This window comes from Lissotriton helveticus, chromosome 4_1 (genome assembly GCF_964261635.1).
Source record: "Lissotriton helveticus chromosome 4_1, aLisHel1.1, whole genome shotgun sequence".
Classification (NCBI taxonomy): domain Eukaryota; kingdom Metazoa; phylum Chordata; class Amphibia; order Caudata; family Salamandridae; genus Lissotriton; species Lissotriton helveticus.
In genome coordinates, this window is record NC_136063.1 from 611,173,968 (window position 1) to 611,246,056 (window position 72,089).

Here is a 72,089-nt window from a genome sequence, read left to right on the forward strand (position 1 = left end):
CCAAACTTTTGCTTAAAAAAGTGAAAAGATGGTGCATTTCCACAAATACAGCACCACGATTTTCAAAACAGATTCAAATGACTGGGATCACCGGACTCCACACGCAGAAGCTCCAGCAAAGATGAGCAATTTCTCCCCCTTACAGAGACAGAGGTCTTAAAAGCAATGGGTGATGTGAAGTCAGGATCCCCTCTACACCCTTGCCCCCACTTTATCTTTACCCAGATTGCTGCAGTCCTATGCCCCCACATCACGCAGCTCCTCAACAACTCTCTTAACGCCGCCGCCTTTCCTGATATCTGAAAACAGGCGGTAGTGACACCTGTGCTGAAAAATGCAGGAACAGACGTTCTTAACCCTAAAAATTATTAGCCAATCTCTCAACTCCCATACCTCTCTAAAGTTCTAGAGAGGTTGGTGAATAGACAATTATCAAATTACCTAGAGTCTAACAATCTACTAGACCGCTCACAAACTGGCTTCAGGGCTACCAACAGCACAGAGGCAACGCTGCTGGCAGTACAGGATAATATCAGATCACGGACCGACCAGGGAAGAGCCGTAGCCCTGATACTATTGGACCTGTCGGCAGCGTTCGACACGGTCTCACACAACAGAATGCTGGAAATTCTTTATGTAACGGGAATCCATTCTAAAGCTTTGGAATGGCTCAGTTCGTTTCTAAATAATAGAAGACAAACAGTTCAACTAGGTCATTTCTTATCCAAACCTAGCACCATCAGCTGTGGTGTCCCACAGGGGTCATCTCTAAGTCCCACACTATTCAACGCCTATGTGTCATCTTTGGCGAAAATTAGCAAAAAATGGGGACTCAGCATTTGCTCCTATGCGGATGACATACAGCTGATGGTAGCCCTTGAGGAAAGACCTGGGTTACCAAAATAAAACTGCACAACTGCCTCTCAGAGATGTCACAATGGATGTCAGAGCATTGTCTGAAACTGAATGCAGAGAAATCTGAAATCCTGCTCTTTGGAGGTGCCAACTTAATGTGGGACGTCACATGGTGGCCCCAAACTCTTGGAGATTCTGAGCTCCCAAGCAATGTGCAAAAAACCTGGGCATCCTCATTGATAACACCCTTTCCATGAAGGACCATGTTCGGGCCCTATGTGGAAAGGGCTTTGCGACTCTGAAACTGCTAACCTGACTCTTCCCCTGGATCCCACTATACTGCAGAAGAACGGTTACCCAGGCTCTGCTTATAAGTCAGCTTGATTATGGAAACACCTTATTTGTAGGCATGACGAAGCTCCTCTTCACGTGGCTACAAGTGCTTTAAAACGTTGCAGCCAAACTAGTGTGCAATAAAAGCAGACAAGGCTCAGCATAAATGTGCATGAAAAATCTTCACTGGTTACCTATGCGACAAAGAGCAGTATCCAAACTACTCAGCAATGCACATAAAGCGCTGCACCAAAGTGGCCCAGAATACTACAGGAATTTTTTTTATTTTATGTCCCCACAAGGAGCCTGCGGTCACTCCATTAAGCACTGGCCAGACAAAGAGTATCAAGAAAGTGAGGATAGGAGGGCGCTCTTTCTCATACCTGGCGGCTAAGAAATGGAACGAACTCCCTTTAGACCTATGCCTCACGACCAATTACCTAGCGTTCCGGAAAAAACTAAAAACGTATCTGTTATCTAATGACTAACACCCACTTGATTCTCCTCCCCAGCACCAACAGCCCAGCTACGACCTCACGCTATTCAGCGCTGTGATATCCTTTGCCCACAATCAGCCCTCAGCCACGCTCCATTAAGAGAAGAAATGCAGCAAGCCCAAAAGCATGAAGTGCGCTTTACACGTCGTGCTTTTGAACTTGATGCATGCTTTTTCTTAATGGAGTGCGGCTGCAAGCTGATTGTGGGCTCTTGTGAATGTATTCCTGTTAATTACAGCACCCTACTGCGCTGCAATTAACAGGAATATTTTCACAATGGCCCACAATCAGCCCACAGGCATGGCCCATTAAGAAAGAAAAGCAGCAAGTGCTCCTTGCTGTAGAACCCGACCCTGGAAACTCAAAATTACTGTTTTTGCGAATGTTCTCCCAGGATGTGTGCACGCTTTACTCGGGACACTGCGCGCTCGGGGTCACTGAGGTGCCCGGGCGCCCAGGCGCGCAGGTTACAGGGAACACTGATTACAATGCTTTAGACAACTACAGAGAAGAAATGGAAGTGGCAATGCTATCTACTACTCTATAACCCTTTATAAATAGTGTGCAAAGTTCTGTTATCACATCTACTAACTGTTTTTGATCATAGGATGTCCTGTTAAAAAATTGTTCTTCTTTTCTTTGTTCTTGTTAGGCGATGTCTTCTTATCTGGTTCAACCGTGCATCCCCAGTCCATTGGGATGGTCTGCCCTCCTTCCTGACCTTCTCTGGAGTTCAGGTCAGTCATGTCGTCTTTCCAATGTAGCTTCACCACTCTCGATTAATGTCTATGTTTTCGGTATGTCATTTTGTTTATCTACATGGATTCTCTTTCTTCTTTTTCTTGTTTCTCCTCCCTCTGTTATGTCCTGTCATATATCTCTACTACATCAACTATTTATTTATCATCATCTTTCTTTTCAGAAAGTGTTTTTTCCTTTTATATTGTAGTTTTAATTTATCATGGCAAAAGTAATTTGTATTTAATAGTTATGGCTCTTTGTTAAACGACTTTACTCGTTTTCTCTTGAAATATTAAAGGTTTGGGTACACTGATTAAAGGCAAAAAATACTAATCCATTTACCCAAACTCAAGGTGAACGTAGCATTCTTACAAGAAACTCATGTGGTTGCTTCTAAAGTTCCAAAACCTAAATGTCAGTGGTTGGGAAATGTACTTCGTTCATGGTTCTTTGCCAGATTAACAATGTACCTGTCTCTCTGTTAAACGTATATGCACTTACTGCTAAACTAATGTCTATATTTGCAGAGAATGGAATATTGGGTAGTGATTGCAATTTAGTTTCAGATCCCTATATAGATTGCAGCTGTAAGACAACTTTTACACCATCTGCCATGCTATAGACCAACAATCTATTGTTAACTCCTGGAGATTATGTAACCAACTTCTACAAGAATACATGTCTTTCTCGTCCACACACCTGTTCCAATCTTGAATTATTTTATATGTTTGTTTCCAAGCTATTAGCACAACACAATATACATGCAGACGTTGGCTCTATATAGATTTCAGATCATGCCCCAGTACCATTAGATTTAAGAATTACTCACTCTTGTTGCTGGTTATAGAATATGGTGTGTTATTAACATTTACCTTGTTACTAGACCGGTTTCTACCTCCACATTTGATATTTCACTTCCAAATTATTTTTCCTTAATTCATACACCAGTCTCCCTTTTAATGTTGTATGAGATTTATTCAATGCGTCAGCTAGGAATGTTAATATATCATATGTCTCCAGGAAGAAAAACTTTACCTCTCAGAAAGCACTTGATATCATGAAGCACATTAAACATTTTGAAACTCGTTACATGATCACTAATTCCACTACTCATCTCAGTAGTCTAATTGTAGAAAAACATAAATATAATAAACTCTATACAGAAAGTGCTGCCTCCTTTCTCCTCTAGGGAAACGCTAGATACTATGAAGCTCAAAACTATTTCTACCATTACCCTTGCTATTTCTGCTTACTTTTGAAAGATAAATCATCTATACTTTCTTTCTTTCAATGGACAAATACAAAACCCTGTATGTCCCTTCCCAAGCTTAAACACATTAAATATTAAGGAGGCATTAATTTCTCTGATTTTCAATCTTACCATACTGCGTTTCTACTTGAACAAACTTCCAAATGTTTATCAGAGTCGTCTATGGAATTGTCTCTCTTTGGAAGGATATTGAATTATCCTTTTTATCCCCCTTTTCATTCAAAAAATTCTTCTCATTTTCTCAAAAAACACACTTTTTATTATCCCCTATCCAGAAAACTACCTACAAACTACAAAAGCCAATACTCTTCTCCCATCTATCAGACAGAGGAAAATGTCTTCCCTCTTTTACTTGGCACAACAATGTTCTAAAAACCAATAATAGACCTATTTTTTGGAAATCATGAAAAGATAAGGGTTTACTTTGGTTTCACCAACTCCATTCAAATGACTCTTTTATTACATTTCCACAAGCACAATTATTGAACAGCCTCCCAAAATAATATTGTAACAGATTCAATATTTTAATCCAAAACTTTGCTTTCATGTTTGCATCATTAACATCACATATTCCTGCTCCACCATACAATAGTCATCTTGTTTATTTATGATCTACTCATCCCAATGCCTATTCGATTTACAAAATGCTTACCACATTTCTAGAACACAGAGATAAATTAGAAGTTGAATTACAACAGAAACAAGATTTCTAGATTTCATGGCCCTCCACACTTTGGAATACAATTTGGTTGAAAATACGCAAAACATCAAGCTCGGCTAACATTACTCAAATTCTCTGTTATATATATACATGTGATCAAGCTCCACCTGCGGAGCGAAACGCGTCATGGAGAGCACTTGCTCTGTCAATGCTGCAATTAAATCTTCACTGCAACACGATTAACGGTGTGATGGCGATTATTGGAATTTGTTCTTAAAGCATCTTTCTGGAGAAGTGGTCTGTTCCTGTTATGTCCGCACACATAGCGGTCAGGACTTTTCTTCATATATATATATATATATATATATATATATATTACCTACTGGCGGTCGCCAGTAGGTATATATAGTTAGGATTTTTTCTCTATGGGATTTTTGAAAATTCTATGTCTAATAACTTTGGCGTTTGTGGACGGAATTGGCTGAAATTTTCAGGAAAATGGCACATTTTGTTTCTGAGGAGCCCTTGAAAATTTGGGGGGGTTCGTCAAGGGGGGGCCGAGAAAAAAGGGGGGTCCCAAAACGTGTTTTTAACATTGAGTTTTCCATAGGGCGGTTGGCCTCACTTTTAGCCCGAACGGCTGAATGGATTTGCACGAAACTTGGCAAAATTGTAGGGACTGGTAGCCCGATGTGCCTTTTGTAGGTCTCAATATATGTGCTACAGTGGATTTTGAGAAATTAACGTTTAAAAAAAGATATATATCTGTAACAGCGGACCGGGCAGCGCTCCAGGACGCGTACTTTTCGCGCAACGGAGCTTTGTGAAGCGAAGCTGATTGGTTCTCCGGCGTCTGTCAACATTCCAAACAGTCCGTAGCGGCCGCCATCTTGTCTCTCGGTAGGATCGAGAGACAAGAGGAGGCGAAAGCGAAGGGGCAAATGACCATAAGGGGGAATAGTAGATCCTCGCTGACCCCCTAGGTTTGATGTGGAGGTTTTAAAAGGGCCCCGCGGGGCAAAAAAAATAAATAATAATAATAATCGAACGGCTGAATGGATTTGCACGAAACTTGGTAAAATATTAGGGACTGGTAGCCCGATGTGCCTTTGCTAGGTCTCAATATATGTGCTCCAGTGGAATTTGAGAAATTAACGTTCAAAAAAAGATATATATCTGTAACAGCGCTCCGCTTCGCGTAACGGAGGTTTGCGAAGCTGATTGGTCATTCTGTCACTGGGCTATAGTTGGGCTACATCTGGCTGATATTTGGGCTACATTTGGTTTTTTTCGTCTCTGGGGGCCATCTTTGGGCTACATTGGGCTACATTGGGCTTCATTGGGCTTCATTGGGCTACATTGGGCTACATTTGGGCTCCAACATATATATAGGCCAATGTAGCCCAATATATATTTTTCAAAGTTAATTTTCGTAAAAACCACTGGAGCATATATCTTGAGACATAGCAAAGGCACATCGGGCTACCAGTCCCTACAATTTTGCAAAGTTTCGTGGAAATCCATTCAGCCGTTCGAGCTAAAAGTGAGTCCAACCGCCCTATGGAAATGAAGGAAATGAATGGGTAATTTGTAATTAGCAAATAGCTCATCGCAAACTAGGAATGGTAAAGAATCGCTATTTATTCCTTAAAGCTCGCTATTTAGGAAATGCAAAAAACTTTGATGATACATATGGCGGTTCATCTCTAACAAGATAAGAAGCATAGGGATAGATTTATGATGACTGGCGCATCACCAGGGATGTGTTAGTCATTCTGTGCCGCTGTTCCGTCACCTATGGTGTGCTGCATTTACAATGCGGCGCATCATGGGGCAAAAACAGCACAGATGCATGATGTATCTGGGCCGTAAAGGTGGCGCATTGCTGGAGTTGTATCGCAAGTGTGATGAAGCTCCAGCAAGGGTCGGGGGTGCCCCTGTCGCAGGGTTTCTGTTCTCACACAGAACTGTGGACAGAGGATTGGAACCTCGGCGAATTAGGGTGTCCCAAAACTCACCTTAGTAATCAAAAACCCCTTAGCAAGCTAGGTACAGTGTCACATTGGATATAACAAACTCTCAATGTTTAGACAATCCAGAATATGAACTTATAGTACCTCAGGATACGTGGAACTCATGAACAGTCGGTCGTTATATATTTCTTAGAAACCAGAACATGGAGTTAAGAAGAACACATGTGTATTTGAAATGTTTATTTACTAATGCCGTCTTCTCAGGCGTAGTATCTTAGATAATACAAGTACACATATTATCAGTAGCAAAATTACCAGCATAGTTACTAGTACATAAAAAGCGAATGGTGATAGTATGTTAACATGCTGTAAATGAATAAGAGTTAGCAACACTTATAAGCAGCCGCGGGCCGTGGAGGGAGTTACGGTGGGGCAGGGAGGCGGGGAGGGGGAGGGGCAGGGTAGAGAGGGCTCCACCCTGCTTCTCCCCCTCCCCGCCTCCCTGCCTCACCGTAACTCCCTCCACGGCCCGCGGCTGCTTATATCTCACCCTCCCTAATACACATATTATATTATTTGCTAAGAAGGTCTCTTTGTGTTGGTTTAGGGCGTGCCCATACTTTAGTGTCTTAGATTTGAAGGAATCACATCAGCATACACCAGCTCTCTCTTCATGTGAACCGCATCAAGTGTTGTGTATGTGTGTTCGGCAAAGCAATATAAAACCCGCCTCATGCCCAGAATTGGCAGAAGTTGCACTTATGTTATGAGTATGAAGTCGTGGAGATCAGACCTCATAACAATTCTGTATCGTGTTGTTCTTGAAACTTTAGCACTCGCTGTACAGATATAGTTTAACAAGCAAAGCAGATAGTAGAGCAATAACATATTATTCTCATGTAAACCACGATGAACTACTAGGTTGAAAGCTAAAGCAACAACTAAGTGTCGTGTGCAGAAGTTGCAAAAAAGGAAAAATGGCGTTTAAACCGGTAATGAGCCCATGCTAACTTAACACGGTGTAAAGATATCCAGGACCTAGATGACACCTCCCTATGATCCGGAAACGAACTGAATAAGATAATAGAAGTGCCATCTCATGAGAGCAGATTGCAAGTTTATATGTGGACGGTCCGCAAGGTAAAGCATTAAAAACTAGGAAAATTTAATGCTAAAGAAAAATAAAACAGCCAAGTACTTTATCGAGTCTTAAGCCAATAGGCAAGGTAAATAATAAAAACTTGACAAATAAGTCAATGAATTGTCAATGAAATGCTAGTACTCAGCATATCAAACATGAAAAAGGTCTATGACATAACTGTGTATGCAAAATAAGCTGCAACAGCCTCCAATAGGAAGTCACCGTCTTCATCCGAAAACAGTTCAGCCATCCAATTTAAAAGCGGAAAAGAACATACGTGCTCTCCCAGCACCGGATCCTCTATCACCATCAGAGGACAGCTCGGTGGGTTTTCAAGAAAGCTCTGTTCCAAGAAAGACTGTGTTGCCGCCAGTAAATTCCAGGGACCAATTAGTCCATGCATCAATGCCACAGCCATAATCCTTTCGCCAGGACAAACCAACTCGTGAGTAATGATAGGAGTCATCAGCTGATTAAAGTCGACGTCAGGAGAAACCGGTCCGCAGAGACACAAATCAATGGCCCAATCGAAATCACAGGTCAGGCAGTGAAATACATGCTGGACACAGGTGAAGTAGGAGAATCGAAAAGATAATCCATATGCCGTGCTTAATATCGCCAACGGCATTGTGCCATAATATTCTAGCATGCGATTGCGGAACAGTGTCAGCAGCTGCAGGGCGGGAGGTTGCATAGGAGGGACATCCATATTTAAAAATGTAAAAAAGCACAAGAGCGTCCGCTGGTAATGCAAGTAAAAATGGCAATCCACGAAGCAGAGTGGAAAAAATAGAATGAAAGAAAGCAGGGATGACTCCAAAGATTTTCTCAAATGAAGTCACGAGACCACTGGTAACAACTTTAAAAAAGTGCGCCAGGGCCTTTGTGGAGGATGCGTTAAAGATAGTCCGAACCATCTTGCTGAAATGGAAAGGCAAATCTGAATTGAAAAGGGTCTGCACCTCTGTACGGGTGTTCGCTATGTGAAGCACGAAAGTTTCACGGGCCGAACTCAAGGCCACCTCTCTCTGAGACAAAAGAGCTCTTATTCTTGCCATGCCGTTGAAATCTGCTCCCAAGGTTGGTATTTGTGGCGAGATTGAAAACTCCCTATGTTCATGTGTGGGAGGAAATAGAACATTTCTGCAGCAAATAACCCGTTCACTTACTGTTACGATAAAAGGAATACTTTTAATTAACCCAGAACAATCTTCATTATTGAGCATCAAATAACCACCATTTTCCAACAACTTGAACGTGGGGATGATAGCAGGAACTGGCGTGCCTTGCAACACGCAAGCCATATTTGGTCGGTGTTTGTTGCATGAACCGTGTAACTGTATGTGCCTACACATTAGTGAATGATCTGGCGTCTCAGTGCATTCCTCTCCATTCAGATAAACTTCTTGATCATCTTTGAAACATCTGTATGTGTATGGAAGCGACCAGACCTCATGAAGAAAAGCACTACCTAAAGGTTCATAACGACCTATTGGTATATATTTCATACAATTTGAAAACTTATATAAAGCAAAAGGCAGCGTTATTAAACCATGGATAAGGCACGTTGCCAAAAAACCCGCAATCCTCTGCTGATGATGTCACTGAGCATGTCATGAATGATGTAATATGTGACATCATCAGCAGTGGATTACGGGTAATAGTATCTCTAGTTTACTCCCCTATAGCTGTCTTTCTTTTAACATAAGTGTCTGTTTCCTTCCCTTATACTTACTGTTTTTGGTTCGCTTCCGGTTCGCGTACCGGCGAGCGAACTGGGAAGCGAACTAAGAGAAATAGAGGTTGGCACAGTTCCAAATATTGTACCAATTTTTTAATAACGGGGAGGTAGTTCTGAAAAGAACTTTTTTTTTAATTGTTTTTGTTGTTTTATATTTTTTTTATTATTTTTCGGAACATTTTTTTACTTTTTTTGAATTTTTCTGAACAGTTTTATATTTTTTTGGGTTTTTCTTGGAGGGGGCAATGAAAACGATTCATTGTAAAGGGCTCAACAGGAGCAACAAAACAAAAAAAAAGTATTTATTATTTTGGGCGTTTCGTACAAACTTGCATATGATAGTCAATAGCTCTGTTGATCAGAGTGATGCTTCTTTCTCCGTAGCAAATGAATCCATCGCAAAATACGCAGATGTGTTTTACTTCACCAAATCTCATTTGTATATTTGGCACCATCTCCCTGCCCTCTGGTCCCGTTACTTCCGGTACAACAGATCTTCTGGCCATAATAGGGAGATTATCTAGGTCGTTCCGAAACTGTGCAGCACTGTAGTTGTTAGGATGCCACCTAGTCATATGGCGATGCATTGTGTAGTTTCCGAAACTGTATTTTTTCTCGGTTCCTCTGGACAGTCTATCTTGACATATAAGGCAAGTTACGTATCTTGCATTTACTTTTTTCTGACCTTTGGGAATTTTAAAAAATTGCCAAATGAAGTTTTCTTTCCGGTGAGACGTCCTGGGCTCCTCAGGCAAAAACTGCCTCTCTTCGTGCTCGTCGTTCTGTTCCTCTTCTTCCTCTTCTTGTTGAATTATAACTTGAGCAGGTGGTCCACTCTTCCTTGGATGTGGTGGAGGTGGTGGGGAAGCACCAGCTGAAGCTACTAAAGAAGCCATTGCTCAGTGATCACAAAGGGTCTTTCTCTCACAATGATGAAAGTCAGAGTGAGGAAAGAAGGAGGGATTTTCATCATTTGGGAAAAACAAGAGTTCTCAACCAATGAAAAGTGTTCATTTTAGATTATATGACCTAGTCTTACATCATTAGGAAACCAAAAGTGAAATGAACCAATGAAAAGTGTTATTACCAAGTCACATGACCTGCTGTGTTTACGTTAAGCGCTTTGCAGGGCCTCCCGGTTTGCTTCCAGAAACCTGCGCTTTGCGACTCGCTTCGCGTACCAGTTCGCTAACGTAGCACGTCATATGACGTATCACGCGACAACGTGAAACGTCATGCGGACGGGAGGCGTCACGATGTTGTTTTCTAACGCGGCAGTTGCGGTAAAGAAACGTTTACCTGCTCGCGGTCTATTTCGCGGCATCAAGGTCAGCTAACGGGAAGCTTCCCGATTCGCGAAGCGGGAACGAAGAAAAAAAAATATTAAAAAAAAAAATTATTCATAAACATATAAAATATATTTTTGGATTTAAAGAAGAATACATTTTACAGCTACAGATATTAGCTGTTAAAAAACCAATGAAATTCACTGAAAAAATCATAGGTTATAGACCATATATAGTTAGGAATTAGCATTTACAAAACCTTGAAAATTCACTGAAAAAACCATAGGTTATAGACCATATATAGTTAGGAATTAGCATTTACAAAACCTTATTTTACTCACACAAAACCATTGAAATTCCATATATAGTTAGTTGCACTAACTATATATCGCGCACCCGCAATCCACTGCTGATGATGTCACATATTACATCATTCATGACATGGTCAGTGACATCACTGATGACATCACTGATGACATCTCAAATGACATCACTGATGACATCACTGATGACATCTCAAATGACATCACTGATGACATCATGACACACCAATACCAGTTACTACATACGCACTCACTGATTCCTACGTCTACACACACATTCACTCATTCACCCATACAATCACTCATACATACAGTCACTCATTATTACAACACTATCATATGCACTCATACACCTATGCAGACACTCACACACTGCCACTCATCCATGGAGTTACTCACACACCTAGTCAGTCCTGTAAAGAATCAATCACACTTCCATTTCCTCATCTATACAGTTAAACACAGAACACCATACTTCTTTGACATCACTGATGACATCACTGATGACACCTCAAATGACATCACTGATGACATCTCAAATGACATCACTGATGACATCATGACACACCAATACCAGTTACTACATACGCACTCACTGATTCCTACGTCTACACACACATTCACTCATTCACCCATACAATCACTCATACATACAGTCACTCATTATTACAACACTATCATATGCACTCATACACCTAGTCAGTCCTGTGAAGAATCAATCACACTTCGATTTCCTCATCTATACAGTTAAACACAGAACACCATACTTTTTCACACATATACTAACACATACTTACTCTCTTATACAATCACTGATACAAGTACACATTGATATGCACAGAGTCACACACCTCCCAGCCAGCCACACACACACTCAGTCTTCCATACATCCACTCATTCTTCAATATGTAAAACATATTTAAACTTTACAAAAACACACAGACACTAGATGATGTCATTTGAGATGTCATCAGTGATGTCATCAGTGATGTCATTTGAGATGTCATCAGTGATGTCATCAGTGATGTCACTGACCATGTCATGAATGATGTAATATGTGACATCATCAGCAGTGGATTGCGGGTGCGCGATATATAGTTAGTGCAACTAACTATATATGGAATTTCAATGGTTTTGTGTGAGTAAAATAAGGTTTTGTAAATGCTAATTCCTAACTATATATGGTCTATAACCTATGGTTTTTTCAGTGAATATATATATATATATATATATATATATATATATATATATATATATATATATATATATATTACCTACTGGCGATAGCCAGTAGGTATATACAGTTAGGATTTTTTTCCTATGGGATTTTTGAAAATTCTATGTCGAATAACTTTGGCGTTTGAGGACAGAATTGGCTTAAATTTTCAGGAAAATGGAACATTTTGTTGCTGAGCAGCCCCTGAAAATTTGGGGGAGTTTCGTCAAGGGGGGGCCGAGAAAAAAGGGGGGTCCCAAAACATGTTTTTCCCATGCAATTTTCCATAGGTCGGTTGGCCTCACTTTTAGCCTGAACGGCTGAATGGATTTACACCAAACTTGGCAAAATTGTAGGGACTGGTAGCCCGATGTGCCTTTGCTATGTCTCAAGATATAGGCTCCAGTGGTTTTTACGAAAATTAACTTTGAAAAATATATATTGGGCTACATATATGTTGGAGCCCAAATGTAGCCCAATGTAGCCCAATGTAGCCCAATGTAGCACAAAGATGGCCACCAGAGACAAAAAAAAACAAATGTAGCCCAAATATCAGCCAGATGTAGCCCAACTATAGCCCAATGACAGAATGTCCCAGAGTGTTCTAAAGAACAACTAGAGTGCTAACAGTCCTACTTATTACAAAGGTATGGCACACCTGAAGCCATCTTGATTGGAATAAAGTGGTAACTCTTAAAACATTTAATTTAAAAAGGAACAAAATGAGGGGGTTCATTTTGCCATAGAAAGTATGATTAGCGAATATATGACGAAATCCCGCATACCATCAGTCCGCAAAAAAAATCCCGCATGTACTATTAGGCCGCAAATTAAAATAACGAAAACTTTTAGAACGAATATGCCTTTAGCATACACTAAACAACTAAACTACCCTAAACCCTAAAACACTACCCCCAGCATGACCCTACACTACACAAACAGTACAACACTACCCTAAACCCTAAAACACTACCCCCAGCATGACCCTACACTACACAAACACTACAACACTACCCCCAGCATGACCCTACACTACGCAAACACTACAACACTACCCAAAACCCTAAAACACTACACCCCAGCATGATCCTACACTACGCAAACACTACAACACTACCCTAAACCCTAAAACACTACCCCCAGCATGACCCTACACTACACAAACACTACAACACAACCCTAAACCCTAAAACACTGCCCCCAGCATGACCCTACACTACGCAAACACTACAACACAACCCTAAACCCTAAAACACTACCCCCAGCATGACCCTACACTACGCAAACACTACAACACTACCCTAAACCCTAAAACACTACCCCAGCATGACCCTACACTACGCAAACACTACAACACTACCCAAAACCCTAAAACACTACATCCCAGCATGACCCTACACTACGCAAACACTACAACACTACCCTAAACCCTAAAACACTACCCCCAGCATGACCCTACACTACGCAAACACTACAACACTATCCTAAACCCTAAAACACTACCCCCAGCATGACCCTACACTATGCAAACACTACAACACTACCCTAAACCCTAAAACACTACCCCCAGCATGACCCTACACTACGCAAACACTACAACACTACCCTAAACCCTAAAACACTACCCCCAGCATGCCCCGACACTACGCAAACACTACAACACTACCCTAAACCCTAAAACACTACCCCCAGCATGACCCTACACTACGCAAACACTACAACACTACCCAAAACCCTAAAACACTACCCCCCAGCATGACCCTACACTACGCAAACACTACAACACTACCCAAAACCCTAAAACACTACCCCCAGCATGACCCTACACTACGCAAACACTACAACACTACCCAAAACCCTAAAACACTACCCCCAGCATGACCCTACACTACGCAAACACTACAACACTACCCAAAACCCTAAAACACTACACCCCAGCATGACCCTACACTACGCAAACACTACAACACTACCCAAAACCCTAAAACACTACCCACAGCATGACCCTACACTACGCAAACACTACAACACTACCCAAAACCCTAAAACACTACCCCCAGCATGACCCTACACTACGCAAACACTACAACACTACCCTAAACCCTAAAATACTACACCCCAGCATGACCCTACACTACGCAAACACTACAACACTACCCTAAACCCTAAAACACTAGCCCCAGCATGACCCCACACTACGCAAACACTACAACACAACCCTAAACCCTAAAACACTACCCCCAGCATGACCCTACACTACGCAAACACTACAACACTACCCTAAACCCTAAAACACTACCCCCAGCATGACCCTACACTACGCAAACACTACAACACAACCATAAACCCTAAAACACTACCCCCAGCATGACCCTACACTACGCAAACACTACAACACTACCCAAAACCCTAAAACACTACCCCCAGCATGACCCTACACTACGCAAACACTACAACACTACCCAAAACCCTAAAACACTACCCCCAGCATGACCCTACACTACGCAAACACTACAACACTACCCAAAACCCTAAAACACTACACCCCAGCATGACCCTACACTACGCAAACACTACAACACTACCCAAAACCCTAAAACACTACCCACAGCATGACCCTACACTACGCAAACACTACAACACTACCCAAAACCCTAAAACACTACCCCCAGCATGACCCTACACTACGCAAACACTACAACACTACCCTAAACCCTAAAATACTACACCCCAGCATGACCCTACACTACGCAAACACTACAACACTACCCTAAACCCTAAAACACTAGCCCCAGCATGACCCCACACTACGCAAACACTACAACACAACCCTAAACCCTAAAACACTACCCCCAGCATGACCCTACACTACGCAAACACTACAACACTACCCTAAACCCTAAAACACTACCCCCAGCATGACCCTACACTACGCAAACACTACAACACAACCATAAACCCTAAAACACTACCCCCAGCATGACCCTACACTAAACAACCACCACAACTCTACACTACACTAACACAACACTACACTACACAACACTACACTACACTACACAATCACTAACCCACGAAAAAATTAACACAAACCCACTTACCTCTCTCGTCATCGTGGTTTTCACAACGCAAATGCATTTACCATACATGCCTTTAAAACGTAATTCTTTGTAAAGGCATGCGCGATAAAGGCACATGCGTTTTGAAAAAATGCGGGATAATGGTATGCGAGGTCCATGACCTTGCGGGATAATGGTATGCGGACTGAAAGTCTGCGGGTTAAAAAATGCGGGAAAATGGCTGCAAACCATGATTAGCAGCAGACTTCCCTGGTGAGCACTAGCTTTACTACAGTGATCTAATGAGCAACTAGAGTGCTAACATTCAGAATTTATGGCAAATGTGTGACACATCTGAATGCCTTCTTGATAGAACCAAAGTAAACAAGCATTGAAAATGCAATAGATCTCGCCCTCGTTTAAGTTAAAGCCATTCTGTTTGTAATGAGGTGGCTTTTTAGCTTTGCTTTTATTAGTGTTTTTAAAACTTTCATGTAAATAACATGCATATGTATGCATATATGTATATGTATGCATGCATTTATATTTATATAGATATGCAGATTATATATGTTTATATATGTATATTACCTACTGGCGATAGCCAGTGGGTATATATAGTTAGGATTTTTTCTCTATGGGATTTCTGAAAATTCTATGTCTAATAACTTTGGCGTTTGTGGACGGAATTGGCTGACATTTTCAGGAAAATAGCACATTTTGTTTCTGAGCAGCCTCTGAAAATTTGGGGGGGTTTCGTCAAGGGGGGGCCGAGAAAAAAGGGGGGTCCCAAAACACGTTTTTCCCATTCATTTTTCCATAGGGCGGTTGGACTCACTTTTAGCTCGAACGGCTGAATAGATTTACATGAAACTTGGCAAAATTGTAGATATGGTTTGCCCGACGTGCCTTTGCTATGTCTCAATATATGTGCTCCAGTGGATTTTGAGAAATTAACGTTTAAAAAACATATATATATCTGTGACAGCGCTCCGGTTAGCGCCCCGGTTCGCGTACCTGACGCGTAACGGAACTTCGCGAAACGAAGCTGATTGGCTCTCCGGTGTCTGTCAACATTCTCAACAGTCCGGAGCGGCCGCCATCTTGTCTCTCGGTACGATCGAGAGACAAGATGTGGTGAAAAACGAAGGGGGAAATGAAGGAAAGGGGGCAAGGTAGACCACTCCTGACCCCCTAGGATTGATGAGGGGGATATTAAAGTGCCCCGCGGGGCAGCTCACCGGGCAGCTAACCGGGCAGCTAACCGGCAGCGTAGCTGTCAACATTGTAAACAGTCCGGAGCGGCCGCCATCTTGTCTCTCGGTAGGTTCGAGAGACAAGATGTGGTGAAAAAAGAAGGGGGAAATGAAGGAAAGGGGGCAAGGTAAACCCCTCCTGACCCCCTAGGATTGATGAGGGGGATATTAAAGTCCCCCGCGATTTTTCGCGGTAGAGGCGCTTCCCGGTACGCGAACCGGTCAGCTAACCGGCAGCGTAACGGGAGTCCGCCATCTTGTGTTTTTGGAGCGTCCGGTTCGCGTACCGGGTAGCGTCCCGGTAAGCGTAACAAGGGGAAAACCAAGAGAAACAGTAAAAAAAAAATTAAGGGAATAGATTTCCAGCAAACTTGGCAAAATTGTAGGGACTGTTTGTTTGATGTGCCTTTGCAAGGCCTCAAGATATGTGCACGTGTGGATTTTGTCTAATTAAGGTTAAAAAAATATATATATATCTGTAAGCGTGCTCCGGCACGCTTACGTTACGGGTTTTGTTTGCGCTGCAGAGCCGATACGTCACGGTTATGCGACGCGTCATGAGGCGTCTCACGTGGCTACGTGATATGTCACATAATAAAGAATATATTTTACAGCTATAGATATTAGCTTTTAAAAAACCAATGAAATTCACTGAAAAAAACCATAGGTTATAGACCATATATAGTTAGGAATTTGCATTTACAAAACCTTGAAAATTCACTGAAAAAACCATAGGTTAGAGACCATATATAGTGACTGTATGTATGAGTGATTGTATGGGTGAATGAGTGAATGTGTTTGTAGACATAGGAATCAGTGAGTGCGTATGTAGTAACTGGTATTGGTGTGTCATGATGTCATCAGTGATGTCATTTGAGATGTCATCAGTGATGTCATCAGTGATGTCATTTGAGATGTCATCAGTGATGTCATCAGTGATGTCACTGACCATGTCATGAATGATGTAATATGTGACATGATCAGCAGTGGATTGCGGGTGCGAGATATATAGTTAGTACAACTAACTATATATGGAATTTCAATGGTTTTGTGTCAGTAAAAAAAGGTTTTTTAAATGCTAATTCCTAACTGTATATGGTCTATAACCTATGGTTTTTTCAGTGAATTTTCAAGGTTTTGTAAATGCTAATTCCTAACTATATACGGTCTATAACCTATGGTTTTTTCCGTGAATTTCATTGTTTTTTTAAAAGCTAATATCTATAGCTGTAAAATGTATTCTTCTTTAAATCAAAAAATTTATTTTATATGTTTATTATAATTTTTTTTTATTATTATGTTTTGGTTCGCTCCCGGGAAGCTTCCCGTTAGCTTAATGTGGTGCCGCGACCCGGTCTGCGAACAAGTAAACGTCCCGTTTGCGCAACTGCCGCGCTAGAAATCAACATCGTGATGCGTCGCGGAAGCGCGACGTATCGCGTTGTCGCGTAATGCGTCTTATGACGCGCCGCGTTAGCGCACCCGGAAGTGCTCCGGTACGCGAACCGCGGCGCGAAGCGCAGCTCCCCGGAAGCGATCCGGGGCGCGTCGCGAAAGCGCGACGTATCGCGTTGCGGCGTAATGCGTCTTATGACGCGCCGCGTTAGCGCACCCGGAAGTGCTCCGGAGCGCGAACCGAGGCGCGAAGCGCAGCTCCCCGGAAGCGATCTGGGGTCGCGTTCCGCTGCGCGTAACTTAAGCGTAACAGGTCATGTGACTTGTTAATAAAACTTTTCATTGGTTCATTTCACTTTTGGTTTCCTAATGATGTAAGGCTAGGTCATGTGACCTAAAAATAACACTTTTCATTGGTTTAGAACTATTTTTTTTCCAAAATGATGAAAACCCCTCCTTCTTTCTTCACTCTGACTTTCATCTTTGTGAGAGGAAGACCCTTTGTGATCACTGAGCAATGGCTTCATTAGTAGCTTCAGCTGGTGCACCCCCACCACCACCACCACCTCCTCATAGGAAGAGAGGACCACCTCCACAGTTCATTACCAACACAGAGGAGGAAGAGGATGAAGAAGAGGAACAGGAGATACAGGAAACACCATTTTTACAAGAGGAGCCCCGGGTATCTCATCATAAAACTAGTTTCATTTGGCAGTTTTTTTCATTTCCTGAAGGACAGAAAAAAGTTAATGCTCGATATGTGACGTGCCTGATATGTAAAGAGGACTTATCTAGAGGCACAGAAAAGAAGTATAGTTACGGCAACTATACTATGCACCGTCACATGGTGAGGTGGCACCCACTAAACTACAGCCGGGCAGAGATGCGTGACCTTCAGGACAATCCACCAACTCCTGTGGCCAGGACATCGTCACAGGTATCTCTGTCGGGGCCAGAGGCACGGGAAACCGTGCCAAACATTCAGGACAACTTTGTCCATATGAAGATTACCTGTTTATATTGTTCTCATGTGCCAATATGAGCATTAACTTAATAAACAGAGCATTTGAAAACCACAAGTGCTCTAAACGCCCCAAAAAGTAAAAAAAATTTTTGCTCCTGTTGAGCCCTTTCCAATGCCTGTTTTTTGTTGTTTCCCCCCCAAAAAACCAAAAAAACCATAAAACTGTTCAAAAAATACAACAAAAAAAATGTTCAGAAAAAAAAAAATATATAAAACAACAAAAACATTAAAAAAAAAGTTCTTTTCAGAACTACCTCCCCTTTATAAAAAAATTGCTCGAATGTTTAGCACTCTGGCAAGCTCTATTTCTTTTGGTTCGCTTCCCGGTTCGCTCGCCGGTACGCGAACCGGGAGCGAACCAAAAAAAATTTTTTTTAAAAAAAGAAGAGTAAGTATAAGGGAAGTAATCAGAGAGTAATGTTAAAACAAAGACAGCTATAGGGACTAAACCAGAGATACTGTTTAATAGATTTATTTACCGAAGAAAAGATGGAAGAGGGTATAATTGTGAAAAAGAAAATAGATAAGGAAGTGAAAGAAAAAAAGGAGAGTAGAAGAATAACAAAGAAGAGTTTCTTAGAGAATGTGAGTGAATGTTCAAAATAAGATTAAAACATGTGGAATAACAGAGAGAAAAAACAGAAAGCAGAAAAGAAGAAGTAAGAGAAAAGGAATAATTGAAACAGCAAAGAAATGTAAATAACATAGGGGCATATTATCAACATAGGCAATACAAGTTTCGCAGCTTTTATTGGCAGAAATGTGTCGCTAAAGCCGCTTTTGCAGCAGAAAACTGCCGCTACAGCTACTTTTGCAGCAGTTTTCTGCCGATAAAAGCAGCAATAATTTTATTGGCTGTGTTCATAATATGCCCCTTAGTGTGCTTCAACTACACAGAGAAAGCATAATGAACAAGTAGTGAAAGAGTGATCAGTCAGAGACACTAAGAGTAATAGAGACGGAGTGAGTGAACAAGAGTGAGGAACTATGAGGAGAGGGACTGAGAAAAGGAGTGGAAGGAGTAGAGTAAGTAAGTAAGTAATAGAGAAAGGAATGAGGGAAGTAGCAAAGGCAGGAAAGTTAGGGTTAAAGAAATGAAGCAGTGGAACTAATAGTAGTTAAATGTGATAGAAATGTAACGAAAAGAGTACAAAACATTTACCTTATAATTGTCGTTAACTTAGTCACTTGTTATTTTTATACTTTCAATCTGTGAAAGAGAGAACAAACATTTGAAAAATATTAAAACATGTATTTAAAAATTAGAAAAGACAAGGGAAAAGATTGAAGGACAAACAGTTTTTCAACAACTTTGACACTTACAGAAGCTTCTGCTTCTCCAGGCCCCCTACACAGTCCTAAAGATATACATTTTAAACTAACAGTATCTTGATGCAGATGAACTGAGGCCTATCTTGGAACATGGTGCATCTTATGCACTGCTGTTGTCTCACAAAAGTGACGCAATCGCAGCGCAAAAGAGGTGCACAATCATCATAAAACTGTTCCTAACATTTTAAATGATTGTTTCAGGATGGCAATAAGGTGTGTCCTATCCAGACGTTTGTTTCAGTTGAGGCCTACTCAGGGTTGCAGATCAAATTTAGCCTTGTTGAAGAGTACAGAGGAGATAATACATGTGCAGGGCAACCAATAAAGTTCAGACTTCCTCTGTTTCCCTGGAGAGGCCTAAACTTCATCTGCACAATTTGATTCGTAATGTTACGAAACACAGGTAATGTATTTGAAAAATATGCAATTTCTTTTGCTCATTTCACAATCACATCACTTGTGTTTCCTTTGGTTAGGTATCTCATTATGCAGATGTAGTCCAGCATATGAAAGAGTACTCACTGAATGCAAAAACTTTGACACTTACAGAAGCCTCACCTTCTCCATGCCTCCTACACAGTTCTAAATGTACATCATAAATACAAACAGTACAGAATTAACTATACATGTTAAATGGTTTATTTTTGCTGTTCTCAGAATGTATCAAATTTCACTAAAAACAGTGACTTGAAGGTATTCATCATATAACAGCGGGGAAAAAAAAAACACAATCAAAATGATTGTGTTTAAAAAACCCATATAACATAACCAATCAGAAATCAAAACTCCTCAAAAGTAACTTACTTTCCATGACGTCGAAGGATGTCCTATGAAGAGCTTACACTCGGTTGTGCTGTTTTTTCAGCCCGCCACTTTCTGAAAGAAAAGCTCCATCGTTTTGAAAAATATGTTACATACAATAAATGACTTCTCGCTCTCTACCACACGTTTCCTCAAGGCCAAATCGTGTAAGAGCCATTTATAACTCTTGGAATTCTTGTAAGCAAATCCCGTCATTTTGTATTTCCGCAACTTTCAGAAAGAAAACGTTCAGGATCACTTTCACAATCCTAGACTAGTAATATCTTACCCTTTTTGCTCACTCATGTTCTACATTTCCTATGACACTGATACTGCTTACTATGAAGCAGACTTACACTACCTCTATGACTACTACAATTATTTAATTCTCTACATCACTTTTAATCACAAAGCAATATAAAACAGTAGATAAAATTATATCAACCCCTAGAATCATTATACGCCAGTTACCTACCCTAAATTCTCTTTTCTGAAAACAGAAAGTAAGAATATTTTTTAGTAAAAAGGCAACATTGTATCGTAGTCAAATGGCAATAATTTCCGAAACAGCAATTTTTTGTTACATTTTCAATAACCTGTGTAATAAGCGGATCTTGTCAAATAACCATCATGCAATATAATAGCTGCAGTTACAAATCTTCTTCCTAAAATCAACGACTGTGTAGCCACAACATTTGTAATTAAAGTTGAAGACTTACTTTCATCAGGTTTATATAGTTGGATTTTCAAAATGACATTATAATCAAAAGTTTGGACCAATAATCTAGACAGCATTGCAGACTTACATTCCCTCTACTCCATGTTTTGATTGGCTGCTTGAATTAGCTTATAAAAAGAAACAGTTTTTCTGAACTCATACAAAGTGCAGTTATTTTTCCATGACGTCAAGTGTAATGGTAAGAAGACCGTTTGCTTTGGGAAATACTCTGTTGTCCTTCAACTAATCCGTGCCCACCACTTTCTGTAAGAAAATCTTCTTTTTTTCCAGGAACTATTGTCTCTGTACTACACTTATCCTCAAGGCCAAATCGTGTAGGAGCCATTAGAACCTCTTGAAATTCCTCAGAGCACATCCCGAGATTCTTTCCCTAAAATTTTGGTTTTAAAAACACCAGGTAAGAATTTTTAAGGTCATACGGCAATTTTTTTTCGAAAGTTAAAACAGAATCGTTGCAGAATGACCAGCCGTTTCTAGACTTTAAATAAGCTGTGTAATGTCCTGATGTTATTGAAGGACCGTCATGATATATAATTGCTGCAGTTACAAAAGTCCTTCCTGATATTGACAACTGCGAAGCTACAACATTTTTAATTAAAGTTGTCAATTTTGTTCCATCAGCCCTACATCGTTGGAACATTAAAATGACATACTGGCCATATGTTCGTATAAATAATGTTGACATCATTTCAGATTTACATTGGCTACACTCCATGTTGTGATCAGCTGCTTTTACTAGCTTATTAAAGGACATTGATTTACTGTCTGGCAAAGTTAAATATATAAATCTTTCTGAGTCTACACTAGTAGTACTTGATACCCTACAGTTCTCGCAGTCATGCTGCCATTGATAAGAAAGCCCAAACAGGTGATCTACATCTACACCTTCAGCATGCAATACATCAAGCATATACATTAAAAACTCCTAACAATCTTGCTGAATATTTTGAGAGAATTTTGTTTGACCTGAACATCTGTCTAACAGATTTCGAATTTCAGACACACTTTCTATTTTTGTTCTATCAGTGTTACATTTCTCTAACACAGAATTTAACAAACTGCAAAATCTGTGATCCGAATTGACCACAATCTCTTCTTTTACATTTTCTAGAGAAAACAAAACATTAACCACTACATTAGCATAGCAGTTGACACCAGAACTGTTTTCAAATTGAAAACCAACAACATCTTCAACAGAATCCTTTTTCTTTCTGCTTATAATTTCAGGTTCATCAACTTTTCGTCTTTTTGGTACAACCTCCCTAGTATTGGTCACATTTCTTCGTTTCCGGCCTACCACACGTTTCTCAAACAAAGGATATTGAGGCAAATGTGGCGCATACTCTCTTCTTAACCTATTGTATTCCTTAACACAATCTAGATCCGCACAAATGTTTGTGACATCACACTCAATCAAGTACAATCCCGATAAAGTTCTAACTCGTGACAATGCCACATATGCCATACCCTCCTTGAACACAGAACTGCCAATATTCACCAATGCACTGTCTACACTTAAACCTTGTGATTTATGGATTGTCACCGCATATGCCAAGCAAACAGGAAACTGCTTACGGCGAACATATAAGTCTTTTACAAGCAAAAATCTAGCAGAACAACGACCAATTAGCTGTACTTCCTCAATGCCATCAAACTTAATTTTTAAAAATTCAATTCCATCTCTATTTCTGTATTTCACAAAATCAACAACATTACCCATTGATCCATTTACCAGACCTCTTTCAACATGTAAATTCCTTCTTAAAATTATACGGCAATTTAAGCACACATTCAGAGTCTTTTCAAAACCTGCAGTTTTAGATATAGTCTTCTCTAATGAATCCAATTTTGTTTTCAAATTCTCAGACAAAATAATTGTTGATCCCATATGCTCTACTCTGTCAATAGCTTCCAGTTTCACAATCTCTTGGTTTTCTAAATACAACATTTTGTTGTTGAAGATGGCACATTCTGCAAGAGTTGGCATCAAACATATTCCAGATTTCTTCTCAGTAATTTTCTGAAAAATATTCTCAGGCACAACATCTTGTTCTGGATATAAATTTGACAGTAATCGTGCATGTAAAGCTTGTTTCCCATGCTCGGTCACTTTTCCAATTCTAACATCTTGTAGAATATTCTTGTAAACTTCATCCTTCGCCTGACGCATATTTTCATGCAGTTCAGCATAATTGAAGTTTAACCATATATTGACGTTGCCAATGCTCCCTAGGCACTTCCTGGTATCTTCATGCGTGAGCATTTTGAACACAGGTTGTCCTTTCACTGGTGTCAGCTGCAGAAGATCACCGAAAACAATGATGTGTTTGCCACCAAATAACACATCATACTCTGTTTTGAGAACTTCTTGCATTCTCAAATGCACAAAGGCAAGCATGATATTGGAAACCATGCTTACTTCGTCAATGATAAGAAGTTTCATTTTCTTCAAGACTCTTGAAACTTCACAACAAGCATCTCCAGATAACTTGTGGTATTGTAATTTGTTGTCATGCTCCACTGGCAGCATCAGTAGATGATGCAAAGTAATACCTTTAATGTTATGTGCTGCCAGTCCAGTTGGAGCGGTGACAACACAAGACAGCGATGACTCAGTCCTTTCCTTCAAATAACATGAAATTGCTTTAATGAGGAAACTTTTTCCTGTTCCCGCATCTCCACTCACGTACAGTCGGACAGGCTTCCACGACGTACATGAGCACTCTTTCTTCTCATGACTTAATCCATGATCAATTTGGTTGGTAACTTTGTCATATATTTTCCTCTGCTCAACGTTGAGTTGTCTTTCCAAGTCTACTAAGTTAACCGCATCCTCCTGAGCATGTGCCATGGCTCTTTCCACTTCATTCATGGCAGTGGCAGCTTCATTTTCGATAACAGGTCCTCCTAGTGGATCCTGACTCAATGAAACAGAACTCTGACTGTCCTGAGAACTGTCTCTGGTAATCTCGGCTGCAATCGTTGCTTCCTGCTCTTCGTTCCTCTTCAAATTATATGTGTTTTTAGGTGATTTCTTCATCACATTATGTCGCAGCGAAGACATCAAACTGTTTACTCTTCCTTTAGAAATCACCGGTCGTGGAAAGCCGAAACGACATTTGGTGTAGAACTTGTCCTTGTTTCAGAATTTACGACGACAGTACTTTCCACAACGATGGCTTTGGAAACGTAGAACTTGTTCTCTTAGGCTTTTCTTCTCCTTTGCGTTTGGAACAGCACACGTAGAATACTGTTGTATAAAACTCATCACTGAGTCTTCTGGATCCGTTCCAAATTTAGGTGCATCCTTGATCCACAGCAGCATATGTATATGAGGAGCACCTCTTGCTTGGTACTCCTTTCTCCAGAAGAAATCCAACACCTCTCCAAGAGGTGGATTCTTCTTATTCATGATGAAAGACATCATAGCTTCAAATCTATGATTGAAGTACCTGCATACATTGACTGGATCCAAAGAGCACAGTTCTCCGGGTGTCTTGAATTCGATGTTTTCAATGTTTCCATTTGCCTCTCGTAGAAATTCAAGTAAGTCTTCCCAGCCATACTCGGCACAGCTCAGAGTGAGGAACCATGTGGGAGTTCCTAAGTTCCTCAGCATACATTTTAAATCACCATGACGACGGTACCAGTACTCATTAGTACCACGCTGACACGCCATGAGATTAATCAGGTGACAATCCAAAATACTGTCTTGGACATTGACTTTATCCATAAAGTCACTTGCCGAGATGTTTTGCATGTGTATACCACTTTTCAAGATGTGGTTCACTGCATATGACAGTCCAGACAGATCGCTTTCAAACAGGAGATGAAACAAATAGGGAATGCATTGTCGAAACCTAGCATCTCCTGCATACCATCGTAAAGTCCGGTATTCAGAAGCAGGAATTTGATGAGGTCGCTCATCATATCTTCCTCCCTGACCTGTTGGAAATAGCTGTGGGAAACACCGAGCTTCCAAACTTTCCTCCCAAACACTAATGGGACTCCCTTTGGCTTGTTTCATTTGAAACAACTCAATAGCATTCCCCATGACTTCCTTGGAATGCAAAGGATGAACACTATAATGTTCATATATTTCTTCACTTTTAGAGGGTTCTACTTTCTCAATTTGACCAGCACACAAATCGCTATCCTCTTCCTGACTTACTTCCTCTTCTGCAACATATACATTCTTATAGTACTTATTATTTTTTTTCAAATACAATGTTGCCTTTTTGACTTTCCTAACATCCACTAAATCTTGCCATATTTTTTTATTCTTTGTCGGAACCCCATTAACTAAGATAACCAGAGGTTCCTCTTCCACTTTTTCTACTCCAATTGTGTTAATGTTTTTCTTCAAATCTAGAGGCAAATAAACAACTCTTCCCTTTAATCCTCTCTGTAAATCTGATGGAGGCAATTTCCCTGTCTTTGGCTCCATTCTTACAATAGCCTGAAAGGGATGGATACTTTGAATCAAAATAGATTCATAAGTATTTAAATCCTTCAATTCAGAAGGAATCTCAACCAATTCCAGATTATTATGAACTGCTCTAGCAGGCATCTGGTTTTGATTTAATTTGTTACAACAATAAGTACACACACGTTGATCCGATCCCAAATCAAAACAATTTTCTACCATCAAGTATGTTGCGAAATCCTTCCATTCACTATTATTTTCCCTTTCACTTTTTGCATATAAATCCACTAACTTAGTCTGATTCTTATAATAAGTGCGTCGACAACACACACAAGTGAAATTAGGTCTCTCACTTGATTTAACCTGAAACGTGGCAATTTCCTTCTGAAAATTATCTGTACTGGAAACCTGTACACTGTCTTCCACATTACCCTCTTCTTCTGGGTCAATTTCAACATTCTCCTCTTTACTTCCAAAGTAACAAAACTCAATTTCTTCACACATATTCTTCACATCTATTTCAGAACCATGCAAAAGAGCAGCGCATAATTGTTTAAGCATAACTGCTGGACTCTTAGCATAATACAACATTCTAACTAATTTCCTCACTTTATTATGATGCACTGCTAGCATCCTGAAATGATGAAAAACACTCTGGCATACTCTCCTGGAAAGACAAGCCAGTGAATGACCATGCAAACCTGTCACTTCTCTCACTCTGCAAGGATCTAATTCTTGCAACAACTTCATTTTCTGCTTCAAACTTTTCTTATTAAATGTCCGTACAAAATCACAAAGCAAATTGATGGAATCTTGTCGCACACTGCAAATACTACTACACTTCCAGGTGTACACAGGTCCCTTAGGACGTCTTCCTAAAACCTCATTACCTAACATCTCTTCTGCCTCTGTTGTCACAAGTTTTTCTTTTTCAACTGGACAACCATCTTTCACCTCATAAGCTCGACCGCTGGTGTCAACTGCATGCACCAAATCATTATCCTGGAAATAACTCTCCTCATTGAAAAATGCCTCACAACTTGAACTATGCATCCATTCTCCGGAAAAAACTTCACAAAAATTACTACGATTAACTATTCTCTTCCATCTACTATTTCTTTTGAAATCATAAATTGCCTTGTTTAGCTTCCTAATTCTATTGATTATCAAAATAAATAACCTTCGCTTTATTTCAAATGCCTGATCAATAACTTTCTCAATTTTTTTTTCTCTTATAAAAAAACACTTTCTGTTGACCTTTCTTAATATTTTTTAACAAATTGCCAATTATCCTGTTGCGGAACATTCGTTTACGAATGTCCCTAAACTGTTGTTTCCTTCTACTATCATGCACAGAGTTATCTCTTGCTCTAGCAGTAACATTTTTGATTGGCCTTTCCTTTCCGTTTAAATTGCTTCTCTTTTTCTGGACAAAAACATTTTCTGTAGTACTACTTTTTTTTCTAGAAATGTTTCTTATGAATGTTTTCGTGGTCTTACCCGGTGCTTTCTTGGTGACTTGACGATTTTTTTTGTAGAGGACTGCTGCTGTAAATGATGGACCTGCTGTCTTTGACGTTTTGTAGCCTTTCTCATTCTCTCCTTAGTTGGCATTCTCAAAATTTGAAATTATCTGCAGTTGAATCTGTGGAAAAATATAATAAAAAATGTTATTAACCACTATTACCAAACAGTAAATCAATAACAGTCATCAAAAACTTAACACACTACTTAACATTTTTACATATAATATTTTTTAGTGCTTTGGCAAATTTAGAATACAGAAATAGCAGAAAAGAAATGGAATTCTTCTTCATTTACCTGTCCTGTTTTATATGTGAATCTGATCTAATTTTATGAGCATATTTTAATATTTTATTGAAGACACTACACATAACCTGTTTTTGAAGGTGTGTTTAATTTAAAATTAAACAGTTTACATTTTTACTTTTCATTTATTGTAAATTTTAAAAATAAATGTTTATAGTTCCATAGGCTCAAGCAGGTCACCTTCCCACCCTATGTCATACAATTCTGACAAATCTGCATCCTCATCATGTTCTTCTTCATCCTCAGGATTTAAATCATCCAAGGGATCTACTTCCACTGACGTTTCAATTACGAGTTCAATGATGAGGTCAAGATCAACTGATTGCTGATTGTCGCTCATGTTGATGTTGTCGTTATCTTTAAAGAAAGATAACAACAATGAGATGTTGCAGAGTAAGAGACAAATCTCAGAGATTATAATAGTAAAATTGTTTAACAAGAGTAACATTTTGCAGCTATTATTTAGCCATGTCCAGCGATGCTGAGGAGGTGAGGCCTATGTCCAAGTTTTCAGTGAACAGGACTCATCTCTTCTTAACATTGGATAAGCCTCACCGACTCTGTGTCCCCTGCTCATACTTAAATGTACAGGGGCAGATTTATGCTAAGTGGCGCATCCCCACGGATGCACCAGTTAATGTGAACCGCTGCTCTGCCACCCATAGTGTGCCGCATTTACAATGTGGAGCACCATTGAGCAAAAACAGCACAGATGAGTCACGCATCTGTGCCGCAAAAGCAGCACATTGCAGGAATCACGTCATAAGCGCGACATGTCTACTGCAATGCACAGGAGGAACCCTCACATTGCATGGTGCATCACTTCTTATGCCTGTTTCAAACAGGCGTAAGGATTTGATTCAGCAATGCTATAAAGCTGACTCAGTGAAATCTTCTAAATTTCACTGTGTTAGTTTTACAGGGCTTTCATGCAAATTAATGCATACCTTGTAACAAAACACCTATATGAAAACTGACGCAGGTTTCATGTGGCACAGGACTTTACAGCATGACACATCTGCCTAGATGCATCAAGTTGTAAATATGTCGCCACATAGCAAATCTTTTGCACCGCCGCTGCGTCACAAAAGTGACGCACAGTGGCGCAAAAGAGACACACACCTATCATAAATCTGTTCCTAACATTTTAAATGATTGATTCAGAATGACGATAAGGTGTGCCCTATCCAGAGGTTTGTTTGAGGTGAGGCCTACTCAGGGTTGCAGATGAGATTTACACTTGTTGAAGAGTACAGAGGAGATAATATATGTAAAGGCCTACCAATGAAGTAACTCATGTCCACTTCATTTTAGAACAAAGGCCAGACCTCTTCTGTGTCCATGGACAGACCTAAACTTCATCTGCACAATGTCATTCGTAAACTTAGGAAACACAGGTGATGTAATTGAAAAATGTGGAGTTTCTTTTCCTCATTTCACAATCACATCACCTGTGTTTCCTTTGCTTAGGTATCTCATAGTGCAGATGGAGTCTAGCATACCAAAGAGTACACATAAGTTGAGCAGTGAATACAACAATTTTGACTTTTAGAGAAGATTCAGCTTCTTATCTTGTTGGAGATGAAATGAGGCCTGTCTTGCAACATGGTGCATCTTTTGCATCACTGCTGCATCGGTTTCATGTGGCACAGGACTTTAGAGCATGACACATCTGCCTAGATGCATCAAGTTGTAAATATGTCACCACATAGCAAATCTTTTGCACCACCGCTGCGTCACAAAAGTGACGCACAGCGGCACAAAAGAGACACACACCTATCATAAATCTGTCCCTAACATTTTAAATGATTGATTCAGGATGACGATAAGGTGAGGCCTATCCAGAGGTTTGTTTGAGGTGAGGCCTACTCTGGGTTGCAGATGAGATTTACACTTGTTGAAGAGTACAGAGGAGATAATATATGTAAAGGCCTACGAATGAAGTAAGTCAAGTCCACTTCACTCTTGAACAAAGGCCAGACCTCTTCTGTGTCCATGGACAGACCTAAACTTCATCTGCACAATGTCATTCGTAAACTTAGGAAACACAGGTGATGTAATTGAAAAATGTGGAGTTTCTTTTCCTCATTTCACAATCACATCACCTGTGTTTCCTTTGCTTAGGTATCTCATAGTGCAGATGGAGTCTAGCATACCAAAGAGTACACATAAGTTGAGCAGTGAATACAACAATTTTGACTTTTAGAGAAGATTCAGCTTCTTATCTTGTTGGAGATGAAATGAGGCCTGTCTTGCAACATGGTGCATCTTTTGCATCACTGCTGCATCGGTTTCATGTGGCACAGGACTTTACAGCATGACACATCTGCCTAGATGCATCAAGTTGTAAATATGTCACCACATAGCAAATCTTTTGCACCGCCGCTGCGTCACAAAAGTGACGCACAGTGACTCAAAAGAGGCATACACCTATCATAAATCTGTCCCTAACATTTTAAATGATTGATTCAGGATGACGATAAGGTGTGCCCTATCCAGAGGTTTGTTTGAGGTGAGGCCTACTCAGGGTTGCAGATGAAATTTACACTTTTTGAAGAGTACAGAGGAGATAATACATGTGAAAGCCTACCAATGAAGTAAGTCATGTGCACTTCACTCTTGAACAAAGGCCAGACCTCTTCTGTGTCCGTGGACACACCTAAACCTCATCTGCACAATGTCATTCGTAAACTTAGGAAACACAGGTGATGTAATTGAAAAATGTGGAGTTTCTTTTCCTCATTTCACAATCACATCACCTGTGTTTCCTTTGCTTAGGTATCTCATAGTGCAGATGGAGTCTAGCATACCAAAGAGTACACATAAGTTGAGCAGTGAATACAACAATTTTGACTTTTAGAGAAGATTCAGCTTCTTATCTTGTTGGAGATGAAATGAGGCCTGTCTTGCAACATGGTGCATCTTTTGCATCACTGCTGCATCGGTTTCATGTGGCACGGGACTTTACAGCATGACACATCTGCCTAGATGCATCAAGTTGTAAATATGTCACCACATAGCAAATCTTTTGCACCGCCGCTGCGTCACAAAAGTGACGCACAGCGGCGCAAAAGAGACACACACCTATCATAAATCTGTCCCTAACATTTTAAATGATTGATTCAGGATGACGATAAAGTGAGGCCTATCCAGAGGTTTGTTTGAGGTGAGGCCTACTCAGGGTTGCAGATGAGATTTACACTTGTTGAAGAGTACAGAGGAGATAATATATGTAAAGGCCTACCAATGAAGTAAGTCATGTCCACTTCACTCTTGAACAAAGGCCAGACCTCTTCTGTGTCCATGAACAGACCTAAACTTCATCTGCACAATGTCATTCGTAAACTTAGGAAACACAGGTGATGTAATTGAAAAATGTGGAGTTTCTTTTCCTCATTTCACAATCACATCACCTATGTTTCCTTTGCTTAGGTATCTCATAGTGTAGATGGAGTCTAGCATACCAAAGAGTACACATAAGTTGAGCAGTGAATACAACAATTTTGACTTTTAGAGAAGATTCAGCTTCCTATCTTGTTGGAGATGAAATGAGGCCTGTCTTGCAACATGGTGCATCTTTTGCATCACTGCTGCATCGGTTTCATGTGGCACAGGACTTTACAGCATGACACATCTGCCTAGATGCATCAAGTTGTAAATATGTCACCACATAGCAAATCTTTTGCACCGCTGCTGCGTCACAAAAGTGACGCACAGCGGCGCAAAAGAGACGCACACCTATCATAAATCTGTCCCTAACATTTTAAATGATTGATTCAGAATGACGATAAGGTGTGCCCTATCCAGAGGTTTGTTTGAGGTGAGACCTACTCAGGGTTGCAGATGAGATTTACACTTGTTGAAGAGTACAGAGGAGATAATATATGTAAAGGCCTACCAATGAAGTAAGTCATGTCCACTTCACTCTTGAACAAAGGCCAGACCTCTTCTGTGTCCATGGACAGACCTAAACTTCATCTGCACAATGTCATTCGTAAACTTAGGAAACACAGGTGATGTAATTGAAAAATGTGGAGTTTCTTTTCCTCATTTCACAATCACATCACCTGTGTTTCCTTTGCTTAGGTATCTCATAGTGCAGATGGAGTCTAGCATACCAAAGAGTACACATAAGTTGAGCAGTGAATACAACAATTTTGACTTTTAGAGAAGATTCAGCTTCTTATCTTGTTGGAGATGAAATGAGACATGTCTTGCAACATGGTGCATCTTTTGCATCACTGCTGCATCGGTTTCATGTGGCACAGGACTTTACAGCATGACACATCTGCCTAGATGCATCAAGTTGTAAATATGTCACCACATAGCAAATCTTTTGCACCGCCGCTGCGTCACAAAAGTGACGCACAGCGGCGCAAAAGAGACACACACCTATCATAAATCTGTCCCTAACATTTTAAATGATTGGTTCAGAATGACGATAAGGTGTGCCCTATCCAGAGGTTTGTTTGAAGTGAGGCCTACTCAGGGTTGCAGATGAAATTTACGCTTTTTGAAGAGTACAGAGGAGATAATACATGTGAAGCCCTACCAATGAAGTAAGTCGTGTCCACTTCACTCTTGAACAAAGGCCAGACCTTTTCTGTGTCCGTGGACAGACCTAAACCTCATCTGCACAATGTCATTCGTAAACTTAGGAAACACATGTGATGTAATTGAAAAATGTGGAGTTTCTTTTCCTCATTTCACAATCACATCACCTGTGTTTCCTTTGCTTAGGTATCTCATAGTGCAGATGGAGTATAGCATATCAAAGACTACGCAGAAGGTTACAACTGTATGGAACATGGCTATGTAAGTCAAAAAATCAAAATCTAAATTTGCCAAGCACACATGGGGGCGTATTTACAAGGACCTTGCACCACAGGGAAAGGTCTTAAATTAAAATGGGAAAAATAACATCAGAGAGACTCAAAGGCCTTATAAATATGCCCCAAGCAACCTATGAAGCTCTAGCATTACATATCAAGAAACCTAATTGATTTCAAAAATCATTTTTAAACACATCATCTAAATAAATTATATACCTACATTCATCATGAAGTGACTTAAAATGCCCTAAGACACATGAAAGCGTTTTTTTTAAGCCCTTGCTCCATTTTTAGATCACTTTTAACATGGCTATGTAAGTCAAATAATCAAGATCTAAATTTGCCAATCACAGATGGGGGCGTATTTACAAGGACCTTGCACCACAGGGAAAGGTCTTAAATTAAAATGGGAAAAATAACATCAGAGAGACTCAAAGGCCTTATAAATATGCCCCAAGCAACGTATGAACCTCTAGCATCGGGGCGTGGCTTGAGCGCCGATGGCGGAGGTCGCCTAGAGGCTCGGCTCCTCGATCGAGCCCACATTAATCCTGACACTGAGGGCCCATCTGGGAATCCCGGACCCCGAACTGACGTCCCCTGTGCCCCGGACGCCTTCCCGACCCAGATGCGGGACTGGGGAGGTTTCTGCAGCGGAGGAAAGACGGAGTGAGATGGCCGAGCGGCAGGGACAGTGATGGCGCCCGCTTCGACCTAGGAGGCGGCCGGGTGACCCGGAGACCCGGACAACCCAGAGGGGCGAGCGGACCTTCGCCGCTGGAGGGACGCCCTGTGGCCTGATCCCTGACGTCCCACGGGGCGGCTGCAAATGCCCGGCGGCCAGCGAGGTGAGCCCGGAACAGCGGACGAGGGGCACTGCTGAGGTGCCGAGCAGGGGGGAGGGGCGGATCAACCTCTCCCTGCGCCCGCACAAAGAACGGCAGTGGTGGCCTGCGAGACGGGTTCTGATACCTGACCCGGCAGTGGAAGGGGACCACTCTAGGGTGGCAAGAGGAACCTGAGAACCGATCTCGACACTCCCTGTGTGTGGAGCGCTGCGTGAGGCGACATGCCGCTGCCTTGAAGAACAGCAGCTCAGAGGCCTAGAGCCGCCGAGGCAGACAACCCCCACTCCGCTGTTGCAGGGCACTGAGGAGGAGCTGAGAGAGGAGGTAGCCAGGGGGTGGACTCCGCGCTTTCCAGCGAGGGCTGAGGTGGCCCTCGGACTTCATAGTGGCCCCGCATTGCCGGACTATACACCACTGTGGGGCAGCTAGTACGATTATAGGAGTGCCCTATTTACCACACAAGACAAGGCCACACTGCGTGGTTCAATGGAAGGATAACGGGCTAGAGGCCGGGAACACCTGAATGGTGGACGGCTCCCCGAGCTTCCGCGGCGCCTATGAGAGGCCTCCCCCTGCCCCCGTTGTCTTGAAGGCTGGAGACGAGCGCCCATTCGGCACACTGACGCTGGGGGGATAGCTTGGCCCCCGGATGCACCCTGCCCTTCCGCCCAAGACGACACCGCCGGAGGTTTTTCGCCCTGACCACAAAATAGGAGCCCGCACACCTGGGGACCAGCTGATAGCTGCGAGGCGGCGGACTGCGGCTTCTGGCGACCGCACCACGCCGCGCCAACGACGGCACCTGGATTACCACCTTATCGTGGGCCCAGAGCAACATGGGTAAGCCGAGGGGAACAAAAGGGGGCGCCCAGACAGCCTCAGATGTGGAGCCACCTGATAATGAAGAGCGCCTGCACCTGGAAGGGCCTGGGAACCCGCCGATTCAGGAGCAACTGGACAAAATCCTGCAGGCAATCACTGAGACCAGATCGGCCCTCCGAGAGGACATCGCTCAAGTGGCGACGGGATTGGGCCTGCTTAGAGCTGACCACGGCAAGCTCTCAGACAGAGTAAAGGAAGTAGAGGGCTCGGTGCGACACCTAGAACCGGCGCAGAAAACATTGGAAGCCACGGTGAAAGATGCTCTGACCCGAATAGAAACCCTGGAGAGACGCGCGGAAGATGCGGAAGGACGCAACAGGCGAAATAACATTCGGATAGTGGGCCTTCCGGAGAAAATTGAAGGAGGGGACATGGTAGCGTTTCTGGAAGACTGGCTGCGGACGGTGGTGGCGCCAGAGGGACTGTCCCCCTTCTACACGTTGGAGCGAGCACACAGAGTACCGGCCAAATCGCCGATGCTGGGTCGACCCCCCCGCCCAGTGGTGGCACGGCTGCTCCATTTCCGTGACAGAGACTTCCTGCTGCAGGCGGCCAGGCAGAAGGGACCCTATCAGGTGGACAACAGCCGTGTGAACATTTTCCCGGACTATACCTACGAGACGCAGAGACGTCGGTCCTCCTTCCTAGCGATAAAACGAGAACTACGAGATGAGGGCATCCAATACTCCCTACTCTTTCCAGCACGACTCCGCATCGTCATAGACGAGTCTACCAAGTTCTTTGACACCCCGGACGAAGCGTGCAGTTGGCTTGAATTATACAGGGCTGGTAAGGACGGTTTTGGAACCTCTTCCCAAGCCGCAATGGGGGACATTCCACAGAAGAAGCCTAAGAGGTTCAGACATCGCAGGGGCGGAGCTGCTCGCCCCTCTACGATAGAGACAGCGGCGGAGCGGAGGGGTGCATTGGAGATGGTCTCTTCCATGTCTGGCCCTCGGGAAGACCACGAGACAGCACATTCGGAACCTGGAGAAAGTGGGGGTCGATCGGACACGGAGGGATCTGAAACTGACAGCGTGAAGCTCCCGGCGGTCACCCCAGAAACTGCAGAAGGCCTGCTTGATGAACAATGAAACTTTCGGGTGAGCCAGTTCTGATTGAGGGGGATGTGCGGGGCGGGCAACTGCATGAAAGGGGGAGAAGCGACTCGTCCGGGGCAGTGTTGATTCATTGACTATGGGGAGAGTTGCGGGGATTCCCTACATAGACCTCCAGGATGTAGGGCTCGATCGCAAGGTAGCTTGCAGCGGGGCGGCCCCACATTGTCGCTTGACCCCCCACTTTGCCCTTAAGGCACACCTGCGGTGACTACCGCCAGGTTAGCGGAAAGAGGGTTTTGGGGATACAGTTTGGATGGGTACTAGATGGTACTATTTGGAACCTGTTCTGGGGGGTGGCGGGGGGACTCAAGTTTGAAAGTTGGTTTATTGTTGTTGAAAAGGGGACTCGTCATCGGTATGGATTTATCTGGGTGCTTGACCATGCATGCAATGTGGTTAGAGGGACTGGAAATCACGACATGGGACAATGGCTGATCTCTCGACTCTGAAATGCATCACCTGGAATGTGCGGGGTCTGCACACCATGTCCAGGAGACATAAGGTCCACGCTTACCTAGTGCGCAGAGGTATACAGATTGCGCTGCTGCAGGAGACACATCTCACCAAATCAGAGGGGACAGCGCTACAGTGTAGATGTAGGGGACAGGTATATAACACCACGTACTCGGCTTATGCAAGAGGCGAGCTGATATGGATTAAAGCTGGGGTACCCTTACAGGTACATAGTCACACTGTAGATCCTGAGGGGAGGTACGTAGCAATTGCGGGGAGACTAGGGGGAAGAGAAGTGAACATCTGCTGCATTTATGTGCCTAACACGGACCAGCTCGCCTTTCTGACTGAGCTGTCGGGCTCACTAGCCCGCTACCTATCAGGACCCATCCTACTAGGGGGCGACTTTAATTCGGTGCTCGACGTTCGACTGGACAGGTCCCATCCTCCCCTTCCGGACTCCCCGACACATCGGGTGGCCAAGGGCAGGACGGACTGGCAAACAGAGTGGGGACTGACGGATATCTGGCGGGTACAACACCCACATGCCCGGGACTACTCCCATTTCTCCGGCATGCACGAGTTGCACGTGAGACTGGACGGCATACTAGGATCCAGAGAGGTGGCCTCTTTGGCTTTGAGGTCTGAGTACCTAACGAGAACTATCACCGACCATAACCCGCTACTGGTGGAGCTCCGGTGGCTCCAGGGTACCCCCTGTGTACCAACCTGGAAGTTGCGACCAGAGCTACTGGAAGACCAGGTGTTTCGAAGGGGCCTAGAGGACAAGATCGCGGAATACTTTGAGACGAACGAGGGCACGACTGCTGAGAGAGCCACGGAGTGGGACGCCTTTAAGGTGGTTGTCAGGGGTTATTGTATAATGCAGAAAGTTGGGGTGCGCCGAGTACTCCTAGAAGACCTGACGAAGGCTGATCGAGTCCTTCGGGAGCTGGAGGTTGCCCGCCCTGGCCACCCAGAGCTCCAACAGCAGATACTAGCGGCGAAAGAGGCGGTGGCCGTAGAAGTTGAGCGCTTACGCAGCTATGATTATAAAACGTACCTGACTAGGTCTTTGGCTGAGAGCGACAAATCGAATACGCTACTGGCTTGGCTTGCCAACCCGACGAGGCGCACTGCGCCAATTGTGGCTATGAGGACTGCGGAGCACAGGGAGGTCTATACTCAACCCGAGATCCTTAACTGCTTCTGGAATTATTATGAGCAGCTCTATCGTAGTCGCGTATCGCCGGATACTGCCCCGACGGACACCTTCCTATGCGATCTACCGATACCTAATCTGGACCCGGAACAGGCAAAAGCCCTGGGACGGGATGTAGAGATAGGAGAGATCAGAAGCGCCATTAAAAAAATGGCGCGGAATAAAACGCCGGGCCTTGATGGACTCCCAGTGGAGTTTTATGCTGTATACATGGAACTCCTGGCCCCCAAACTCCTACAGATTTACAAGGAGGCGAAGACCCTGGGTCGACTGCCGGGCTCGTTGCGAGAGGCCCTGGTGATACCTCTACTAAAACCCGACCGAGAGGGCGTTGAGCCGGCATCTTACAGACCGCTCTCTATGCTCACGGTCGATTATAAGATCCTGAGCAGCATATTAGCCGCACGGCTGCTGGAACATATGAGCTCGCTAGTACACACAGATCAGGCGGGCTTCATCCCCAAGCGTAACACGACGATGAACATTCGACGATTGTTCAGACTGTTGGAGGGGGATCACACTTATGCTCCTGATCCCATGGTTCTCTCGATAGACCTAGAGAAAGCCTTCGACAGCCTGGAGTGGGTTTATCTCCGCAGGGTGCTCGAGCGGTTTGGCCTGGGTGAGGGTTTCCTGAGATGGACCACAGTGTTATATACCTCGGCGGTGGCCAGAGTGAAGTCGGGTCCGCTGATCTCTCAACGCTACCCAGTGGAGCGAGGCACGAGACAAGGCTGTTCGCTATCCCCATTGCTGTTTGCCCTGGCAGTGGAACCGCTGGCTATATCGATCCGCACTGGGGCCCACTACAGGGGGCTGCAGTCTCCGCTGGGCCAGCAGTACATTTCCCTATATGCTGATGACCTGCTGCTTTTCCTAGAAGACGCTGGGTCGGCCCTAGCCGGAGCTGATTCAGTGCTCACGGCTTTTGGTGCGGTGTCGGGACTCAGGGTGAACTGGGCTAAGACCTGCCTATTCCCGATCCACAACGATAGTCCCGAACCGGACATTCATAGAGAGATCCGATGGGCGCCGGTTTGCTTTAAATACCTGGGGGTGCACGTTTACCATAGCCCTGCTGATACGCTCGAGGGTAACATCTCAAGAGGCATCCGAGCGCTTAAAGGTAGCATGACCTTTTGGTCCACCCTGCCCCTATCGGTAGCGGGAAGAATTGCACTACTGAAGATGGTGGCACTACCCCGCCTGCTATACTACTTCAGAACGTTACCGATCTGGATCCCTAGATCTAGCTTTCAGGGCCTGGAATCCATGGTAGTGGCGTTCCTGTGGGGCTCGGGCCGCCGAAGAGTGGCGCTCAAAACCTTGCAAAGGCCTAGGACGGAGGGGGGGTTGGCGGCGCCCGACTTTGAGATGTACTATTGGGCCGCTCAGTTACAGACCTATACCCAGGAGGTAGCACGTGAGTTTCGGGGTCCGGAAGAGACACAGGGCACTGGCATACCCAGACATGTCCTATCGTATATTGTGCTGCAACAGAAGCTTGATTTGCGGGACCTCACTCAGGAGGAACGCACCATACGCTTGTGTTGGAACAGAATACATCGTAAAACGGGGAGACAGAGACCCTATGCCCCGGAGATCCCGCTGGGAATGCTCACTGCACTACCTCATGGTGGCGACTGGTCACGATTAGGGGAATGGGAGGAGCTGGGTATACAAACCGTGGGTGACCTCTACGAAGACGAGACGTTGTTGCCCTTCCAGGCGCTACTAGACCGTTACGATGTCACAAGTGGCGATTTTTTGCTCCACGCGGCGGTCACAAGGGCACTCCAGGCTCATTGGAAGATGGGCCAGGAGGAACCGCAGGTCTCGGTGGCGTGCCAGTACGTCATGATGGCCGCGGGAACGGTTAAAGCAGTTTCATGCTTATATACCAGAATGGTGAATGACAGGCTGACACCCCTGACGATTCTTAAGACCAGATGGGAAGTGGACATAGGGAAGGAAATTCCGGAGGCCACATGGGCCCAGCTGTTGCGGCGGGCCTGGAAGGGCACGCGTAATGCCCGATTCCAACTGGTCCACTTTTACATAATACATCGTGCCTACTTGACACCGGAGAAATTACAGAAATACTTCGACCTAGAGACGGCGGCCTGCCCTAGATGCAGAACGGACGGAGCAGACCTTTTGCACATGCTGTGGTCCTGTTCTATGCTGACTTCCTACTGGTTGTTTGTGGGAGAAACATTGGCTGAAGTGACTGGTAGATCGTTGCAGATCGATGCAGCTGTAGGGATCCTACACTGGTTTCCGCATACCTCCAAACATAAGATTACTAATAAGTTTATAGATCTGGGGTTGCTTCTAGCCAAACGAGAAATCACCAGACACTGGAAGGCGCGAGTTGGTCCTACAGGTGACAAATGGCGTAATGAACTTCTCAAATGGGCGGGAAGTGAGAGCACGTTGAGATACCAACAAGCGAGGCAACGACGAGATGAGAAAGCTCTGGAAGCTGCGCAGGCGTGGGAGACATTGGTGCAGACCCTGCGCGACCATAACACACATACTGACTCTGATAGCACAGACGGAGAGCGGCCTAGATCCAGATAACAGATTACTGATGGGTTAGACCCCCGATGGCGACCTAAGTCTCTTATCACAAACTGATCGACCATACGATACTCTGCCGATGACGAGGGGGGTGGAGGGAGGGGGAAAGAGGAAAGGGAGCGCTCTCAGCTTCTGAGAGCACTAGAATGTGGTACCATTGAGACTGACAATTTACTCCTCTGGGGGGATGAAACTGTTTGGAGAAGGGGGGGGGGGTTTCTTTGGGTTGTTTAGAAAAGCAGAAGAGTCTTATTCTTTTCACCTGTTGGACTTTACCGGATCGGAGAGATGCTACCTGTGAACTAATGGCACACGCCGCCCGACCCCCGGGTTGTGGGCTGAATGGCCGTGTATAGAGTTGATACGATTGACGTCCTCATGGCTCTCCCTTTATATCAGGTGCCAATAACATGTCTACATTTGATTCCTGCAATAAAAACATATTCATAAAATAAAATAAAAAAATGAACCTCTAGCATTACATATCAAGAAACCTAATTGATTTCAAAAAACGTTTTTAAACACAACTTGTAGAGCAATTATATTCATACATTCATGGGGAAGTTACTTAAAATACCCTGACACATGAAAGCGTTTTTTTTAAGCCCTTCCTCCATTTTTAGATCACTTTTAACATGGCTATGTAAGTCAAATAATCAAGATCTAAATTTGCCAAAAACACATGGGGGCGTATTTACAAGGACCTTGCACCACAGGGAAAGGTCTTAAATTAAAATGGGAAAAATAACATCAGAGAGACACAAAGGCCTTATAAATATGCCCCAAGCAACCTATGAAGCTCTAGCAGTACATATCAAGAAACCTAATTGATTTCAAAAATCGTTTTTAAACACATCAACTAAATCAATTAGATACCTACATTCAAGGGGAAATGACTTAAAATGGCCTAAGACACATGAAAGCGTTTTTTTTAAGGCCCTTGCAACATTTTAGGGTCACTTTTAACATGGCTATGTTAGTCAAAGAATTAAAATCTAAATTTGCCAAGCACAGATGGGGGCATATTTACAAGGACCTTGTACTACATGGGAAAGGTCCTAAATTAAAATGGGAAAAATTACATCAAAGGAAGTCAAAAGCCTTGAAAATATGCCCCAAGCAACCTATGAAACTCTTCCAGTACATATCAAGAAACCTAATTGATTTCAAAAAACGTTTTTAAACACAACTTGTAAAGCAATTATATTCATACATTCATGGGGAAGTGAGTTAAAATACCCTAAGACACATGAAAGCATTTTTGTAAGACCCTTGCACTTTTTTTGCATCACTTTTAACATGGCTATGTAACACAAAGAAACAAAATCTATTTGTTAAACACTTGACACAAAGCAACATTTTAAATACACAACTTTCTTCATAATTTTCTCCCTAAACCATACTATTCTCTACCTAAATTAAATGAATCTTTTCTCACCTTAGCAAATACTTTATGAGTTTCAAAACAGTCTCAGAAACACACCAAATTGTCTTTAGCAGAGCAAAAGGTATGCACTCCAGAGTCTGCAGCTATGAAAAGCACAGAAATGCTGTAACTCATCACACATATCTCTCATGTCACCCAATCAAAACTCTTCCCTCACTTTTTTCAAATCAACACCCTTCCCCCCTCTGGCCTTTCTGCCTTTTTTGCATAGCAACCACCTCCTGAAAGACCTCTCATGTTTGCAAGTTCACACAACAATGTTTCAATTGAACTCTGAACTCTCAGTGCACCTGCGTATCCAGTGCAATCTTTCATTAAATGATTTTTTTTGACCATTCAAATTACATCTTTCAAAGAACTCATCCATGCACCCTAACTTTCTGTTTTCAGCAATCAAAATCCACCAATCACTGCTACTACTTCATTAACACAGAAACTCCACAGTTTTTTTCATTTTAAACTCTTATTTTTCCAACTCCCATTTCATTGCCACACTTCATCTGACTGCAGCAGAACCTTCTCTCACCATGTTTTCTGTCTGGATTGTTGGACATAGTTACATCTACTGGGCTCAAAGGTATGCTGAGAACAGAAATTTACCTAACCTCAATTTACAAGATGTGGAAATTAAGTGGTTTGGCCACAGAGGATTAAAATGTCACCAATTGATACCATTGGTGAAAACCTTTATGCATTTGCCTAAACCTGACCTGTTAATTTTGCACTGTGGAGGTAATGACTTGGGCACTTTGACTGGTGTAGGTCTGGAAATGCTTTTAAAGGACACCTTTGAGCAATTGATGGCACTTTTTCCTCAAACTGCCTTGGTATATTCAAATATATGCCAAAGACAGAAATGGAGGTGGTCGAACCAATTTTGTCCACAAATTGAGAAGTCGAGGAAGCATGTAAACAAATCTGTTTCAGCTTACATGAGAGACCATGGAATGGGCTCCATGTACAACAATAACTTGCGTTACTACATGCAAGATATCTACAGAGGAGATGGAGTTCACTTCTCAGATGAGGGCAACAGAGTTTTCATTTTGAATTTAAGACTGTGCATTGGTACATACTTATAAGTACCTAAATGTACCATAAACCCAAAAGCTCTTCTGAGAGCTACCCTACATCTGATCACTCACAATTATTATTTTACTCTAACCTTTTTCACAAATTTTCAACAAAGTACGCTCCCCGGAGCGCTACCCGGTACGCGAACCGGAAGCTAACCGCGCAAATTTTTTTTAAAAAATGTTTTTTTTCCGCACATATGGGCCTCCTCAGCCACCCTCAGAAAACCTAGGGGGTCAAGATACGTCTACCGTGCCCCCTTCTACCCATTCTGAACATTATTTGCCCTCCATCTTGTATTTTAATTCGACCGAAACACAAAATGGTGGACTCCCGTAACGCTGCCGGTTCGCGTACCGGGGCGCTCCCCGGGAAGCGCTCCATTAAAAAAGGTGGGAAAGTAATTTACAGAAGACACTCTGGAGACACTTTCACCAAATATAGATTAGCTCATACTACATACCAATCCCTACCATTTTCACAAATTTGGTTGGAATTCCATTTAGCCATTTAGCCTGTAGACCTCTCTAAATACCCTGAGGTAAATTACTTCACAAAACACATCTGAAGTGTTGGAATTGACAACCAATTAAAATGTTACTTTCATTTTCAATTTTTTTTTTACCTGACATTTGATTGGTTATGTACCTGAATATATATAAAGGAAGAGAAGGAAACATAGCCATTTTGACTACTACTTCCTGGTGTACATTTCAATAGGATTTTCACTAATAACTTCAACTTCTTTTTAAAGGTAAGTTGTTATTTTAAAAATTGAAGTATATTGTGCACTTTAAGTTAATATGGTAAACTTTTTCTGATAGTTATATACTATCCCTCTGTAGTAGTTATACATTTAGATAGACTTCTCTGTTATAGTTATGGATGGAGTTAGGCTTGTCTTGTATAATTATGAATTTACTTATGTTAAATCCCAACAGTCCCCTATCTCTACTAATATATATTTTTTTATGCAAATTTCAGGCAAAATGGAAGGCGAACAGAAAATTTCATTTGAAATTGTCCTTGCAGAGACCAACCAAGAAATCATTGATCCAAATGACATTGAATTTATGGATCAAACTTGGGACCAAGAACTACTGCAATGTGTGCAAACAGTAGATGTCCTTCTTGAAAATGAGGACATTTTACACACTCAAACATTACAAGCTATGTTCAATGAAAATAACGACATTTCAGACAGTGAAATGTTAGACATTTTATTACATTTTGAAACACAATCACAATAATAAATAATTGCTTAAAAAATAAAGAAATAAAAAAAAATCAACAAAACAAACAATCAATTAACATACAATATTTGAAAAGTCTATCATTCTTTTTTCCTTATAGTACGCTCCCCAGAGCGCTTCCCGGTGCGCGTACCGGGCGCTCCCCACGCAAAAAAAAAATTTTTTTTTTTGCCCCGCGGGGCCCTTTTAAAGCCTCCACATCAAACCTAGGGGGTCAGGGAGGATCTACTATGCCCCCTTATGGTCATTTCCCCCTTTGTTTTGGCCTCCTCTTGTCTCTCGATCCTACCGAGAGACAAGATGGCGGCCGCTCCGGACTGTTTAGAATGTTGACAGACACCAGAGAGCCAATCAGCTTCGCTACGCAAAGTTCCGTTACGCGTCAGGTACGCGAACCGGAGCGCTGCCTGGAGCGCGCTTACAGATATATATCTTTTTTTGAACGTTAATTTCTCAAAATCCACTGGATCACATATATTGAGACCTAGCAAAGGCACATCGGGCTACCAGTCCCTACAATTTTGCCAAGTTTCGTGCAAATCCATTCAGCCGTTCGGGCTAAAAGTGAGGCCAACCGCCCTATGGAAATTAACATGGGAAAAACACGTTTTGGGACCCCCCTTTTTTCTCAGCCCCCCCTTGACAAACCCCCCCCAAATTTTCAGTGGCTGCTCAGAAACAAAATGTTCCATTTTCCTAAAAATTTCAGCCAATTCCGTCCACAAACGCCAAAGTTATTAGACATAGAATTTTCAAAAATCCCATAGAGAAAAAATCCTAACTATATATACCTACTGGCGACCGCCAGTAGGTAATATATATATATATATATATATATATATATATATATATATATATATATATATATATATCTATACCACTATTATAAAGCGAGAACTGGGAACATTTGAGGCGGGTAAACTCGAAAAGTACACCACCAATCACACCACCCAATACAGCGTTGGAAAGGGGAGGTCCAGGAGATGGACATAGGCTATACAGCACCACACCATATACATTTAGGGGGGGAAGAACGTTAGGGGAAAAGTAGTCCAGGCGTATGCATACAGTGATATGCACGTGGCGTTCCAGAGGCGCAATGGCGTGTGGACCTGGCGTTACGTAAACGTGGCGTTAGGTGTCCGGACAGAGCGCTGGAAGGAGCGCAGGACAGACAGCTTCCCATAAATGCGGAGGCTGACGTGGAAAGTGGAAACCCGGGGACGGTCGGGGTGTAGAAAGACGGTGGTTTTCTTTTCTGGTGTTGGTTTATTCTGTGCGTTAAAGTAAAAACTGGGCCTTTTCCGGGTGTTTGTGGGGATGCTGTTGTGAAGCTATCAGACTTATCCGTTGGTTTCCTTTACCCCCGGGTGACGGTTTCGCCATTAACGTGCACAGCACAACTGATAGGACATTTGCGGCTATCTTCTCTGCCTTATTATTTTTGATTTCGTCTTAGCTGTGAAAGCTGCCTGCTGCTGAGTGCTGACTGAGCCTGAGAGAATGAGACCCGAGTCCGCGAGTCGACGACTGGCTGAAAAACAGACCGTCATTATCATTCATGGCCCGCCGCCCTAATAATGTATAAACAAATATGGCAAATGGCAGAACTGAGTGCATCACATTACTTTGCTGGTAGCCAGGGTAGCTCCTGGCACTGCAGTCTGCATAGATATTTCGTCGCCGGGGGAGGGGAGGGTTCTTTCTTTGGGGGTTGAGCATGGGAGTGAGACCGGGGGTGGGGGCGGCTGAGCATGATGAGTGAGAGTTGAGAGACCCGTCACCCGAGTCTCGTGATGTGGATGAAAAGTGAAACACAAAGGAACTCTGTTATGGCTTACTTAATTGGTCACAGACCTGCCTCATTTTAAAATAGCTTACCTGTGAAGGGGCCTGCTCTTGAGAGCTTTGTGTGCCCAGAAAGCTTAGTAACCGTAATGGTACTTTGGTGATTAATAACCTTTCCGGATACCTCTGTGTTTTGTTAAGCCACAGTTTTAACTCATAAGCTATGGAACATGTATTAATTTGCCTTTCTGTAAAGACCAGCATCTACCATGTAGATCCCCAGATTTTTATTTCATGTAGATAGCTCAGTTTGCTACTACTTTTTTGCTGTTGTTACTTTTAGTACATAAGCTATCTTTTTGTATGATACAGTGAGCTATAACACAGCATCAAGGAGCTGCATGCAAACTACAAAACTCCGATTTAGTGCCTTCTTTTTTCTTTCCACTCTATCTTTTAGTAAATCTGCATTTGCTATGAATGGTTCCTTAAGGTAGAAAACCGCCTTATTTGTACAGAGAACCCAACTACTGTTTTAAATTCAGCCTTTAAAGTGTCTCCAGACCAAGCGCTCTTAACGTACAATACCTACCAGTATGTACAAGTGCATCCTTCACCTTGTAACCCTCATTGTATTGTGCATCATTTCATGTACATTGATTTGCACATTTTTATGATTAATTATCTCTTAACCCCTTCCATGCTCATGACAAGGTCAGCTCGTCATGCAGTGCACTGCTCCTGTGCTGATGACGAGCTGACCTTGTCATGAACAATGGAAATCTGGAGAGTTCAGCACCCAGCGGGAATTGCCTTAGCACCAATGTGGTTAATAATCTATACTTACTATTATAAAGGAAGAACTTTGAGGCTTTGAGGCGGGTAAACTCGGGAACCACAGCGCCAATCCACACACCCGATACATCGTTGGAATCCTCAGGGTGTGCAGATGGACATAGGCTATATAAAGTTAAAAAATACGTTATATTTAAAAGATTTACATTATATAAAAACAAAGTAGTCCCCTCTAAGTAGCGCCAGCCGCGACCTGCGTGCTGACGTCAGGAGCACGGGGAGGAGCGGCATCCAGGAGCGGCGGACATGGCACGGGGAGGAGCGGTGACGAGCGGCGAGGAGCGGTGGACTGAGGAGCGGCGGCTGAGGTAAGGCAGCGGGGGTCGGGGTAGGCGGGGGACGGGGTGATGTAAGGCTCCAAACTACCACGATCACGCTCATAACAGCTCAGGAAGTTTAACTGCAGAGCGCCAGCGTTTCAGCATTTCAGCTTTAAGGGTCATTAGGTTGACACGCGGGCATTATGTTGCCATGCTGGAATCTCGGCACGCCGAGCTCCGTCAAGGGTAAACCCCGCTCAAAGAGACCCCACAGGCGAAAGTGATCCGTCAATCTCGGAGCCGTGTTTAAATGTGCCCTCTTTTTGTGGTACTTTTCATGTGGACGGGGAAAGCAAACAGCCCGAAGCGCACTGCTGTGACTATCATATGTCGCATTTTTAAGGCTCCGGGGGACAATGTCGGTGCAGGCGGGGGTCGGGGCAGGCGGGGGACGGGGAAAGCAAGCAGCCTGAAGGAAAGCCAGGAAATCTGGTTCGGTTTATCCCCACTCGAAACACATGGAAATGGTAATTTCCAGGCAAAGGCTGGAGTAATGTTATGTTATGTTATGTTATATTTTTGATTAAGCGCAAACAGCTGCACCAGCAACGAGGCGTCCCGGCGCTAAGAACCATAGAAACTACTGAGGATGCAGGGGGGATGGAGGAAGGGAACCTAAGAAGAAGGGAACAGATGGGTTTTAATAGCCTTCCGGAAAACAGACAGATTATCCAGGGAACGGATGTTTAATGGCAAGGAGTTCCAGAGTTTTGCTCCCAAAACTCTGAAGGAGCGTCCACCAATACGGCAGAGCTTGGTCCGAGGAATTGTCACAAGGTGCTGACCTAGGGAGCGCAAACTGTGTTGAGGGGCATAAGGTGTTAAAAGCGGGCTTAGGAGTTCTGGACATTCAAATTTAAGAATCTTGAATGCAATGGTGAGGGTCTTAAATTGAATACGGGATTCAATAGGCAGCCAATGTAGTCTTTGAATAGTAGCTCTGACGGAACACCTACGGGGGAGGCCCACCACGGCTCTCGCCGCTGAGTTCTGTACGCGTTGCAGTTGCGCTATCTCTGCTTTATTGGCGCCCAGAAATAGGACACTAGCATAATCCAACCGGGAGAGGATGATGGATTGGACAATGAGCTGACGAGTTTTGGAGTCGAAGAAGCCGAGTATCGGGTTGAGGCTCCTCAGCAGGCCCACGCAAGTGGCTGCCACTTTTTTTGTGTGAGTCTGGAAACTAAGCGAGGAGTCCAGCCAGACGCCTAGGTTTTTCACCAAGGATTTCGGTGGTGGAATGGGGCCCAGCAAAGGGGGCCACCAGTGATCGCTCCAATGGCTTGAGTTTTTTCCAAGGAGCGGCACCTCTGTTTTACCTGCATTAAGCTGCAGGCAGTTGTCCATCATCCACTGGGCAACTGCAGCCAGGCCATCCCTAAATCTCGTGGCCGAGATGGAAGGGCCTTCGGTGAGAGTGATGACCAGCTGCGTGTCGTCTGCATACGACACCAGCGTTAGGTCCCACTCTTTGGCCACTGCCGCAAGTGGCTGCACATAAAGATTAAAAAGGGATGGACTGAGTGCAGAGCCCTGAGGGACTCCCTGGCTGATGGAGTGGGACCGGGAGATAAAAGGGGTGACTGAAACTCGAAAGGATCTGTCCTTCAAAAATGAACGGAACCAATCAAGGGCAAGACCAGTGATCCCTATTGTCTCGAGGCGTTTTAACAGGATGTTATGGGAGACCGTGTCAAAGGCTGCGCTGAGATCTAGCAGAATCAGCGCAGCACTCTGACCGGCGTCGAGTATGTTCCGGAGGTGTTCAGTGGTGGACAAAAGAGCAGACTCGGTGCTGTATCCTGGCCTGAACCCGTTCTGAGATGGGTCCACGATGTTATTTTGAATCATATGGTGGGACAGCACGTTCTTTACATGGGCTTCTGCCAGTTTAGACACCCATGGAAGCAGCGAGATGGGTCTAAAATTTTCTAGCTTCGTGAGGTCTAGAGTGGGCTTTTTGATGATGGGGGAAACCCATGCTTGTTTCCAACCAATTGGGACCTCAGCCTAGGAAAAGGAGAGATTGAGCATCGTGGTCAGGGTAGGGATGAAGAATTCTAAGGATTCGAGAAATTGGGCCGGCCTCATGGGATCTGCCGGAGAGCCAAATTGAACCTTCCTGCAAAGTTTGGCTAGGTCATCATAAGAAATTTCGGGTATGCGTGTCAACATAGTGCCATTAGTGATTAAATTAGAGGGGTTAGGCAGGTCGGGAAGGTACTGCGGGATAGCAGTGTAAATTTTTCCTACTTTTTCTATAAAGAAAGCAGTGAGGTCCTCACACTGCTGTGTGGAGGTAATGCAGGGAGCTGAGTTACTATTGTTATGTAGTTCTTGTACCAGTTTGAAAATGGTTTTGGTAGGATTTGTGCTGGAATTAATTTCTTTCACGTAGAAGGACGCGCGCGCGGCACAAATGGCTTTGTGGTAGAATTTTAATTTGGACAGGTAGAGAACTTTATCCCTGTCTTTGTACTCCCTTCTCCAGCTACGCTCAGCTTTTTTGCATTCTTTCCGCATGGCTTTTAGAGTTTCGTTATACCATGGGTTGGAAGGGGAGGTGCGTCCTTTTGTCCATTTAGCTGGTATAAGGGTGTCAAGTCCTCTTGTAATCCAGTCATGGAAGGCAGCATATAACATATTAATATCCTTATTTGCTTTATAGTGGAATTCACCTAGGGTGGAGTGGAGATCACTAGTTAAAAGCTTGTGCCATGGTCTTTTAAGGCGTCGAGTTGACACTGCAATACAGTAAGACGGTTTTACATTATAGTGCACTGCTGTGACTATCATATGTCGCCTTTTTAAGGCTCCGGGGGACAATGTCGGGGCAGGCGGGGGACGGGGCAGGCGGGGGCCCAAAATGCTGGACAATGTCGGGGCAGGCGGGGGTGGGGAAGCCTGATTGCTCCCGGACAAGGTCGGGATGGGCTGCTAGTATATATATAAAACAGACTCATGATTATCCCAGCTCATCTACATAAATTTAACCCAGAATCCGTATCAAATTGTTGGTCTTTTAAAGCTACGTCTGCATATGTATACCATATACTTTTTTCATGCCCATATACGCATTAATTTTGAATGAAAATATGGTCTCAAATTAGTTATATTTTTCATGCTAACATTCTATTTCCATTTTCAGCTATTTCTCTTGGAAGCCCTTCTAATGTTTGGCAAAACAGCACTTCTGTTATATAAGATGTATTAATTGAAGTTGCCTTTCAGCAGATTACTAAGAACTGGAAACAATCTTTGCAAATTACTTTTTAAGTCTAGTGAGGTAGTGTATTTTATAATCACTGATTAAATAGCGCATTTGTTACCCCAGTTTCACTTGTTACTGCAAGGGATATTATTTGGTCAACTGTTATTATCTTTTTAAATAATTGCACTCGACCTTTTGCTCATCACCATCCTCTCTTTGAAGAGGTCGTAAGGGTCTGTGAAATGTGTTATTAACCTTCTTGTTTATATTCACTTTTGTGAATCTTTATTGATGATATGTTACTAGTGATGTTATACTTATAAACTTAATTTTCACTTTCCTCTTTTGTCCTTTTTATAGTTAATACTGGCATCTCCTATCTCTCTTTCTCTCTCTCTTTATTATTATTATGCTATAACTTATTATATCAAACCTATTTAATTCTAATAAGATGCTGTAGATATTTATAAAATATATTTTTGTTAATTCTATATTTGCAGTCTTCAATGTAACTGTGTAAAACTTGTTGCAATCTTCTTTAATAAACTTCCTTTAAAACTTAAAAATAAATATAAATGAAATAAAAGCATGACTGACTGTGTCTATCTTGCATTTTTTCTTCAGCACATCAGTGCACTAAATAGAGCACATCCCCAAACCTCACAGACCTCACCTGACATTTCCAATATCGACAAAACCACATCCAACTCCCTGTTTCAACCAAACACTATAATGACTGTCGCAATTCCCCAGGGCAGTATCTGGGGTATGACGTGCTATATCAATGCTACAGTACAACACAATATAATTCAATGCCACTCTTTAACCTTGGGACACAAGAATATTTGCCACCCTCTGCCCAGTCATTTGTACTGCATTTCAGAAATGTGCAGCAATGATTGTGGAAGATGGGGGATAGGTGTGTGTATGTGTCTGTCTGTCTGTCTGTCTGTCTGTCCATTTGTCCATCTGTCCGTCTACGGAGAGCCTGGAAATCTTTATGCATCAATTTGTTTAATTGTTTTTGACATTGGAGACTAAAGCATCAAATGAAGTTGCCATATTGAGAGTAGGTGTGCGTGCTATGAATCTCAGTCATTCAAATCCCCATAATCATGAAGTATGTCCTTGCTGTAGTACCCCCGCTCAGAATAATTATGCAAGGTAAACCAGGGCAAGGCTTGATCCATGTCCTGCAATTAAATACCTTTTGCAAGACGGTATGAAAATTATTGGCTGGCTCGTTTAAGCAAAGCATTTCAGTGAATATTTTTAAAGGGCTTTTACTTCAGGTAGAGCATTGAATCACCAAATCTACAAAAAAGGAAACAAAACGTTTAAAATCCTTACAGTCTGGGTTCTAGCATTCAGTCAATCTTATCACATACACACTTAACAAGATGCTATGGAACGATCAACAACAGAGTATAGACAACCGATGACTTTGCAAGTTCACATTTATCTGGAAACAAAATGATTATAGTTCTGCAGCACAAAACACAGTCTAAAGAGGCTGCTCAGTTGGGGTCCGGCTGGCGAGCAGAGATAAGCCCAAACCAACTATCCAAGAATTCGGAAAGCTCAGATCCCCACCCCAACTTCCTTCCCCTTCACCAAAACAAATGTGAGCAGAGTGGTAAATGTTTTATTTTACATAAGAATATTCTAAATATATTGGTTACAAGTTCATAGTTGTTATATGCAGTACAAAGTGAAACTCATAATATATTTGCACATGTTACGTTCTATTTAACAACTAGGGGCATTGCCTGCAGCCGCAAATCATGGGCCTTCATGAAAACTGTCACACGCCTACGTGGCTAAGCTGTAGATTGTAACTACATTTATTTAGCCTATTAAGCAGCAAAAGGCTTGCCAACCTACCACAGATTCATCCTGTGCCCCACACAGGCAGTGCACTCATAGGCAGTTATAATACCTGTGTCTCTTCCTTTACAATTCTTAACTCTCTTAAAAGTCTTTCTCTCATTCACTTCCTAATCCTCAAGTTTTTTAATTTCTAGGCTCATCTGTAATGACTGATTCTAATAATATAGTTTAGAAATAGACAATAAAATGTTTAGATCTAGTTAGATACAGCTTCAACTGCCTAATCTTACCCGCTCAATACACAAAATCGAGGAGCCAATATGTTAGCCCCCTCAGCTATTGCTTGTTGTAAGTGTTAGCGCCTAAAGGATTTGGCCAAATGGTATTTAAGACTAAACACCCTGACCTACAGATCTCATCCTTTGGAAATCCTGATGGTGCTTGACAGGTCAGTGGAGTTTTGCCACCATGGTAGGAATGGAGCTGGAACAAAAATGCAAAACATGCATATATCATCAACTGCCAGATCCTTAATGTTCAGTCAATGATGAGAGGTTGGATACATTTTCAAAACCTTTATTTGTCTTAAAACATTAGTATGGTTTTAGTTCAGTTCACCTAAATGATGAATAAGAGGTTGATGAGTGGCAGCATAAATCAAATACAAAGTGTTCCATTAACGAAATTGTCACTAAACTGACTAGGAACCTAATCTACCCTATGCAGAGAAACCCATTTTTTGTAAAGAAAAAGATTTTAAAGCATAGATCGAACTACCCATAAAGAGTCATTTTGGGAACTCAGCTGAGTTACCCACAGCTGCAATAGCAGCAGTCAGAATATCAGTGATAGAGGATTGATCATTGCAGTAGCATTGAGCAGAGAAAAGGAAAATGAATGAAGTCACTTTTAGCAATAGCTGTCGACGGGACTAGCATCACCAACTTGCTTTACACCGATGATCTGGTGCTTTTAAGCCACACAAAAGTGGGTCTCCAGAGGCTACTGGATGAATTGCTAGCCTATTCGACAAGAAAACATCTAGAGCTTAACTTGTCAAAAACCAAAACCATCTCTTTGGGAAGCAAAAAAGGTCAACAGAAAGGTGGTACTTCAACAAAACAAAGTTCGATTCAACCCCCAGTTACAAATACCTGGGCATCTTTCTGATAGAAGAGGCTCCTTTATCAAGCACAAAGAAGCATTAAAAATCAAAGCTCTGTTGTTAGAGGCGGCTGCTGCAAAGTTGGCAAAACAGCTACTAGGTCCTAGCCTAACACCCATGCTGAAAGTAATGAAAGCCAAATTAATCAACTCCTTGACTACGGGCACGAGATCACCAAGGGCACAACTAGTATACTAATAAACAAGTTAACAACAAAAACCTTTAAAAGAGCCTTTGGGTTGCCAAAATCTACCTCACCAGCTCAAGTGAGACTTAAATTGGGACTCCAAGATCACCATGGAGTGGAGGCAGGTGGATTCATTGAACTGTGTCATAGACTGCGCCGCGCCCGGTAGGGTTCCTTGGAGGCCCGACTATGGCAGGAAATACAGCAAAATCAGACCAGCCACAAGCATCGGCAACTCCTGGATTACAGCCTACAGTTACTAGGCGCAAAAGATCTCTGGGATATAAACCCATCTCTCCCGGTGCTAAAGTCCGCCATAAAAAAAAACGTTAGATTGTGGTCCTTTCACTCGGACAGGGCGATACTCTCAAAGAGGAGGCACGCCTGGGCTGTAATCGCCAATTTGAAAGTGGGTGTTCAGCCGCTCTACTTGTCAAGAACATATGCACTTTATTGGAAACGCAAGTTTATAGCCTTGAGGATGGGAGAATGGCCCTTTCTGAAGAACCTCCCGGAATGGCAGCGGCCGGGTAGTAGCACGGAATGCAGATTGTGTGGCTACCATTCAGAATCAATGGAACATATCGTCTGTGCATGCCCTGCACTGCTCACAGCCAGACGGTCACTGTTGCGAGGCCAATGTATTATGTTGGGAGTTCGATATTGCCGCCAAGCAATAATGGCCGCTCTCAACTCTGACAACACCAAGCTAAACATTGGGCTTTTGAAATGTGTCTATAAAGCGTTAAAACTCCTTGAAGCCACTCTCCAATCCAAAGTCTCCCCATCATAGCAGAGCGGTCGAGTTAACAGATACAACATCCAAATCAGAGACTACAAGAAACCAAGATTTATGTACTGTATCAGAACATTATCAGATCTTATTGGCCCCCCGAATCTTAAGTTATTTTAAACTAATTATTTTAAAACTTTTTATCACAGCCATTTCTATTAATTTCTGTCATGTCGAAAATTGTAAGTGGTTTTTGTAACCAATCAATAAAGAATATTATTATTATTATTATTATTATCAATAGCTGTCAGCCAAAAAAGGTCAGGGATATGGTGTCTCCTCCAAGTCAGTCTCAGAGTGAGAATTATTAATTTCCTCTAACTAGCTAGGAACACTCATCAATATAAAATGACACCATAATGTAATAAAACTAAGTAGGTGTTCGTATCTCTCTGCCAAAGGAAACCACTTATCCAAATGCGACATCAACATTCGTTGCCTCTACTTCCTATTTCCATAGTAAACAGTCACGCCGTTACATAGTGAACCACTGTTTCAAATGTTACAACCTGTTGGAAACCTCTCATGAGAACCTTCTTACCGAAGATAAATGATGCGTTCACTGTTTAGTGTAAATACAAAAGCTAGTCAAATAAGCTGAAACAAATATATCTGGGACGTTCTAGTTAAGCATACATAAAGTATATCCAAATTATTGTTCATTCTAACAGTCTATTCCTTATGAATTACAGAAAGGCTCATTGTTATTCAATTGATCATATGTCATGTGTTGAAGCTGAGGAAACCTAAGCATAAAGTCAGCACATTCTTTAGCAAGATGCTGGTGCTGTGCAAAATGTCCTAAATAGACGTCTACTTAGCTGCAAGCAAGAGTCACAAGAAAAATGTGTTTGGACCTAAATACAGGGGTACATTTAAAAATGATAGCATAATACAAAAAAGTGTTCTTCACATTATTTTCATGTACATTTACAGTAGCACATTCTCCTTATGTGTCATTTTCCTTGGGGAAAACATTTCTGCAGCAGCTAAAACGTATTCTGAATGTGCAATTCTAATATGGTCTGCAAGTCAAAATTCTTTTTTAAAATTCATTCCTTACATAAACGACATTCATATTTTTCTCAGCAGACATAACGCCATTGGGTGATGTAATTATACATTAAACTTTCAGAAATGATGGCCGCCAAAACAGCTGGATGTTCAATCTGTTCGTAATCCACAAGCGAAATAGCACCAAAGGAAAGTGACGGGCAGGCTTTGATAAAGCAATGTTTAACATTTGGATCTAGATTTTTTTTGACAGGCAATATTTTATATGAAATTCAATGTCTAATCAGCATGCTTGTCCACTTTCAGATAAAACACAGTATGGGTGACAGAGTGGATATTTAGTGATCTGGTGCATAATAAAATGAGATATTTACAGTTAGTGATTGAATTAAACAATTTAACTGATCAATATACATAATCACAAATAAATCCACCTTCACAACTTCCATTCTTGCTACAATAATGAAAATCAAAGTTCTGCTCTATGGCTTTTCACAATTCTATCAGGTGAAATCTGATATGATTATTTTCTCATTAATTATCTATACCTGGTGATTTTCAGTGCCAGGTTCTTGTCCGCACTGTGCAATAATTGCGAACGGCAAAATGCACAGCGCATGTGGGAGCTGCTTCCTTTCTGCCGCTCGAGTAGATTTTTCCTTGAGCGGCAGCTTTCTCAATGCGAACAGACTGTTTCTCAAGGACACAAAGATAGAAACAAAGGTGAGAAAGATGTGAGATATAGCTATGTACATAAAGATAGGTAAAGAGACCTGAGGTAGACAGTGAGGAGATTGAACACTGTGAGAGAGACTGAGAGAGGTGAGATGTAGAGATAGGGAGAGAGATGTGATTTTTAGAACAGTAAACTAGGTGAGGGAGTATTGAGTCGAGAATTGAGGAAGTAGAAGAATCACACGAAGAAGACTCATGGCTGTGTACTACCTTAAACATGGTATGGATTAGAGACACAATGAATAAACCAGTATCAGGGTTGGCCCTCATGTCTGTGGGTGAGTAGATTTAGATTTGTATTGTGCATGCAGTGTGGGTGCCCACAAAGCGAGGGGAACTGGGTCTTAATGTCCAAGACATGGTAGCTCAATCTTTGAGATTTTCAGGTAGCTGGAATTCATCCAGCATTGTATGAGGTACCCTAAATAATGCTATCCAATTGACGACTGAACTTGATGCATTGCCATCACTGGATTAGTAGTAGGTTTTGCAGAGCAACTGTAGTATTACAAAATTCACTACAAAGTTTTAAAATCAGGTCCTCCAGGTTTTCGGCGTGTGTTTATACAAACAGAACCCAAGATGGCTGCCTAAGTCATGTGACAGTAGGCAGTCTCATAAAGTCTTGCAAACCGTCTTGTGGAACCACTAAGTCGCACCCAAATTTCCTAATGCATGGAGGGATGGCAAGTCCACTGGTTTGTCAGTTAGGGAGGGCTGGCAGAGACCTTAACATGACTCTCAGGAAAGAGCACGCTACAACATGGGCATCTATTACAATATAACTCAGGGGCAGGGCTGGCTGAGGCAGGGGTATGACACAAAAGAAAACAGGTGCTCCTCTGCATGGACTATTACAAGGAAATAATAGATCATCCCAAAATAAGTACAAACATTTTTAAAGTAGGCCCCAATATGAGAGTTACAGTTAGCCAATATTATCCAAAAATAAACTAAATTACATTTTCACAATAAGTCCCAAAAATGGTTGTGTCCATATCGTTACATCTAGGAAGGCAGTGCATGACCCAAAATGAGCATTGTGATTGGTTTATTTTACCTTAGCAAACCCTCTTATTTAACAATCAAATTCCATAAAGCACACTGAAATTCCTGAATGGTAATTGTTCTGTACTTCTCCAAAAATATCTGCCTATAGGAGCTGAAAATGTTGACCCACAATGTGTTTCCCCTTGCTTACTGGTAGAGGACTGGGCCGGTCTTACAATTTCTCCTGCCATTGATCTTTTTTAGTTGCCTGAGTAATGGGTATTTAATATCAATCAAACAATTCAGTATTACATTGTAGCCCATTTGGCCACACATTGAAGACCGGGAATAAGTAAGTAGGGTTAAGTAGGTTTTATCACAAACTAAAGGTTAAACTGATGTATTTAAAAACTCAAAAACATATTGTAAAGATCCAAAATCACCATGGATATGCTGAAGCAGCAAATTAAATTAAGTCTTAGTAGCATAAAGCATACATGGAATTCGGTTGCAGCAATACAGAGGATAAAAATTAGAATTTGATTATATGTGTACAGATTTCAATCCTTCTGTCTATGCATGAATAAATCTAAAGTGACCTAAACAGGTCCTAAACTAATGGTGGGAAATCAGGGATAGCAGGAAGGTTTCGGCATAGTGGAGACTTCACTAGAAGTTCTCCCAATCAAGGCAATGCATACCATAAAACCACACACATCGAATAAAAGCAGAGAGTTCTGCACCCCTCAAAGTCCAAGAAAATCTGCCCTCAAGCCTAATAGTGTGAAAACCAAATAAACCCACGAAACATTTGAGAATTACATGTCATTGACTTCAGAAGTTTTCCAACTTCTCACAGAAAAAATTGGCAACTTCACTCCATTTTCTCATCCTACAGCTTTTGAACAATAGGACGACCTTCAATGTCTCTCTTTTCCTGGTATGACATGAATAGGAGTCTTCAGTTAGTTTGTTAGGGCCTCTCATTCTTCCCAAAGGTTCTCCTACCGGAGATCACTATCTCTAATACACAATATGCCTTTCACTATGAGATCATGTGAACACACCCACAAAAGAAAGAACATTGTAGCTCAAGTAAAACTTTCACGCAGAAGGTTAAACATTAGGGGCCAAATGCTTAATGCCTTTGGTTAAGCTAACTTAGTAAGGCAGTCAGTGTACACTTTGAATATGATTATATATACACCTACGATTATAAACTTTATGCAAAACATTAATAAATGGGAAACATCCTTTACAACGCAACTTTTACCACGCAGTGCTTTTACATCGCAACTTTTACAACGCAAACCATTACAACGCATTGCGCTGGGGGGCGCTCTAGGATAGGGAATAGATTTAATTTACTACCAAACACCTTCCCTACTATCCACGGGGACTGGAGTTGGAATAGTAAATTAAACTATTCACTATCCAGCACCCCAAAGCGATATGCGTTGTAATGGCATGCGTTGTAAAAACTGCGTTGTAAAGGCATGCGTGGTAAAAGCATGCGTTGTAATGTCATACATCCTTAATAAATGAATGCATAAGTGCATGAGAATGAAACCCTGTAAAAGCAATATAACTTGAAATGCACAAGTGTACACTTGAACGACAACTGCAATTTGTAATAGTATAATGAAAATATTAAATCACACACTTATAAGAATAACTACTTTTACAGTAAATACACTCCAGCAGTATGTTTGGTGCTTTACTTTACGTTAATACGGTTAAGACATTAAGTATATATAGGGGCCCATTATGATGTCGGGCGGATTGCCTCCGCCAGGCTGGCGGTGGCCACCGCCGGCCTGGCAGAGGCAATCCGCCCGACACCTATGCCCGGATTCCCCCCTGCCGTATTAGGATGGAGGGGGGAGTGCGACGGACGGAAAGACGGTAATGGAATAATATGGTGGCGGTGTCCAATGGACACCCCCAGCCATATTACAATGCCCACATATAGGTGCCTTTCTGCGGCGGCAATGCCGCCACCGAAAGGCAGGCGGTGTTTGCTGCGTGGGCTCCCTGCGCGGCCCCCAGATGATGCCAGTTTAGGAGAGGACAGGGGGGGGGGTACCTATGGTAGCCCCCACATTTGCATATGCAAAGCGGCAGGCACTGCGCGGTGCCTGTCGCTTTGCACATGCAAATGCGTTCACAAGTGTTTTGCATTGTGCCACAATGCAAAACATGGAGAACATGTCCGCCACAGTGGCGGGCGCATCCTAATTCCCCCTACGGGACCCCCGCCCTTGTGGCAGGCGGTCCCGTTCTCTGTTAGGGTGGCTGGCGGACATCCTAATGAGCCTCATAGTGTGCTAATGCACATGAATATTGCTCTTTGGTGACATATAGGGGTGGGGATTATATTGTGTGTCTTTAGTCCCCCCTCTGATGGGGAATTTAGCCACCACAATCAGGATACAAATATTATCAGAAAGACCAGTTAAACCCTTGCAGTTTTCATCAATTTTCATCAAGACTCCTCCAGATGCTTCATGTCATCATAGCATCTAAACTGACTCTCCTCTAAGCCGCTCTTTTTCTTTTCACTGTCTGCCTGACTTTTATGCACGTTTTTTCCTTAAAGATCACTAATGGGAATATCACACACAAGGCGACTATCACAAGTTTTCAAGAGAGTGCCCAAAATCTCACTTCCCAGGTTTCCAAAGCATTTGCCCAAAAAGCCAATCCACTTACACTTGCTTCCCAAGCATCTCAAGCTTCCAACTCCTTCAAATCTTTATTTAGATCAGTTATGGTCTTAATGTATTTTCTCAAGTCCTTCCTATGTAGGTGCCACATTGCTGGACATTTAACATCTGACAGACTACGACCTCTTTTGCAAGAAGGATGGGTAACAAAGTCTGTTGTGCAAAATTGTGTATCTTATGGCTACCATTTTGGTGTATGCAAGAAATAAAGCTCCTGCAGTACTAGTGTCAACCTTTCAGGTACAGTAGGCAACTTTCTGGGGGTTTTTTTGTTTAAGAAATTTTTATTCGTTTTCAAATACATATAAAAGCCATCGAATACCATATAAAAAATAAATAAGATTAAAAAAAAAGCAGGCAAAATAGCAAATCACCAAAATAAGAACATGAGAATTAAAAGAGGGGGAGAAAAAGGAGAAAAAGAAAGAGCAGAAAAGAGACAGGGGAAAGAGAGAGAGAGTTAACAGGCAGGAGGGTGTGTAGAAAGATAAGTAATGAAAGTGAAAATAATAAAGCTCCTGCAGTACTGTTGGACAACCTTTCAAGTACAGTAGGCAACTTTCTAATCTTCATATCATTCAGTATCACCCCTACACATAGGATAATTGCACCCACAATATCTCCAAGAATTTCACCAGCAGTAGCTCCTTGCTTGAGTCTGGAATTCTGTTCACACACAGGACCATAGAAATGTTCCACATTATATATTATATATCTTTGGAAAGACTACATCTAAATAGCATGTACCATACCTTTTCTTGGGCAATTCAAAATAGGCATACTTTCCACATACAAAATAAACTCCAGGAATCACAGGATCATTTACATCTAAAATAGTTCACAATTTCCTCTAACATCAAATGTGTGGTGGCATTCACTCTTTCCCACAAATAGAAAGTCATATTCATTCTTGTCAGTCTACGCACACAATTTCCCTTCATCTTGACAATCTAAAGCTAGTGTGGCTTGATTGCTTGCTGCTTGATTATCAATCTCTTCTTGAGTCCACTTAGGTACCCTAGTTGTGTTTTGTTAAAATTAAGTTTTGGTTGTCAGAGTAATCTCCCTGCTCAAGCAGGAACCCACACTCTACTCAGGATAAGTGTAGTACATGCTAAAAGTTTACCTGTGCTCGTCTAGGGTAGCTTGGCACAACAGAGAAGTTTGGATAAACTGAAGAGGCAATGTGTAAAGCACACACACAGTAATACAGTGAAAACACCACAAAAGAACTCCATACCATTTTAGAAAAATAGCCAATATTTATCTGAATAAAACAAGTCCGAAATGACAAAAAGACAACATACACAAAGCGAGATATGAAATTCTCAATATTAAATGCAGTTCTAGCATTTGGAATACAATAGCGCTGACAGGAGCTATTCTCGACGTGCTTGACAGAGTCATACCCACAAGTGTGGGCAGACCGTGATGCAGTGAAGTCTCATTGGCCTCAGCTACAGTACCTTGGAAAATGATGAGAAAAAAAGACATTGCACAGCGCCCGGTAGGTGAGAAGTCGCAAAATTATTTGTGGCTGTAAGTTCCACCCTTTTTTTTATTTCAACAAATCAAATAAAAGTATTATTATCTATCTTTCTATGCAATTGTGGTGTTAGTTCCTTGGCGCATCAGCGATCAGGAAGGGGCATTGCACAATGGCGGTGAGGCATAACTGAAGCAAATTAGGTAGTGGTTCCTCGAAGTGGGCAGAGTCTTTGAGCCACTGACGCCCAGGGGCATTGAAGGTGTAAGGGAGGTGATGTGGTGGTTTATACAAGACGTCGGTTCCTCACAACAGTGCAGGTCAATGAGGCTCAGAAGGTCAAGCCGCAAGGCGTCGACTTCGCATTGTTGATGTCACACCATGGAACCACAGGTGCTGAGTCAGAGACAGGAGTCAGGCTTCAGTGATGCGGTGATCGATTTTCACAATGTGGCAGATCTTCAGCGGTGATTAGGCGTGGCTGGAGTACTCCGATCCACCCGCAGAGTGTTCAGAGTTTTGCCTACTCCGTGTTCTGCGGAGAATGCGGAGTATGCAAAACCCCGCACATTATGAGGCGGAGCGGGGTTGGCTTGCCCCCGCCTCCTACCAACCATATAAACAATTGTTAACATTGTTAAAAAATGAGTACAAAGTAAAATAAAAAGCACCTTACCTTATCTGCTGCGTCCCCGGTTGGCCTCCTCCTCTTCATCGCGTTCGTGGTGAAAACTGCGTGGGTGCTAGCGCATGCTCAGTTTTCACCTCGAACGCGATGAAGAGAAGAAGGCCAGCCGGGGACACCGCAGACAAGGTAAGAAACTCTTTATTTTACTTTGTACTCATTTTAAGAAAGTTTTAACTATTGTTATTGGGGCAGGTGGGAGGCGGGTGGCATAGCAGAGCTACGCAGATTTTCATGAAGTTTGTTCTCAGCTCCGTGGCACTCTGCCTAGCCCCGCTACGCCCAGGGTTAATGGTGATACGGTAGTGACAGGGCCTGTGTTGCAAGTCACAGTCATTGAATTGTGCGGGAACCATGGCTCCAGTGTAGGCAGTGGCACGGTGTCGGAGAACGGACTTGGTCTAAGGTCACACTCGAAGTTTATATACTGGTTTCTTCTTGGTTAGCACAGTAACCTCACTTCAAAAGGCCCAGGAACTTGATTTGGCACCACTTGGCAGAGGAGGACTCCCAGCAGTGGAGCCCAGGTGCTGCAGGTGAAGTCTTTGATGGTAACCACAAAAAAGGGAGGAGAGAGAAGCTATTTAACAGGGTTAACCCTCAGCCTCCCAGACAATTAAGTAATACAACTTGAGAGGGTGAACCTATCTATTAGTATCCAGTCAGTTATCGGGGATCTGCTGCATGGTTCTTAGCATATCTCTAGAGAATGCTATACACACACCCAGGTGATAGGTGCAATCTTTGCATCACTTGGATATTGTTGTAGGATCCTCACCCACAAGTACCACGTGTGGCATGCTTTATCATCAAATCCACACCCACTGCACCTAAAGTGAGTGGGTGGGCTCAACACACTTTGTAAGCAGAGCACTTAAAATAAGAACATGGGGTAGCTGATGAGTTATAATTGCCTGCTGGATCCTGGCATGTTTTTTACTTTGGAAATCCTAAGGTAAGGTTAAAAACATTGGGTTGTCTCAAGGTATGATGGCCATGGACATCAAAAGGACAACATGTTTCAGCTAAGGTGATGTCCTGTTGGTCAGCAGGCCTTCTTTAGGTCCAAGGAATGTGTAGTATCCCTACTTAGTGTGGTTGCAGAATGCAACTATTCATACTTATGCAGACATGCAGCGTAAATGAAGCATTCATGCAACCATACAGACCATATTAGGACATTTTCCTAGTTTCTTGTCTGTTTAGGAAAGCAAAATATAATTTTGTTTGCGATCCGTCTCATGTTTTGGCACAACCTTATTGTGTGTAGCAAAGCATGCAGATGTGTAGATACCCTCTCCATATGCCATACTATGTTTTGTGTTTATTTATATATATATGTTTACACATAACGTACAATATAATACATTAAAAATTGGCAGACAGTAATTAGCATGCACACACAGGAGTCAATAGAGATTGTTTGGTATGTAACCTACATGCCCTACATAACAGTCAGACTCCATATGGTTGTGGGGGTGAACGATCCCTGACTACAGAATACAAGAAAAACAATTAGTACTACAACTATGACGATTAATGTTGCTGTTATTAAGTAAAGGACCCGATTCACAAATGTCACTTGAGACAAAATCCTAACTTTATGACTTTCAGTATTCACAAAAGGCATTTAGGAGTAGTGAAGTTAGGGTTCATAACATTACTACTCCTAAACTGACACAAAATCCTAACTTTACGACTTTCGGTATTTACAAAAGGCATTTAGGAGTAGTAAAGTTAAGAATCCTAACTTTACTACTCCTAAACTGAGAAAAATCCTAACTTTACAACTTCCGGTATTCACAAAAGGCTCCTAAACTGAGTAAATGCCTTAATGCAAGTCCTTCACCTTCTCCGTCACTCAAATCAGAATCCTCAGTATACTCCGGTATGGGTTGGAGCCCACATTCATCTGGAGGATACAGTCTCATCTTTCTTGTCTTCTCAGTTAGCGTACTCCAGATGTCAGTTCTACAGCCCTAGGCCCTTCATCAGGGTCTGGATCTTGCTCAGTTGTCGCTCCATTGTTACCACAGGACTGCCCTTGCCTGCTTCAGCTCTAACTGTTGACTCAACAAGGCCAAACAAGTGCTCTTTCTGAATCTTGCTGGCCTCCACCAGCATGACTAATCTGCTCCTGTGGTCTCTCAACCACCACTGGCACTTCTGGGAGAGGTGCTGTTACATTATCAAGGGGATAGGAACTCTGCTAGAGATAGCAGCATACACCAAGGTGGGAAGACCATGGCATTTCACATCAGTTATGGTGACAAGGATCACCTGGAAAGGGCCACACCAATGGCAATCCATACAACTCCTACTCACATGATTCTTTACCATGACCTAGTCACCAGAACTGGGGTCATGGCACAGCTCCTGGTGAGGCAGGGCTGTGGCTGGTTCAACCTGGCGAAACACAGAACGCATCACATCAGTCAATCCTTTGAAGTAAGGAAGAATCATGCCATAGGTAATGTTCACAAGCGCATTTGCAGGTACAGCTGGCAGTTTCATTGCTCTATTAAAGATAATTTCATGGGCCTCAATCCGGTCCTCCGATCAGGTATGCTGTGTATACTCATCAACACAAGAGGGAAAGCATTAGGCCACTTCAAGGAAGTGGAATCACACACTTTTGCTAGTCTGTATTTCAGCATGTCATTAATCTGATTCTCCAGGCCTGAAGCATCAGGTCCATCTCTGTTCCACTTATAAATTTACACACAATATTCTCAGTACATCATTGTTGAAGTGTTTCCCTCGGTCTGACTCTATAGAACTCGGAAACCCGAAAAAAGGTATTAACTCCCTCATTAACAGGTTAGCTACTGTGAGACTGTGATTTCTCCTGGTCGGGTAAACCTCGACCCAAATCACCAGGATGTTTCTCAGACAATTGCACACAGGCATCTCGATTAAGTCCAACTGCAGCCGGTTGAACTGACCTCCGGATCTCCGTATGTGACTCAATGTTACTCAGGTCTCGAAAAATCCACTCACCCTCTCGCGTTTGAGAGTGGAATTTTAGCAGGTCGAGCTATATTAGCAGTTACTTGACCTTTCTGGTGAGTAAACTTAAGCTGGAAGAAACTGTCCAACTCCAGAGAGTGCAACAGTATGGAAAGCGTTGGATAGCGTAGGGGTAAAAATTACTATTCCCACTCCAGAGAGTGCAACAGTAGGGAAAGCGTTGGATAGCGTAGGGGTAAAAATTACTATTCCCACTCCAGTGAGTGCAACAGTAGGGAAAGCGTTGGATAGCATAGGGGTACATTTTACTATTCCCACTCTAGTGAAAATAATATAATTCACATATTTATCAATTAATCAATTAATAAAAATGAATTACCAATTAAGAATTTATTCAAAATGAATACCAATAAACTAATTAACATATTTAATAATTATAATTAAATTACTTCCCACCCTATTCCCCGATAAACCCACAACCCGCTACAGAAAATAAATTAATATTATTCACATAATTATCAATTAATACAAATTAATTATCAATTAAGAATTAATTAATTACCAATTAAAAATTAATTAACAATGTATTCAAAATAAATACCAATACATTATTTAACATATTTAATTACTTATAATTAAATTACTTCCCACCCTATTCCCCTGTAAACCAACAATCTGCTACAGAGTTAAATTATGCAAAAATTAAATAACATAAAATTAAATACTTAAAATAAATTACAAAAATAATACACTTTTCACACATATACTAACACTTTAAAAAAATCGATATTATTAAAAAACCTATATTATGTACTTCGATACTTTGACTTTCTATAGTTTTTAAAATCGATATTACATTACTTACCTTAAAAACAATATTTTTTATGTCTATATTCTGTCCATTCGATATTTTGTCCTTTCTATATTTTGGAGTCGATATTTGTGTTACTCGATATTTTGGACTCTATATTTTGACCATATATTGTTTGGACGCACCACTTGTTCCCCCGGACCTGAACATTTATTTAATGTGTTGGAAAACCTTCAATTAATACTTTATTCTCTGTAATCCGTGTGGAATCATCTTTACACTCAGAACAGCCAGTCAAGGTGAACTGGCAATCCTTACAGCACAGCAGTCTTCACTCCTGCAGAGTTCTTCCCAGGTTCAGTAGTGGACTGATTTGGTAGGGTCAGAGCCCCAATACTTATACCCAAATTTTCCTTTAAAGTGTGTGTGTGGGGGGTGACTTCAAAGGAGCTTCTTGAAGTGCAGAGGCCCCCTGTCATCCCAGCCCTAAATGCCAGGCTATCTGTGGTGGGTAATCAGACCTTTGTGTTGGGACAGGGCATAACCTATTCAGATGTGTGTTAGCTCCCTCTCCCCCTTCCTGCCCGGGAAGGTTATCAGAATGCAGCCTTCCCTATTTGTGGCTGTCTAGAGGAAATGCACAAAGTGTAACTCTCTCCCAGCCAAATGTGTATTGAAGACAGACTGCAGGTACACAGAGCAAAGTTAAGAGCAGAGAAATGTCCACTTTCTAAAAGTCTGAATCCAGTTTGATCCCATTATCTGTGCTCTTTATACCCACTAAGCTAACCCATGGGGAATTCTTCTCCTTACCTGTGGACCCCATTTGTGCAGTAGCTAACCTTAATTTGCTCACAGATGCATCCCAGTGGGCAGACAGCACCACCATTGCCAACAAAGTAATGTGGCCCAATCCACCCCTTGGGTCTGGCTTCTGTCCCAACCCAAGGAAAACTCTGTCCAAAAGAAAAGCAACCAACCGAGGCCACTGATAGCTGTCAGTGTCAAGAGCCAGGCCCTAGGACATCCAGGGTCCTCTGTGGTTTCTCAGAGTGGGGGGCAGTAGTCCCAGGCATCTTGGACCCTTTATCCACTCCAGTTCAGGGGTGGTATCCTACTACTGGTCTTCTAACCTAGGGTATGTACCCTTAGGCTGGAAAGGAGTCAGGGTGAGTCCTTCCTCCCTTGAGCATACATCTGGGGTTCTGTACCCTCCTTTTGGCAGGGGTACCCCCAGAAAACCGAACTGTCAGGGCACAAGTGGCGGCTAACCCTCTTAGTTTTCTCTACACTGGGGTAACTCATTCCCCACAATGCAGTCAAAGGGCATCTGGGGAATAACTATGACCCTTCTCTGGGTCACCTCCCCTCCATTCTAGGGACACCTGTGCCATAGAGCGGAAAGAATCCTGGCAATGGGCTAGAGTCACTCTGCGTACCACGCTGGTGTACTGCTCTGGGAAAGCTAGCTCTTCCATAACCATGGTCCTCTAGCCCCAATATCCCTCAGAGCAGTGGTTGGGACCTTATTCTCTCCCACCTGGTAGAAATGATGGCTCCCACGCTCACCCTTACCAACTCACCCTCTGAGTCTATCTCCTAGCTGAGGATGCTCATAGTATGTTTAATGTCCTGCACCTGGGGACTACCTTCCACTAAGGCCACATGGGCCATCCCAGTAGGATTCCCACCAGTGGAGGGTTTCTTTGGACAAACAGCGTAAATAAAAGTAGAGTCCATTCCATGAAGGTATCTTCATGTATATTTATTAAGTAGATGTTACAAGAGAGAACCCCACCAGGAGCAGCCCCAATGCTGCTCAGCCCATCTCCAACTGACAGTTACACTCACGAACATTCCATTCACTAACATTCTCACACACAGTCACCCAGGTTGAGCAGCAGCAGTATAACACAGAGTCCTCCTGTTTGTGTCACAACTGGGTACATTTAAAGCAGCATGGTTGGAAATGGGGTGCCTTGGTCTACCAGTACCTCCCTCCTTCTCAGTAGGGACATGGGAAGCCTTTTCTTCTCCCTTTCTGGGGACCTGTATGGGTCTCTCTTGACTTCCTCCTCACTCTCTTGAGAGGAACCTGAACCACCCTTCTTGGGGTCATTACCAGTACCTTTCTGGATACTTTGGTGTTGACCCAGATGTCTGCCTCCTCAGCAGGTTTCCTGGGGTCACTTAACTTGCTATCAACTAGGTGCTGGTAAAGCTCTGGAAAACAAATTCAAGCATGTGCTCCTTACAAATAACGTATTACAGCCCTGGATAATCATCGTCCTTGCTGCTCCACACCCAGCCCTTCAGTGCCTTGCTGCTAAAATCCAAGAAATCTACCCATATTTGTGAAGAGATCTTGTGGTCTGACCATGAATCTAAGCCTATTCCTCTCAGGGGTCAGTACAGACCTACTGACTAGTATGGGCTTCACTGCAGTGTAGCATGTCTGGTCCTCTACCTGTAGTGTCAGGAATATGTCCCTCCCAGCTATGGGCATATACCTCCACAAACTAACACCCCTGGAATTCCTCTGGACCTTGTGTACTTTCAGAGCCACTTCATAAACAGCAAACCATTTGTCTATGTCATTACCCCCACGGACCTGGGCACCGGATCCTTTGGGAGCCTGACTCTGGACTTAGGAGTGGCCATTGTATGCTGCCTCCACCCCTCGCCTCTGCTCATCTACTATCAGCCATCGTGCAGTGGTATTGGTCATGCTGTCTCCTATGTACTTGTGTTTTCCCTCAACTGAAAAACCTCTTCTCCTTTTAGCCTCCTACTCCCCCTCACTCACTTATAAATAGAAGTAAGTCTCTGGATATCCCGCCCATACAATATAAGTATTGTGATCTACACACCGTAGAGCGTCTACTATGCTATGATCCACTTTTGGTTTCCTTAGGCGAACCACATCTCCATCTCACACACCAGTCTTCCCTGCCTGCGTCTCTCACTGACTTCATTTCCATATGTCTTCAACTCCACCTGTTTGTGCAGCTTGCCTGTGACCTGCTTATAGCCCTTGGTAGGTCTACTTTATACTTTATACCCTATCAGGTGATCACTCACAGCTACACAATAAAGCCCTTATCCGTCATCCCCTCCTGCCTACACCCTCCACCCTTCCTCTAGCCTCCTTGCAGCTTGTTTTTGTCATGGATCCGCAAAGAAGAACCTACGCCAACCAGGAGCCATCAAGCTGCTTTGCTTATAAAGTAAAGTACCCCCCGAATCTGCCCAAAAAATCATCCAAGACTTTACAACATTGACTCCTCAAATTCCATCCAGAAACCTGAGGCTTCCTAGGAGAGCACCCTCTAAAGCCGCCTTGAGATCCCTTCACTGGCTACCAATCCGTGAAAGGATTACCTTCAAAGCTTTATGCATGTGCCATCGCATCTTTGGAGGTAGAGCACCCGGCCCTTTGAACAGCCTCATCGCCCCCTATAGACCAGAGCGGATGCTCAGATCCTCTGGCATGGGTCTGGCTGTTGTCCCCAGAATCCGTAAAGCTCGGATGGGGGGCAGATCTTTCAGGCTCCTTGCAGCCAAGCAATGGAACCTGCTTCCAGTTGAATTGCGCCTCGAACCCTCTGAGACCAAATTTCGTAAAGCCCTCAAAACTCACCTTTTCCGCCTAGCTCTGCTGTAACTTCCTATCCCTCTTACAGGCTCTCTCTCAGCGCGGGGACACGCCGGAGCGCGTAACCATGCGCTTTACAAAACTCCAAAATAAATAAATAAATAAATAAACCCTAATTTCTGACCCATACTTCTGCACAAATAAAGGAGTTTTAATAGGCGTACTTGTCTTTTTTATGAATAGATGAGCACAATAGAGGAAAAGCCGAATCTCAATGCTCCTGGTCTCAACATCCAGGAAAACTCCTCATGGTCAGAGACTTTCGATCATCGGTTTTCAGAGCAGAAGCAACCATCACCATTTACAACAATGGAATTAACCGCATGCAATCTTCCGATTGTAACCTAGAAATATATGAGGACATTTTCCCCCTCATCAAGAAAGCTGCATTGAATACTGAATCCATCATCGCTCTAGATCTTCCTAACTCTGCATGCTACACTATCTCACCACCATCACCCGACGGGTTTAAGCTCCCATCCATCAATCACAGCACTAGACTGCAGTCACACCCCACTCCCAAAGCAGCTACCTCTGAGCTACATAGCCATGGTACTCACACCCTCTCCTCGACAATACCTCTGACCCCGCCATATGCCTCTACCCATCTCCTGAATTCTCTACCACCTAACCTCAAACTTACCTCCACCTCCAATCTATCCTCCCCTCTTGGCTCCCCCAGAAGCACTCAGCACTCTAACACCACAGACATCAACACCCTCTCACCTCCTTGCCCCCTGCTCCAATACCTGATAACCCGCTGCCACGCCTCGCTTGAATCCAGATTTGATGAGATCACATAAACCTAATTGAACTCAAAACAGACTAACAAAAAGTAATTTGTATCACAATAGAGACAACTACAAATCAGTGGCCCATCAGGAATCTGAGGATGAATACTCTTCTTCATGACCAATACTACAACCACCTCATCATACCTCCAACACACCTCCCAGCCAACTTGACTTCACCTTCTATGAAGCCCATGCATCTGAGATGGAGGACCCTACCATACACTAATGCACCCTTGTGGCAGATTAGATGGAAACCCCCTCTGTCTGACAAAGATATCCACTCTCTCCTCCTATCATATAACTCCTCACACATGTATAACATTGACAATCAGGGCCTGAGAACCCACAAAGAGCACCAAGGCTCAACCACAGAGTGGTAAACAAACACAACCTTAAATGACTTAGCCTCACACAGACTATCCCAGCGAATTCCAAACCCCATCTGAAAGGCATGGTACTCAATTGCAGATCAGCTGCAAGACATGTGGTGGATATTGCTGACCTTATCATCACACAGGATCTTGGCCTCCTAATTTTGATGAAACGTGGCTAAATAATTCCCCTGCTCCCCTCTCTGACATAATTATCTCTCCTAACCATGACATCCCTGGCCTGGATAGACCCGGCAGACCAGGTGGAGACATTGCCTGAATACACTGTAAAACCCTATCAGTGAAACATTCACAATCCCCTGTTTTGTACACATGTGAATACTTATGCCTCGATATCGCATGAAACAACAGGCCTCTGTGCATACTACACACTATCTACCACCCTCCAGGAGACAACCTTTCTTTCATAGAATAAATTATGCAAATCAAGGGACAACACTGCACCGAAATCGTCCTCGGAGACTTCATCCTACCTTGAAATGATTTGAAAGACCCTGCAGTCAACAGCTTTAAAAACGTTTTTTGCCAATCTCAACCTGACCCAAATCTTTTACAGTCACACACACAACAAAGGAGCGACCTTAGATATTACCATAATGAAGGCTAATTCCATTAATCTTGAATCTATCCTTCCCTGTAATTGGTCTAACCATCATTACATCACATTCCACATCACTCAATCGATCTAGTCCTGATAAGTCAGATGCAGGTGGGTCCACAACATCTTCTTAACACCACACACAATCACTCCAAAGCCAACGACCCAAGCATTCATTTGGAGAAAACTAATACTATGACAATCGGGAAGAATCCATAGAAACCACGACCTGGTCTGGGGTAGCACACGCATTGAATCTGCACTAGATCACAAAAGCCTATATGTGGTCATTGACAAGAGTTGCCACTTCACTTCCCAGAGGAACTCAGTCAGAAGGAAGGGACTTGCCCTGGCAGTTTCACTAACAATTCTCAACTCCAAACTGAGCGGCCCATCTCTACTCCCCTTAGCTCAAGTCGTATGAGCTAAACTCCTACCAACAATAGCCTATGATAGTGAGCCACAGAGGGGTAGGGACTCTAAACTATTAGTTAGCACAGTCATAAAAGTGTACCAAATCATTGTCGGCCTGCTAAAACACACTTCGCCTGCATAGTTCAGGCTGGAGTTCAGCCCACAAAAACAGACCCTGACAAGCAAGGACCATATATCAATTTCTGAGACAAAGTCCGAAAAGCTGCACCAGGAACTCTTAACCATCACCTGTGGTTAGAACTACACCGGCAAGCTTCATGAGCCGCTGTAAATTACCTTCAAACCAGTCTGACCAACATGGGGTTAACTCAGCTCTGGGAAACACCTACCAGTAACTGCACATTTAAACAGCTAATATGGAAATTAGCCAAACTTCTATCTTGGATTGAAATGAAATGAAAAAAGGTACTTATAAAGCGCACAGCTACTTCACAGAGTGTCCCGGCGCTGAAGGAGCACCGAAAAACAGGAAACCAGAGCACGAGAGCCAAGCCAAGCATGGAAGAAATTACTGCTTGAAAAGCCAAGTTTTTAGCTATCTCCTAAAAGTAAACAGATCCTGGACCTGCCTGAGATGGAGTGGCAGACAATTCCATAAACAGGCGGCCAGCACTTGAAATGAGTGCCCCGTTACCCAGGAATGGGCAAACTTAGGGGTGAGCATCAGAGACTGGCCTGAGGACCTCACGGCTCATTATGGCACATAGTGTTGGACCCTTCTCCTGAGATATACAACACCTGTGCCGTAGAGGGACCGAAATGCCAGAACCAGCGCTTTGAAATGGAGCCTCTTACACACCAGAAGCCAATGCAAGGCCTTCAGATGTATTGTCAGGCGTGCTCTGGGACCCACCATGAGAATGGCTCTGGCCACTGCATTCTGAGCCACATGCAAATGATTTAGCAAGTACTCAGGAAGGCCCAGGTACAAGATGTTGACGTAATCTAGCCTAGATGTAATTAAGGCTTGGACTACAGTTTTCCAGTGCTCTACCGGTAGCAGGGGAACAATTTTTTTAAACATTTTCAACA